This window comes from Coturnix japonica, chromosome 3 (assembly GCF_054131305.1).
Source record: "Coturnix japonica strain WE chromosome 3, WE-NBRP24, whole genome shotgun sequence".
Taxonomy (NCBI): domain Eukaryota; kingdom Metazoa; phylum Chordata; class Aves; order Galliformes; family Phasianidae; genus Coturnix; species Coturnix japonica.
The window spans coordinates 69,305,992-69,378,080 of NC_140665.1; the positions used below are offsets into that span (position 1 = coordinate 69,305,992).

The 72,089-nt window shown below is 39.2% G+C and overlaps 2 protein-coding genes across 2 annotated transcripts; both read right to left on the reverse strand.

Annotated features, from left to right (window-relative positions):
• Nucleotides 1–13,666: 13,666 nt before the first annotated feature.
• On the reverse strand, nucleotides 13,667–15,282 carry LOC107311915 (uncharacterized). Its single transcript, XM_085542607.1, has 2 exons — nucleotides 15,199–15,282; nucleotides 13,667–14,934 (listed from the first exon to the last, which is right to left on the reverse strand). The coding sequence occupies exons 1-2, from the start codon at nucleotides 15,280–15,282 to the stop codon at nucleotides 14,161–14,163; spliced, it is 858 nt and encodes a 285-aa protein (XP_085398733.1). The 3' UTR covers nucleotides 13,667–14,160.
• A 4,753-nt stretch (nucleotides 15,283–20,035) lies between these two features.
• On the reverse strand, nucleotides 20,036–21,515 carry LOC146761462 (uncharacterized). The gene is made up of 2 exons (XM_085542608.1): nucleotides 21,432–21,515; nucleotides 20,036–21,167 (listed from the first exon to the last, which is right to left on the reverse strand). The coding sequence occupies exons 1-2, from the start codon at nucleotides 21,513–21,515 to the stop codon at nucleotides 20,394–20,396; spliced, it is 858 nt and encodes a 285-aa protein (XP_085398734.1). The 3' UTR covers nucleotides 20,036–20,393.
• Nucleotides 21,516–72,089: the final 50,574 nt, after the last annotated feature.

Sequence of the window (72,089 nt, forward strand, 5' to 3'; positions counted from 1 at the left end):
GGACTCATATCTTCTTGTGCAACTCACTGTTTTGTAACTAAGAAAAGTACTATGTTTACTGTTTCTTTGCTTTCCAATGAGAAGCAATATGGAGAAATGGTTTTTGTTATGTTTTCTTGTTTGAGTGCTTTTTAGTTTTGATTTGTATTTGGAGAAAGGCTTATATAAACTTGAAATCTTTAGACAAAAACTGGATGTCTTCTTAACTGCTAGATTCTACCTGAGTAGAAAACTCAGTAGCAATAATTTGCACTGTAAGTAATAATAATTTCTTTTACTACAGAAATTATTAAATTGTTTGGCCTGTCCTAGGCAGCAAGTCAGACTAGATGAGCTGAATGGTTCTTAGTGGCCCTAAAATATGAATCTGTAACTTGTTCTGTCAGTTGCCATTGACAATGTCATCCTTAACACCATTACTTTTAGTAACTGAGAATTCTAACAGTTAGTTCTGTAAGTCTGAAATTACTGCATTAAATACTATTTTGAAGAGCTGTTTTTCCCCCTTCGCCAAAATCTCAGAAGTTGGGACTCACACTGGGAATTTTGGCTCTGTGAAGTAGTGCGCCAAACCACCTTTTCAGCTCTACTTACCAGCATCCCCAGCCATGAGTGAAAAGTAAGTATGTTTTCCACACAGTGATCAAATAAGAAGTTTAATGACTAGGAGAGTACCCCAGAACAGGATTCACAAGCACAGGATACAGAACTCCTAAGGCAATTAGAAGAAGTTGTAGAAAAAGAAATTGGCTTAAGGCCCTCTTCCTTGTAAAATAGAGATGCTTACATCCAGGATCCAAGCTGGGTGTACACACCTTTGTCTACTCATATTTTCTGGGTCTAAGTATTGAAGATATTGAAATCAGGTCACTTCAGTCCTTTTTTTTTTTTTTTTTTACAGGATTAAAAATACCCATAGGGCACACTGAATTTTGGTATTTCTTTCTCCATTTGCTGTCTCAACTTTGCTATCAAACTATAGAATATGATGTGACGTACTGTTATTAGTCTTTGGTGAATATGTCACTCTTACTCATATAAATCCTTTAAATATTTATTCCAGGCCAGCGCTCAAATATACTGTGTACTAATTCATGCGTACGGTCTCTAGCCCAAGGTCAGTGCAAAGTGAATGTGTTGATTCTCAGATGGTCAGGGATACCTCTTTCTGTGGGGTTTATACCATGTGATTAGAGCATATGCCCTAGATCAGAACCTTGCAGCTAAGGAAGAGTAAAGGTGTTTGTGTGTTCCACTGCATTTTAAAAAGTAAATACATGGAGAACTAAACTGTTCATTGCTATCAAGAATTAAGTAACAGAGTGCCATAGGGATTTTGCTGATGAGTAAAAGCAGAAACCCTACGATGATTCCTGTACAGGGGGTTTGTACAGGGGAGGCCCCTTGTACATGTACAGGGGGGCAAGGGGGCAGGGCATTGCTTGAGTTCCATAGAAATTAGAGGAGGGAGGAGCCCTCACTTCAGAAGTAGAGTTTAAGGAGTGGCTTACTAGGAATAGGCAAGACTTGGTAGGAGTTTGGCAGAATCAGGGCAAGGCTTTCACTAATCAATAGCACATTGCAAAGGAAGGTCCTGGAATTCCAGACCTGAAACCTTCAGATAAGAAACTGGACCAATCACCACAAAGGAAAACATATTCCAACAGACTTGACTATACACTGTGCATGTCCAAGAAGGAGTGAAAAACAAGAAAACATTCAAGGAATTAGCTAGCATAGGACAACCGACTATCTAGAGTGAGTTAGCAATACCTGCTTTGTGGAATCATGAGTGGGCATTTTGTGTGGTAAAAATATGACTGCTTGAGATACACTAGCTGTGCAATCGGGGCTGCACAAGCCTCCCAGTGCACCGATGTGTATACCTCAAATAAACTACCTTAGTCTGACTTGTGAGTCTGAGTGCTGTTCTGCAGGTCACTGACAGAAAAAGATGGTCTTCAAGTGACTCCCGTGAGACAGTTTTGCAATTAAGTGCCTGAAGAGGCAGCTGTTGAGCAAAAGGCCTGCTCCTGATCCTTGATTTTTAAATTTTTTCTTTTGGTCAAAAATCCTCTTTTAAATTCAGTATTTAAAACTTGAATAAAGGTTGTACCTCTACCACCTTTGTTCTGATGAGGGGCCAGATTGCTACATGTGCACAAAGGCACTGCATCAGAAACAATCCCCAAATTCTATTCCAGGGTACAGAGGCAAGAGAAAGGGCTCTGGAGATGTGTGCAGAGAAGTGATTCATGGTCCTCATTACTGGAGATGTAGTGTGCTCTCTCTCCAGTGGCTAGTTTGAAGCACCCTGGAAGAACAAAAGGTGTCCTGCTATTAATGAAACCAGTCATGGCTTTTTGGAGTGTTTAGCAGTACTAGTAGTTGTGTGCTACACCTCTCTCACTTGAGAACAATCGTTGTTTTAACAGCTTGTGTATACTTGTTTTCAAAACAAGATATCTGTGGCCTCTGATTCCTTGAGAGAACACACTTGGGAAACTGACCCATAAGGTAGCATTTAGTGGCTTATTCCCATGTTGCAGGCTCAAGCCTAGGAATTCAAATACAGAATTCAGTAAAACCAAATAAATACAAGTGCTGACTCAAAAAGTTTTTCTCTTCCCTGTCAGAAAATGTAAACCTTAATCCTGGACTGGCATAGAAAAAAATAAATGGAAAGTAAGTTAGAATTAAGAACTTAGGGTTTTTGACAGAAATACTAGAAACGCCATCTGTACTCTCAGTCAGCACACACTGGCACTACTGTGTTGATATGACTGACAGCAGTGAAAATACTCTGACTTTTAGTCAGACAGTCTGACCATCATGCTTCCTTCTAGTCAGGATCCTGACTGCTGCAAATAAAAATGACATGTTTAACCCTAAAGTGGGTTTATACGTCCAGATGTGTGTGTATCTAATAAACAGAAAACTGAAATCTTTTAAGGACCAATTATTTTTCAGGAAAATAGAACACACTTCTAGCTCATTTCTGGCAAAGACATCTATCAAATAGTAACAGGGCATCTGTTGAGTAGATACGCACACACAACACATGCAGGCTTAATTTTTATTTGTTGCTTGTAAAAGATGTTGCCACAGTTATATATATTCAGTTTGGTATAAACATTTAAGTGAATAAATGAATAAAGTACCCTTACAATGAATAAATGCCAATAAAGATTGTGATTAAACACAAAGCAACACAGCAGGAATTTGAATAGATTGAAACTATAGCCACATACACTCAAAAGGGTGCTAACAGTATGTTTCAGACTCCCTGCCATTGATTTGAAGAAACAAGAATGCCTGTTGCCCATATGCTTCCCAAATCAAATAACTTTATAGACTGAATTTCTTCCTGCGAGAGATTCAGGTATTGATTGTTATTGTCAGCATATAGTTCTGCTGCTAGAGTTATTTGAATGGTTTATTTATTACAGGTCTTTTAACATTATGTAGGGGAAATGTTTAGATGCATTAATAAAGAACATACGTACAAGAGTACAAATATGGCTTGACTAATAAGCAGAGCAGTACAAAGGTTTTGATTACAGACGTACTGAATGTAAGAATGGAGACTGATCCTAGTGCTAAATTTATGGAGGAAATTACCCCCTATATCAAACTTGAAACTTCATTTTCTTTAGGAAAATGTAGCACAATTTTTTAGGTAAAAGATATTTAACAATCGAAATATGTTCACCATATTGTTATACAAGTTGTCCAAAAGTATTTCCATCCCCCTAATAATTATTCTATATCTATTCTACAAAGAAATTCCTTGATACAGTAGTTATCAGTTGATTTCAGTTTAATAGATAATTGAAAGTGTAGGATGCTTCAATTTTACAATATTGAAATGAGATCTAATGCTTCTGTGGCTAAAAAGAAAGCATATTTTTTAACGTGCCTCAGATCTTCTGTTGTTACTGTTCTGAGGGTAGTACAGTAAATTTGATGACTTACAAGTGGTTAATGTTATATGCACTGACAGATCAGCTTGATTTGTCTAGTTAAAAGTTAGTGTAGGTATTGCTTAAGACATCGGTTCATTTTACATGATCAACTATTCTGCTCCAAGAAGTGTCTGATGATTCATCTAAATGTGAAAATGGAAGGAGTTGTGTATTATTTTTTGTAAATATCATCTGAATTGTCATCTGTTTAGTAATAACTTTCCCGAAGCTTAGGAAATTATTAAAGTTAAAATTAAAAAGAAATTAAGTGGCAGGAAAGGTGAAGTGCAGTTATCCAGATAAGACCATCAAAGTTGATTACATCTGCTCTTTTGATTGCTGACGGCGTAGGTGGTCAGCATTTAAGCCACAAGCTTTCTGGCCTCTGTAAGAAGATAGCAAAAACACAGCTGAATCCTTCCTGGCTGCTATCTCCAGCCAGCATCCTCGCTCTCTCAGCCCAGGGGAAGAAGCAGGCTTGACCACACTGGAGCAATGGGCCGGCTGTCTGAGCTCGTGTAGGCAAAGACGCATCGTGTTTCTTTGTTGTGTTAATACACTCCTAAATCTTGTGTCCTACTTGGCAGTTACATGCTACTTTGACTTTAAGATGCTGGTCTTTAGTCATTTTAATCAGCTGCTGCCAGATGCTCAGAAAGTCTAAGTGTTGGCAAATACTTGCTAAATGCTTGCATACACAAAAGCGTAGCTGAAAAATCCAGTCCACAACACTGTGAGTGGCACACGCCCACTTTGATTTACCGCAGGTTTAAATATTTCCTCGGCATTTTTTTTCCCCCTACCTTCTCGTTGCTTCTGCTTCTGCTTACACGTTTGGATGGTCAGTTCCAATGCTTTATTCCTTTTTTCTCTTAAATATCCTGTGAACCCCTTCCCATCAATTGCGTCCATTACAGGACAGATCATCTGTTCTTTGCAGGAATTATGGATTGTTTCTGGAGAGGTAATGGCAGCTAATTGATTTTTATTTTTTTTCCCCTGCCCTCAATTCATAGTAAATGTGCTTTTGCCAGAGCGTAACTCAAGGCCTTCCCATCTCGGCCCTTCAACTAGTCAGGAGTTTCGGTTAGTGTAGATTTAAATCACTTCTAAAAGCAGATTAAATATTACTATTCGTTTTGGGGAAAGATAGTAGTACTGATCAACGAAAGCTCTGATTAACTCTTTAGTGAAGGAAACACTAAGTGTGAGCAGAACAGTAAATGCTGCGGTGCCAATTGCTAAACAGCGCATGTATCTCACCTGAAAAACTCAAGGGAGGAAAAAAGGTGGTCATTAAAATAGTTCCACTTCCCAGCTGCGACCATAAAAGGAATTTCTAGTAAATTTATAACTTAAGTGTACAAAGTGAAGAATACCTGACATCTTTTCAAAAAACAAGTTTACAATTTGAACTGTTCTTACTACAAGGGAACCTGAAGCATTCATGTTATTTTATTTGCTTTCATCAGCAAATATTAGCAACCTTTGCAATCACAAAGAAATTTGCTATCCCAAAGCTAATATATCTAAACATTGATGACCTTATAGGTCAAAATGGAGCTCTTCCTAAATTGTAATTTTAATCCTGATTAATTTTTGATCATTTAAGAAGGATCTGACCCCATCTATTTGTTGTGCTACTGCAGAAAGTTCTTCAGAATCAAAATTTCTGATGCAAAATCTTCCCCCAGATAAACTAATGAGTGGAAACCAAAGGGAAGAAAGTGCAAATCCAGATCCTAACACTTCTGCCTAGCAGAGCTCTCAAGGGAGCTCTTCAGTGGTGTACACAGGACTATGTTTCTCCAGAGAAACTCTCTGTGCATAGTTATGAGAAGTGATAATGTAAGCAGAATCTGTATGTGGGATGAAAAAAAGACCTAGACAGATGCTGAACTAACGGAAGGTGCAACCTTGCATATAGCAATTCCTTCCCTGAGAGGCACATTTAAAGTTGTTGCACTTACTTCTAATGTTACTGAAAGTTTGCAACCTGTGCATGTCTGCTGAAATTCGTTTTGAAATAAACCTCTCAAGACACTGTTAAGTCAACAGCAAAGCAGAAGGGAAAAGTTTCCTCAGTCCTGGAGTAGAAACTCCTCTAAAATCTTATAAATGCAGTTCTGGTATAGCTCAACATTACTGAAAGCCAACTGTTTTTTTGTTTTATTTTGTTTTGTTTTAAAGGCACATATATATATATATTATGTAGATGATTGTCTCCCACAGTCCTTTCTATTAAAATCTAAGAAATATTGATCCTCACATTCAAGTTTTACACGCACAGTAATGCACAATGAAAGCAGCAGAGGACTGAGGTTTTTTATAGCCTCTTAAATGAAAGTGAAATATGTGACACTGTGAAAAAACACAAACTTCCTGAAGTCAATGAAAGATTGAACAGGGAAAAGCAGCTGACTAATAGTAACAGGACTAGACCTGCATATAAAACTGTTTGTTGCTGGGTAGAAAAAGAGTTGTTCTGCCACAATGTAAGGACGAGGAACATCAGGATAGTAGAAACTCTGAAAAGAAACTGTCTTTATCCTTCTAGAATGAGCTGTGAAGGGAGATGAGAGAGAAGCTGTCTATTACATATGGGTTGCTGGGTTGTCTATTACATGTGGGCTACTCGCAGAGGAGACAGCATCTTTCCTGTTTCCTCAACACGTTTATTCCAAATTTGAGTCTGAACTGTTTCTAATCAGAGTAAAAGCCCAGAGGAGCAATTTAACACAGCTCAATTAGTTTATTGATCAGAGCTATGAGACCATAGCTAATCAAAACCATAACACATGTGTTACCGACCTCTGCTTGGATATCTCAGCTGCTTGGAAGATCCAAAGCATTTTTTTCCTGTTTTTGAATAATACTCATATCTTCCTTGTTAATGAGGCAACTCTGTGGGAAAAACATAACATCTTTTTAATGCTTATCACAAAATGAGTGTTGTCTGCAAATATTACACACAATTTAAACAGGTGTCAGTATTTTATCATTTGCACTGTTTTTTCATTTTGAGCATGCAAAGCCCAACCACAACTTTTTATGCTAAACACTGGGAAATGTCAGACTTCAACTGACAAGTTAACATCAACAGGAGGAAGGATCTTCATCAGTCAATATTAAAAACCATCTTAGGTAATATCAGATGATATTTTCTGCTGGTGAGTGTGCAGTGTAGGCATTGTCTTGCACGATCTGCAGGACAGACATACTGTAGATCGAGCTTCTGTAATTTTTGGATTTGTCAGTTTTAGTAATGGAACATTTTCCCTTGCAGCATTATTGACAAGGTTATAAGCCTGCTCATGATTAAAGTTTCTCAGTAACTTTGGGGTTAGTACTCCTGGCTGCTTAAAATAAACTAAATACCTATTTTTGCCTTATAAGTAGGCTAGTCTCTCTATATTTTATTTCCATAGACTCACAGAACATCCTGAGTGAGAAGGGACCCATAAGGATCATTGAGTCCAACTTTTAGATCCACATAGGAATCCAGAAATCAGACCATATGTCTGAGAGAGTTGTCTAGACGCTCCTTGAACACTGGCAACTTAGGACCATGACCACTGCCCTCTGCAGAAGAAACTTTTAGGGTATTTTCAGCTAAAATAGTTCAGATACTTTCAGAGGATCAAACTAATACTATTTTTACCATTTAAAAATATTCTTGAATGTATTTCATTAGGTCTCTGTGCTATGGAGCAATAATCTGACATTTGGGTGATTTCTGAGGTAGTAAGAACAGTAAGAGTATTATTATTTTTTTGCCATTCTTAGGAAAACTTCTCCCAATTTGAACTAGCTGTAAGATTTTGTATATAAACTTAATTGTGCATGAATTGTTTGAATGCACCATTTCTGTTTGCTGAAGTTGCTCTGGATTCAGCCTGCTTCTAGTTGCCTCCTGAGTTATGGCCCTGTCCTGAGTTTATGGACATGTTGCAGCCTGGTTCGGAGCATATTCCTGTGTCCATCACTGCTTTTGCCTTTTGGGCAGTGCTGCAGTTCCTATTTCTGTAACCGTAGTTTCTGACTTCATGTGTAAGGTCTGGCTTTAAGTTGCCAGGAAGAAATGAAGAAAACAATTCTAACTGAATGGATGCAGAGGATGGGAAGGGATAGGTAAGAATATTATAAGGGAAAGGAGAAGAAGATGCAGAATGGGAAAGAAACAGAAGGGCCAAGGGAGAGGAATAAGGAGAAGCTGAAAGACAAGAATAGCTCAAAAGCACTCTCCTTTGGAGGCTGAGCAGCTCTTTGATCATGCAGCTGGATATTTCTGCCATACTACCAAATGCATTTTTCTATCCCTCTCAGCATGGTGACCCACACAGAAGATAACAACCTTTCGCAGATACTTGCTAATCTTTTCTTTTAAGTGTTTGAGTGCACTGTACTGCCTATCTTAATCCCTGCTTGATCTCATGAAGAGAAGGCTCATGAGGCAGGGTCCTACAGGGAAAACTTTTAAATAATATATACACAGCCTTCTACAAGAGACCTTATTTATGTCATTGTTTAACTGTTGAGATAATCTGCTTTGCAATTTTTATATTGTTAACAGAGAATTTTGGTCAGAATATACTTGTATCTATACAACTATCTGCAATCTCATTGAAGCTAGCCTTTGACTTTTTTCCAAACATCTGAATTTTAGACTCACCTGGGAGACCAGCAAACAGTGTCTTTTGTTTTGCTTTGCTTTGTTGTTTGTTTGTTTATGTATTTATTTATTATTTATTTTCTTTCCCAGCAAAGTACCTTGAAAAGAGATGATTTTTACTGGCTTATTTTGTGACTGAACTATTCTTTGCCTACATGCTTGGTTACTTTCTAAAGCATACAGTTCTAATAAACACAACCTCCCCAAAACATAATTTTTCTACTGTGCTGCTTTCAGCTTCTTGAGTGAATGCACAAGCAGCAGGTTTTCTGAACCGGTTAGGTGCACATTTTCAGGGCATGTGACACCGAAGAGAGAAAATTGTGTTTAATTTCACCTTATGAAAGTCTATTGTAAAAACTGGAATACAATCAAGTCGCAATTAGAAAAGCAACTGGCTAAATTTCTTTCATTAAAAAGCAATAAAGAAGTATCACATGGAAATCTATTAATAATGGACTAATACATACAGTGCAGAACAGTAATTTGATAATTGCTTTTAAAATTTAAACAATTTCATTTATTGGGCAGCCACACAGATCACTTTCTGAAACAAACACTGTAAAATGGAGAAAAAATACTCCAAAACCAAACAAAAACCACCCCCTCCTCTCCCACCCCACTCGACCTCCCCCCCCCCCCCAAAAAAAAAAAACCAACCCAGAAAAACTAATTATCAAACAAAAAAAGCCACTAAATTTATTTCTTTTCAACAGAACATGTCAACTTACATGTTTCAGTTTCTAGTGTAATTTGAAGGCTGTGGTATACAAATATTGAAAGTAGAGTTATTTAGAAAACATTGTAGTAGTCAAGTTCGCATCTCTTCTGTATTATTAAAGAGAGTTATTATCTTCAGTGATATAAGGACAGACAAGGAAGAAAGAACGGTAGGATCTTGAGAATGCTGAGGACAGAGGATGTCATTCAGTTATCTACCTAAGGCCTATGGGACTGTCTTTTCCTTGTTTTGTTGTTGATGTCTGGTCCTTCCAGCTTCTCCTTTACAACTTTGCCTCACTGTAGCAGTTTCAGATATTTTTCTGCATGCCTCTCCTAGGGATCAGTAGTCTCAGAACAATCATAAGCACTGGCATAATGCAAGAGTTTCAGAATGAAGACAGAATCATTGCGTACAAATCATGATGTTTGGGAAGGCTGTGTAGAATCCAGAACTACACCATACATCCCACACTCACCTTATTAAACAGGCTTTGTTAGTGTTAAAAATATTTCGCCCATGATTTTGAAAATAAATGAATATGAATGTAAATCTGAATCACAAAGCTTTCTAAGAAAACTATTTTAAAGAGACTAAGTAAGGGAAAAATCCCGAGTTCTCAGCACCACTAAGCAGCCAAACAAGAAGAATGTCTTCTGGAGCAATGAGAACTTTGTATGCATGTTTCTGGACCAAAAGCTTATTGGCGTCCAATTTATTTCTGACTAATTCTTTATGTTTGATAAAATAGACTATGTAATTTTCTGATCCAAATGCTATGTTACCTTTTTAGACACGTTTGTATGCATTATTCTTGCTTTGTTTGATACATGTCATTGTTATAAGATGCTTTTAATGAGGCATATTCTGCTTGCTTAAACTATGTGAAAACCTAACGCACAATTTCCTTTTCATGTTTCACTTGGTTTCTGTTTTGTCCAGTTTCTTCATTTCTTTTCTCTGTTCAGCTTTTTGTGCAAGTCATAGCTCATATAATTTCACTGTGTGAAGTAAGTAGGCTTTTGGCACCTTTTGAAGAGTAGAACACTGAATTGGACATAAGAGGGACATATGTCTTCTGTAATAGTCCCTGAATGCTGCAGTGTAACTAACTATTATAATATACCACACCGTAAGGAGAAATCATTTTTGCATAGATGGCATTCTGTGGAAATGCTAATTTACGGTGCAGTAGAAAAACATAGAATCTGCTGTCAAAGAACAAAGTGGAAGTTGACAAATGGCACAAGGATATTTTTCAAATTTCATTTCTTTTCCACATGACACAGGATGTTATACTCATGTTAAAATTATATTGCTTATGATACTGTTTTGTTATGGTAACAAAGATGTGATAATGAACCAGTATGAATTTCAAAAGGATAAAGATCATTGAATATGCAGTAATGTGTTCAGGTGGATAATTACTGCCATGTTAATAGTTTGCTCTAAACTCTTAAGTATTTTTATAATTTTGTTTTTCTAAGTGTTAATCCTACCTCAGCATATCGGTAGATCTCCCAGTATTAAAGGAGGATATAACAGAAATGGCAGGAACCTGGAAAAAGCTGCAGCTGCTCATACTGTCCAAAGAGTTAGAAGTATCATATGAATTTGGCAAAGAAGCATTTCCATAGAATTGTAGAGTCAAAGAATCATAGAAAAGGCCTTGAAGATCATCTAGTTCTACTATTAACCTGACCTTTTGAGTCCCAACACTAAACCACATCCATTAGTGCCACGTCCACACTTCTCAAATACTTCTAGGGATGGGAATTCTATCATTGCCCTGAGCAGCCTCTTCCAGTGTTTCACCACTATCTCTGTGAAAAAATCCCTCCCAGTATTCAATCTAAATCTCTTCTGGCAAAACTTGGTACTGTCTCTTCACATGTCACCTGAGAGGAGACCAAAAATGTCCTGAAGTGACAACCTGTGACCAGCTCCATAAACCACCCTTATAGAGAGGTCAAATTGCCTGTAGTTTCCCAGATCCTACTTCCTGCCTTTCTTGTAGACTGATGCCATATTAACTAACCCCCATCCCAAAATTATGACCAAATACCATATTCTATATCTCATTCCTAGTCATAGTATCCCAGCTGTGGTGGGAAGTTCTAAAGCAAAGTGTATTGGGTATCTGATTACAAAACAAGCTGCCCTAGAGACTGGACATACATTATCATGTTAGCAATATTGAAGATTCAGCTGCACACATTCTAGTGTTCTCTATTACTTTTAGTAGCTGCTTTACACTAAAATACAATTTAAGGGAGAGGATAATCAGAAAGACTGAAAGCAACAAAGGGAAGAATTTTCTAGTTGAGCATGTGCCCCAGTGAGTACCGCAGTGCTATGATAGCAGATATCTGCTAAGGATCTGCCACAAGATAGAGATTATTCTATGTTTAATTCCCAGTGATAGCGAGATTCCATATATATTAAAACTGGAGCAATTAAATCTCAGCTGTGATGGATACAAACACCTCACAAGCATACCATTGTCATACCATCCTGTTGTTCTATTGCTGACTTCAGTAAATCACTTGTCCTTAGAAAAGACTGTTAATTGCACTGTATATCGTAGATGAACTCAGGTACTAAGGGAGGAGTGGCTTTGCTCTTAGAAGATAGCATTTCTTTTCTTTACAATGATCTTTTGTAGCCCAGCAAGATTTATGACATACCTGAAAAAGAGAAGGATTTTTTTTCTGTGTTTTTGGTTAAGTTGCTACATTTGCTCCTATTATTCCAGGAAATTTGCATAATCACACCCAGTTTTCCTAGTAAGTTCTTTGATACTCTGTCCATTAACAACTGACCTTCAGACCTTCAAATAAACATTACCTGACCAAAGGAAATCATAGCATTTTTACACCTGGGATGCTAAATGTAATGTTTATGTTTACAAGCTCCTACATGAGAATACTTCAACGTTATATAAGGCATTTCAGAATCTGAACAATATTTTAGAGCAAGTCAGTACAAGCAGAGGTCTGATGTTTCCTGTTTGATCACAGTTTTGAGGTCAGCAAGGACAATCGTTCCTGCATTTTTCTTGATGACCGGCATTTAAACTGGCTGAACCTAGTGATGCAGCAATTTGTGCAGGTAGATTGACCTGAAGAAAGAAGACAGAAAATAGATACTTACTAAAATATATTATACATCTGAAATGTTCTCTTTTCCAAAGGTACTTCCATGGTTCTTGAATCTCTATAAATTTCTAAGATTCAGCTCTCTCAGTAGTGAATAAAATCAAGCTTTTAATAATCATGGCATTGCACACCTTTCCAGCACTGCATTAGTGTTAACAAGAATGGGAAAATTTCTTACTAAAGGGCAATATTGTCTCTCAGACATACAGGCCAATTACACTGAAAAATCACAGCTTATAGTGAATTAAACTGAAATCAAAGTCATGAAACATTTTGCAGGATCAGGCTCTTTGATGCTAATTGATTCAGTCTACAAATGCTGCTTGCTATTTTCTCCTCCACTGGATCTTCTGAGTCTAAATTCAGGAGACCTGAGTTGGCTCAAGATTCAATTGAAATCATTTCAAGAAATGCAAAGACGATCATTTGCTCTGTCTGTGCACAGAGAGAAAGCACCATGGGTTTCACTTGACTACCTTTAATATCAGCTTCTCCAAGGACTTCGTATTTGTCAAGAAATTTAACTTTTAATACTGCCAAGGGGAACAACCAAGGGCAATCCCTTGGATTCTAGAGTTGAGCATACAGAGGTCCAAAGAGTACTACACACCAAGTGAAAATGGGACTTTAGTTGCACATGAATGGGATCGGGCTGCATCTGTACTGAAACAAAGCTCCTTTTAGAACCTTGACTTCCAGTGCTGAACTGGATGTTAAAGGAAAGGTTACTTCTATCCCTCATTCCACTGATGCTACTTGGACTAAATGAACTGAAGCACTTTTTGCTGCAGATCCATTCTCCAGTGCAGGCTTGCCTACTTTGAAGCTGTTCTTCATAGAGGGAGCTGGCTCTTATTGCTAAAAGTCAAGGAAGAAGGACAGCAATTGACTGAACACTACACAGGCTGCACAGCAAGGCGCACAAACCAACACCGTTTGCTCACCCTGTATGCTCTGTGGGTGGCAGCAAGCTGCTGGCCTCACTGAGGCTATGGATGGCCTGGTAGCCTGGTCCAGAGTGGGCAGTGCTGCCTGCTTCCACACAAGCTCAGCAGCCTGCCCACAAGCTGCCAGCCCCCTGGCACAGGCAGAGCACTTTTGCTGGCTTCAAATAGCCCCCATCAGCCCTTTTTTCTTCAGATCCCTTCCCCGGTGCAGTCTAACCTGCTCTGAAGCTGTTCTTCCTAGAGAGAGCTTGCTCTTATTGCTAAAAGCCAAGAAAGAAGGACAGCAGTTGTCTGAAGACTAGCGTGACTTTTATTAAACTATCTTTTCAGAAATTTGAAAGACCTCAAACTGAAATAGTATGATAAAAATGATGATTTTAGGGCAGAGATTCAGTTCTCTCTTGGTACGTCAACAATGATCCATAAAAACGACAGCAGCATTGAGGTGCTGGCAGGTTTCTGCTCTGCTGTCTCCCATTGTGCAGGCTTGATGCTGGCCCTGGTGCTGGTCCTGCAGCTGCTCCTGCTTCCATCTAGAATCTGAAAAGTGCTGGGGAGGCAATACATTGCTCAGAAGGCCTCTTGGCCTTGCTCTTCCACCAGCATGTCCCCTCCTCTGTTTTATAGGATGTACTCATGCACCCTTGACTCCTCCACTGGTGGCAGTGTGCAGGAGGAGGTGCCAGGAGGTTGCTCTTCAGTTCTGCTGCCTGACTTGTTGTTGACCATCATTGTTAGTCTTGGGACGTTTCAGGGACACCAAGAGCTGCCGGTACGGCCTTTCCATAGCGAGCCTGTCCGATTTCTCTGAGCTTCTCTGGTCACTGAAGCCAGAGTTGAAGGGCTGGCAGGTTTCAGTTTTGGTGCCCGCTTTTTTCTCCAGGCTCAAGGCTGGTCCCCGGGATGGTCTTGCTGCTGCTCCTGCTTCCTTGTGCCCTTTGGGAAGCACGGGGGGGCGCATAGGCCAAACACGCCTCTTGGTCTTGTATTCCCACCAGCGTTTTCTCTCTTCTGTTTGAATGAGGCCCTCCTGAAAGATCATCCCCTTCACTGGTGGCTTTGCGTAGTTGGAGATCTCAGGTGGCAGGTCTTTAACTCCACTGCGTGGCCTTGAACGCTGACGGAGACTCCTGGGGGTTCCACGTGCCACCAGAACCTGCAGGTGCTGGTCCAGTCTGGGAAGCCTGCCGGGTTTCCCCATGGAGCTCATGGTACCAGTGTCAGAGCCCATGTGAAGAGAAGGGCACAGACTGGGCTGCAACCAAGGCTGGGTCGTTCCTGGCTGGATCAGATGGGGCACGATGGTACTGCCCTGCTTTCGTGACCCTTGCTGCCGGGAGCCACGTGGCCTGCACAGGGGGCTCCTGTGCCTGCCTGCCTGACTCTCAGCACCTGTAAAACAGGGAGCGGGTCTGAGCCACAGTAGGGCAGGGGGCCACCGGGGATCTTCCAGGCCCACCTGGTCTGGCTGCTACATGACAGAGTCCGGTACGAAGCTTGGCTTCTCCCAGCAGGCTGGTCCTGCCTGGGAATGTGCCAGGCTGACCCTCAGGGGACTCACCTGACATCAGTGCTAACACTTGCTGACACCATCCCCACCATTGCCGGCACCGGTCAGAAACCTACAAGCACATGAACGTGGCACAGTGAGAGGACATGCAGGGCAGCCCTAACCCTCACTCCAAAGTCCCGAGTCACCTAGCCTCAAGTGACTCCCACCCTCAAATTTCCCTACCTGCTGGCGCCAGGAAGTGGTGAGCAGAGTCACCCCAGCCACCAGAAGGAGGCTGGAGATAAGGAGAAAGCTATCGACAGCCATTGCTCAAAGCTGGCCACGACCACACTGGGAGGGACCAGGTGCTGGCTGCTGGTTTACATGGGCAGAGCCATGAGGTCACAGTCTGGCAGGTGGGGATAACTCTGTGAGGTCACAGCCCCACAGCCCATATGGAAGTAGGCTGGCAGTAGCCCCCAGCATGGGGATGGGAGGAGTTATGGACATAACTTGAGTATAATCAAAAAGTGCATAAAATTGGAGCTTTGGCAACAAATGAACACCTAAAAGATCATCCAATCCTATTGTTCACCTATAACCAACAGCTCCCACTAAAACATGTGTATGGGAAATCACAGCTTGAATCACTGATTAATCAGCTGAGGCAAGTGTTGGGTCAGCTGCGGGAGCACAGGTGAGAGTGATCTAGCTGTGCTCCGGGAAGGGGTGGACTTCGACTCCACCCCCTCTGAGACCTCATTTAAGGGCTGACCACCACTGAGTCAGCATCTCTTGGAGATTGCTCTCCAGTGGTGACTGCCTCAGCTATCTGGTTCAGGCATTGTCATTAGTGAGTTTTCTTTACTAATAGCCTTTGACTATTTATCACCATCTTGGTCAATATCTTTATATTAGCCACCTTCAAACTATCCTCTGTTATCACCTTTACACCATGTCCCTCTACACAACATCCAGTCATTCCTTGAACACCCCCAGGATCGTTGACTCCACCACCTCCATGGGCAGTCCACTCCTCTGCCTGACCACCCTTTCTGAGAAGTAGTATTTCCTAACATTCAGCTTGAATCTCCCCTGCTGCAGCTTGAAACCATTCCCTCTAGTCCTATCACTAATGACACAAGAGAAGAGGCCGACCCCCTGCTCACTACAGCCTCCCTTCAGGAAGTTATAGATAGCAGTGAGGTCTCCCCTGAGCCTCCTCCAGGCTGAACATTCCCAGCTCCTTCAGCCTCTCCCCATAAGTCCCGTGCTCCAGACCCCTCACCAGCTTTGTTGCCTTCCTTTGAACGTGTTCCAGGGCCTAGATTTCTTTCTTGCAGTGAGGGGCTCAAAATTGGACCCAGTACTTGTGATGCGGCGGCTGAGTACAGGGGGACAATCACCTCTCTGCTCCTGCTGGCAACACTGTTTCTGATGCAAGCCAGGATGCGTTGGCCTTCTTGGCCAGCTGGGCACACTGTTGGCTCATATTCAGCCCAGCATCAATCAATACTCCCAGGTCCATTTCCTCTACAAAGTATTCCAACCACTCCGCCCCAGGCCTGTAGTGTCACCCAGGGTTGTTGTAGCCAAAATGCAGGACATGGCATTTAGTCTTGTTGAACCTCATCCCATTGGCTTCAGCCCAGCTATCCAGCCTGTCCAGATCCCTCTGTAGGGCCTCGCTACCCTCAGGCAGATCCACACTCCCAGCCAACTTGGTGTTATCTGCAAACTTACTGAGGGTGCACTCGATGCCCTCATCCAGATTATCAATAAAGATACTGAAGATGACATGCCCCAGCACCGACTCCCAGGGAACACCACTCATGACCGGTCGCCAGCTGGATTTAACTCCATTCACCATCAGTCTCTGAGCCCGGTCCTCCAGCCAGCTCCTTACCCAGCCAAGAGTGTACCCGTTCAGTCCACAGGCTGCCAGCTTCTGCAGGAGAATACTGTGGGAGACAGTGTCAAAGGCTTTGCTGAAGTCTAGGTAGACCACATCAACATTCTTTCCCTCATCCACCAGATGGGTCACTAGATCACAGGAGGAGATCAGGTTGGTCAAACAGGAGCTACCCTTCATGAACCTGTGCTGGCTTGGCCTGATACCTCAGTCGTCCAGCACATGCCGTGTCATCTCCCTCAAGACAGTCTGCTCCATAACCTTCCCTTCATCTTTTGCCCAAACATGGATTTCTAACTTCTCCTGCTTATCCACCACACTTCATGCACTGGTGTACAGGCACTTCAGGGTGTGAGCTGAGCATGCCAATTTCACCCTAGGGGGGTGGGAGGTCACCTGGCCTTGATCAATACTAGAGTGCTGCCCTACCAGTGCAAGTCCAGCTACAACCCCACCCCCTTCAAATTTCATTTAAAACTCTGAGTTAGCCTCACTAATTCCTGTCCCAGAACCCTTTTGCCAGAACCCTTTTTTTGATCCAGTAGCCCTCCTCTCCAAGTTGGCTCATCTGCCATTTGCCTCGGAAAGTTGTCATCAGTGCACTGGAGAAACCTCTTGGATGGCTTGTGAATGGCTGAGTAGGCCTTAAGGCAAGTACTGAAAGTCTAGGATTGTGATTCTGCTTGGTATTCTTTTCCTGACACATGATGTCCTGAACTCCACCATCTCAGAAACAAAGCCACCAATGCAATTTCTCCTGTTACTGTGGGTTCTGATCATGACTCGCAAGAGAATAATAATGCAGGCAAGAAATAGAGGTGCCCTGCCTTCAGCCAGTGGGGTGAAAGGGAAAATACAGTGTATTGGAATGTGTGAATTCAATGGCCTGGCATCTCAGACCCACAGGTAGACACCGGTGCTTGGTGCACTCTAATGCCCTCTAGTCACGAAGGGACAAAATCAGTTTGTATTTCTGGAGTGACTGGGGGCTTTCAAGAATTGACTGTTTTGAAGGCAGAAATAAGTCTCACTGGTAAAGACTGGGAAAAGCATCCTATTGTGACTGGCTCACGGGCTCCATGTATACTTGTTATTGATTACCTCAGAAGGGGGTGTATTAAGGATCCCAAGGCATATGGATGAGCCTTTGTAATAGCTGCTTTAGAGACAGACTGTGTTAAGCAGCCGTTTGTCCTAGTCTGTCAGATGATCTGTCTGCTGTGGGGTTGCTATGAGTGGAAGAGCAACAGGTACTGACTGCTACAAAAACAGCGCACAGACAGCAGTAGCACTCTCTCTCATTTTAATTGATTTAATAGCATCAATTCCAATTATGTTGCATTATATTTCGTTATCTTGCATTCCAATATGATATTCAATAAATTAACTTTCCTCCTTAGCTTGTTGCTGCTGTTTTGTTTTAAGGTCCATCTCCCTACATTTTCCCTTTTCTTCCCTTCCCCCTCTCCTGGTGCAACTCATTAGTCACAGAATTGGGCCAAACCAACACATAAACTGTTGACACTGAAATTCTTCCTGAATGCAAGAGAATTCAAGAGTGAACTAATTTTCATCCATCATCTTCTACCAGGATTTGGACTATACAATACTTGCTCGCTATTAGAAATTCTGCTAATCGGGTAATGTATGATATAATTTGAAAAAAAAATGCAACCACAACATACAATGCCACCATCATTCATTCTGTGTCCCATTCAGCTTGCTGTGTAAATTTTCTCTGTATATCCAAGAACATCCTTTGATCATAGGCTGCAGAAGTGCTTGCATATATACGCCCTAATCACTGACTGAATGCTCAAGTGCTACAACAACACAAACATATCCAGAATATAAACAGTTAAATTTCTGGTGTTTAAATAATCACCGATGATTCTGTGTTCTGAATGTCAGTAACAACTTTTGGAGAATGCCAGTCACATTTCCTTGTTTGCCATTTACCATAAAAGCTGGTCTGCTTTAGCAGTACAAACATAAGTGGGCTATCAAAGATCAGGTTCAGTCTTGAACTGTGACATGCAGCAGGTTTTGCATTAATCCCTTGGATATGCTTGGTATTTATCTCAGGCTGCAGTCTCTATGCTTTTAATATGACCTTGGAAACATAAGTTTTGTTTGCAACAGTGGGAAGCTCTCACTTCAGGTTGGTTTCTTTTCTTACACTGCAAGTCCATTTTCTCTTTGAACAAAAGAAGTCACAAAAACAAGTGCACGTTTTCACAGACTGGGGCTTACACATAATTTTTCCATTTCTTTGGAAGAGCAGGACATTATCAGGAGTTGTCACAAGGGGAAATCTTACTTAACTGACCTGGTAACCTACAATCATGTCATCACTGTGTGGGTAGATGTGGAGAGAGCAGTGAATGTTGTGTATGCCTTGACTTCAGCAAGGTGTTTGATACTGTCCCCCACAAAATCCTTGTTATGAAACTCAGAAAGTAGGGGATAGATTAGTGGACAGTGAGACAGATTGAGAACTGTCTGACTGGCAGGGCTCAGGGGATTCCCATCAGCAGGGGCATGTCTGATTGGAAGCCTGTAACTAGCAGTGTTTCCCAGGCATTGGTGCTGGGTCTAGTCTTGTTCAGCTTCTTCATTGACCTTGATGAAGGGACAAAATCAACCCTTAGCAAGTGTGCTGATGATACATAGCTGAGAAGAGTGGCTGACTTACCAGAAGGCTGTGTTACTATTCAACAAGATCTGGACAAAATGGAGAGTTATGCAGAAAAGAACCTGATGAGATTTAACAAGAGCAAGTGTTGCACCTGGGGAGGAATAGCCACATGCATGGCTACAGGTTAGGGGATGACCTGCTGGAGAGGAACTCTGCAGGGAAGGACCTAGGTGTTCTGGTGGACAACAGGTTGACCATGAGGCAGCAGTGTGCCCTTGTGGCCAAGAAGGCTAGCAGTATCCTGGGGCGCATTAAAATAAGTGCTGTCAGCAGATTGTGTGAGGTGATCTCCCCCCTCTGTTCTGCCCTAGTGAAGCCACATTTAGTATACCTTGTCCAGTTCTGTGCACCCCTTTTCAAATAAGATGGGGATTGCCTAGAAGGAGGCCAGCAGAGGGCCACAAAAGAAGGACAGCAGTTGTCTGAAGACTAGCGTGACTTTTATTAAACTATCTTTTCAGAATTTTGAAAGACCTCAAACTGAAATAGTATGATAAAAATGATGATTTTAGGGCAGAGATTCAGTTCTCTCTTGGTACGTCAACAATGATCCATAAAAACGACAGCAGCATTGAGGTGCTGGCAGGTTTCTGCTCTGCTGTCTCCCATTGTGCAGGCTTGATGCTGGCCCTGGTGCTGGTCCTGCAGCTGCTCCTGCTTCCATCTAGAATCTGAAAAGTGCTGGGGAGGCAATACATTGCTCAGAAGGCCTCTTGGCCTTGCTCTTCCACCAGCATGTCCCCTCCTCTGTTTTATAGGATGTACTCATGCACCCTTGACTCCTCCACTGGTGGCAGTGTGCAGGAGGAGGTGCCAGGAGGTTGCTCTTCAGTTCTGCTGCCTGACTTGTTGTTGACCATCATTGTTAGTCTTGGGACGTTTCAGGGACACCAAGAGCTGCCGGTACGGCCTTTCCATAGCGAGCCTGTCCGATTTCTCTGAGCTTCTCTGGTCACTGAAGCCAGAGTTGAAGGGCTGGCAGGTTTCAGTTTTGGTGCCCGCTTTTTTCTCCAGGCTCAAGGCTGGTCCCCGGGATGGTCTTGCTGCTGCTCCTGCTTCCTTGTGCCCTTTGGGAAGCACGGGGGGGCGCATAGGCCAAACACGCCTCTTGGTCTTGTATTCCCACCAGCGTTTTCTCTCTTCTGTTTGAATGAGGCCCTCCTGAAAGATCATCCCCTTCACTGGTGGCTTTGCGTAGTTGGAGATCTCAGGTGGCAGGTCTTTAACTCCACTGCGTGGCCTTGAACGCTGACGGAGACTCCTGGGGGTTCCACGTGCCACCAGAACCTGCAGGTGCTGGTCCAGTCTGGGAAGCCTGCCGGGTTTCCCCATGGAGCTCATGGTACCAGTGTCAGAGCCCATGTGAAGAGAAGGGCACAGACTGGGCTGCAACCAAGGCTGGGTCGTTCCTGGCTGGATCAGATGGGGCACGATGGTACTGCCCTGCTTTCGTGACCCTTGCTGCCGGGAGCCACGTGGCCTGCACAGGGGGCTCCTGTGCCTGCCTGCCTGACTCTCAGCACCTGTAAAACAGGGAGCGGGTCTGAGCCACAGTAGGGCAGGGGGCCACCGGGGATCTTCCAGGCCCACCTGGTCTGGCTGCTACATGACAGAGTCCGGTACGAAGCTTGGCTTCTCCCAGCAGGCTGGTCCTGCCTGGGAATGTGCCAGGCTGACCCTCAGGGGACTCACCTGACATCAGTGCTAACACTTGCTGACACCATCCCCACCATTGCCGGCACCGGTCAGAAACCTACAAGCACATGAACGTGGCACAGTGAGAGGACATGCAGGGCAGCCCTAACCCTCACTCCAAAGTCCCGAGTCACCTAGCCTCAAGTGACTCCCACCCTCAAATTTCCCTACCTGCTGGCGCCAGGAAGTGGTGAGCAGAGTCACCCCAGCCACCAGAAGGAGGCTGGAGATAAGGAGAAAGCTATCGACAGCCATTGCTCAAAGCTGGCCACGACCACACTGGGAGGGACCAGGTGCTGGCTGCTGGTTTACATGGGCAGAGCCATGAGGTCACAGTCTGGCAGGTGGGGATAACTCTGTGAGGTCACAGCCCCACAGCCCATATGGAAGTAGGCTGGCAGTAGCCCCCAGCATGGGGATGGGAGGAGTTATGGACATAACTTGAGTATAATCAAAAAGTGCATAAAATTGGAGCTTTGGCAACAAATGAACACCTAAAAGATCATCCAATCCTATTGTTCACCTATAACCAACAGCTCCCACTAAAACATGTGTATGGGAAATCACAGCTTGAATCACTGATTAATCAGCTGAGGCAAGTGTTGGGTCAGCTGCGGGAGCACAGGTGAGAGTGATCTAGCTGTGCTCCGGGAAGGGGTGGACTTCGACTCCACCCCCTCTGAGACCTCATTTAAGGGCTGACCACCACTGAGTCAGCATCTCTTGGAGATTGCTCTCCAGTGGTGACTGCCTCAGCTATCTGGTTCAGGCATTGTCATTAGTGAGTTTTCTTTACTAATAGCCTTTGACTATTTATCACCATCTTGGTCAATATCTTTATATTAGCCACCTTCAAACTATCCTCTGTTATCACCTTTACACCATGTCCCTCTACACAACATCCAGTCATTCCTTGAACACCCCCAGGATCGTTGACTCCACCACCTCCATGGGCAGTCCACTCCTCTGCCTGACCACCCTTTCTGAGAAGTAGTATTTCCTAACATTCAGCTTGAATCTCCCCTGCTGCAGCTTGAAACCATTCCCTCTAGTCCTATCACTAATGACACAAGAGAAGAGGCCGACCCCCTGCTCACTACAGCCTCCCTTCAGGAAGTTATAGATAGCAGTGAGGTCTCCCCTGAGCCTCCTCCAGGCTGAACATTCCCAGCTCCTTCAGCCTCTCCCCATAAGTCCCGTGCTCCAGACCCCTCACCAGCTTTGTTGCCTTCCTTTGAACGTGTTCCAGGGCCTAGATTTCTTTCTTGCAGTGAGGGGCTCAAAATTGGACCCAGTACTTGTGATGCGGCGGCTGAGTACAGGGGGACAATCACCTCTCTGCTCCTGCTGGCAACACTGTTTCTGATGCAAGCCAGGATGCGTTGGCCTTCTTGGCCAGCTGGGCACACTGTTGGCTCATATTCAGCCCAGCATCAATCAATACTCCCAGGTCCATTTCCTCTACAAAGTATTCCAACCACTCCGCCCCAGGCCTGTAGTGTCACCCAGGGTTGTTGTAGCCAAAATGCAGGACATGGCATTTAGTCTTGTTGAACCTCATCCCATTGGCTTCAGCCCAGCTATCCAGCCTGTCCAGATCCCTCTGTAGGGCCTCGCTACCCTCAGGCAGATCCACACTCCCAGCCAACTTGGTGTTATCTGCAAACTTACTGAGGGTGCACTCGATGCCCTCATCCAGGTTATCAATAAAGATACTGAAGATGACATGCCCCAGCACCGACTCCCAGGGAACACCACTCATGACCGGTCGCCAGCTGGATTTAACTCCATTCACCATCAGTCTCTGAGCCCGGTCCTCCAGCCAGCTCCTTACCCAGCCAAGAGTGTACCCGTTCAGTCCACAGGCTGCCAGCTTCTGCAGGAGAATACTGTGGGAGACAGTGTCAAAGGCTTTGCTGAAGTCTAGGTAGACCACATCAACATTCTTTCCCTCATCCACCAGATGGGTCACTAGATCACAGGAGGAGATCAGGTTGGTCAAACAGGAGCTACCCTTCATGAACCTGTGCTGGCTTGGCCTGATACCTCAGTCGTCCAGCACATGCCGTGTCATCTCCCTCAAGACAGTCTGCTCCATAACCTTCCCTTCATCTTTTGCCCAAACATGGATTTCTAACTTCTCCTGCTTATCCACCACGCTTCATGCACTGGTGTACAGGCACTTCAGGGTGTGAGCTGAGCATGCCAATTTCACCCTAGGTGGGTGGGAGGTCACCTGGCCTTGATCAATACTAGAGTGCTGCCCTACCAGTGCAAGTCCAGCTACAACCCCACCCCCTTCAAATTTCATTTAAAACTCTGAGTTAGCCTCACTAATTCCTGTCCCAGAACCCTTTTGCCAGAACCCTTTTTTTGATCCAGTAGCCCTCCTCTCCAAGTTGGCTCATCTGCCATTTGCCTCGGAAAGTTGTCATCAGTGCACTGGAGAAACCTCTTGGATGGCTTGTGAATGGCTGAGTAGGCCTTAAGGCAAGTACTGAAAGTCTAGGATTGTGATTCTGCTTGGTATTCTTTTCCTGACACATGATGTCCTGAACTCCACCATCTCAGAAACAAAGCCACCAATGCAATTTCTCCTGTTACTGTGGGTTCTGATCATGACTCGCAAGAGAATAATAATGCAGGCAAGAAATAGAGGTGCCCTGCCTTCAGCCAGTGGGGTGAAAGGGAAAATACAGTGTATTGGAATGTGTGAATTCAATGGCCTGGCATCTCAGACCCACAGGTAGACACCGGTGCTTGGTGCACTCTAATGCCCTCTAGTCACGAAGGGACAAAATCAGTTTGTATTTCTGGAGTGACTGGGGGCTTTCAAGAATTAACTGTTTTGAAGGCAGAAATAAGTCTCACTGGTAAAGACTGGGAAAAGCATCCTATTGTGACTGGCTCACGGGCTCCATGTATACTTGTTATTGATTACCTCAGAAGGGGGTGTATTAAGGATCCCAAGGCGTATGGATGAGCCTTTGTAATAGCTGCTTTAGAGACAGACTGTGTTAAGCAGCTGTTTGTCCTAGTCTGTCAGATGATCTGTCTGCTGTGGGGTTGCTATGAGTGGAAGAGCAACAGGTACTGACTGCTACAAAAACAGCGCACAGACAGCAGTAACACTCTCTCTCATTTTAATTGATTTAATAGCATCAATTCCAATTATGTTGCATTATATTTCGTTATCTTGCATTCCAGTATGATATTCAATAAATTAACTTTCCTCCTTAGCTTGTTGCTGCTGTTTTGTTTTAAGGTCCATCTCCCTACATTTTCCCTTTTCTTCCCTTCCCCCTCTCCTGGTGCAACTCATTAGTCACAGAATTGGGCCAAACCAACACATAAACTGTTGACACTGAAATTCTTCCTGAATGCAAGAGAATTCAAGAGTGAACTAATTTTCATCCATCATCTTCTACCAGGATTTGGACTATACAATACTTGCTCGCTATTAGAAATTCTGCTAATCGAGTAATGTATGATATAATTTGAAAAAAAATGCAACCACAACATACAATGCCACCATCATTCATTCTGTGTCCCATTCAGCTTGCTGTGTAAATTTTCTCTGTATATCCAAGAACATCTTTTGATCATAGGTTGCAGAAGTGCTTGCATATGTACGCCCTAATCACTGACTGAATGCTCAAGTGCTACCACAGCACAAACATATCCAGAATATAAACAGTTAAATTTCTGGTGTTTAAATAATCACCGATGATTCTGTGTTCTGAATGTCAGTAACAACTTTTGGAGAATGCCAGTCACATTTCCTTGTTTGCCATTTACCATAAAAGCTGGCCTGCTTTAGCAGTACAAACATAAGTGGGCTATCAAAGATCAGGTTCAGTCTTGAACTGTGACATGCAGCAGGTTTTGCATTAATCCCTTGGATATGCTTGGTATTTATCTCAGGCTGCAGTCTCTGTGCTTTTAATATGACCTTGGAAACATAAGTTTTGTTTGCAACAGTGGGAAGCTCTCACTTCAGGTTGGTTTCATTTCTTACACTGCAAGTCCATTTTCTCTTTGAAGAAAAGAAGCCACAAATACAAGTGCACATTTTCACAGACTGGGGCTTACACATAATTTTTCCATTTCTTTGGAAGAGCAGGACATTATCAGGAGTTGTCACAAGGGGAAATCTTACTTAACTAACCTGGTAACCTACAATCATGTCATCACTGTGTGGGTAGATGTCGAGAGAGCAGTGAATGTTGTGTATGCCTTGACTTCAGCAAGGTGTTTGATACTGTCCCCCACAAAATCCTTGTTATGAAACTCAGAAAGTGGGGGATAGATTAGTGGACAGTGAGACAGACTGAGAACTGTCTGACTGGCAGAGCTCAGGGGATTCCCATCAGCAGGGCCATGTCTGATTGGAAGCCTGTAACTAGCAGTGTTTCCCAGGCATTGGTGCTAGGTCTAGTCTTGTTCAGCTTCTTCACTGACCTTGATGAAGGGACAAAATCAACCCTTAGAAGTGTGCTGATGATACATAGCTGAGAAGAGTGGCTGACTTACCAGAAGGCTGTGTTACTATTCAACAAGATCTGGACAAAATGGAGAGTTATGCAGAAAAGAACCTGATGAGATTTAACAAGAGCAAGTGTTGCACCTGGGGAGGAATAGCCACATGCATGGCTACAGGTTAGGGGATGACCTGCTGGAGAGGAACTCTGCAGGGAAGGACCTAGGTGTTCTGGTGGACAACAGGTTGGCCATGAGGCAGCAGTGTGCCCTTGTGGCCAAGAAGGCTAGCAGTATCCTGGGGCGCTTAAAATAAGTGCTGTCAGCAGATTGTGTGAGGTGATCTTCCCCCTCTATTCTGCCCTAGTGAAGCCACATTTAGTATACCTTGTCCAGTTCTGTGCACCCCTTTTCAAATAAGATGGGAATTGCCTAGAAAGAGGCCAGCAGAGGGCCACAAAAATGATAAGAACCTGGAGCAACTCCCATATGAGGAGAGGCTGAATAAGCTGAGTTTGTTCACCCTGTGTAAAAGAAGACTGAAGAGGGATCTTATTAACATTTATAAATATTTAAAGGGAAGTGGAAGACAAATGGATGAGGCCAGGCTCTTTTCTGAGGTGCCTAGTGATAGGAAGGGGAGTAAATGACCTAAAAATGGAACACAAGTAGTTCCATACAAACATGCAGAAGAAATTCTTTACAGTAGGGGTAACAGAGCACAGGAACAGGTTGCCCAGAGAGGTTGTGGAGTCTCCTTCTATGGAGATATTCAAGATCCATGTGGATGTCTGCCTGTGCAACTTATTGTAGGCTACCTGCTTTAGCAGCAGGGTTGGACTCTATGATCTCTTGAGGTCCCTTCCTACCCACAGAAACCTGCAATTCTGCAGATTTTTTTTGCTTTATGTGTGCTTATTTTGCCAACTGGGAGTATCTTAAAATCTGAAAATAATAAATATACAAAAAGATTTTTCAGAAAACACAAATCTTCCAGTGATGTACTCTTATTTATTTGGCCACTAGAGGAAAAATCCTACAGTTCTTTCAAGTCACACAAAATGTTTGGCATCACTAGCATGAAATACAGAGTATGCTATGACTTGTCTAATGGTGGACACTGGAAATAAAGCTGGAATGCAGTGTTTGAAGCTACTTGACCATATTCCTCCAGCAGCTTTCTATCTGCAACCAAGACATCAAAGGTGTCACACTATCTCACTTAATATCTTGTAGTTTACATCTCTGATGTATGTACATGAAGGGGTTTGGGTAGGAAAGATGACAGGACTGCCACCCCCAAGAACAGCTCTCCTTAAAATGCCGTAGAATCACAGAATCACAGAATGACCTGGGTTGGAAGGGACGTCAAGGATCATGTAGTTCCAACCCCCCTGCCTGGCAGGGCCACCAAACACACACCTTTACTAGATCAGGTTTCCCAGAGCCCCGTCCAACCTGGTCTTTAACACCTCCAAGGACGGGGCATCCACAACCTCCCTGGGCAGCCTGTTCCAGGGGGTAACCACTCTCCTAGTGAAGAACTTCTCCCTAACATCCAACCTAAATCTTCCCTCTTTTAACTTAAAACCATTTCCCCGTGTCCTGCTATTGTCAGCCCTTTTGAAGACTTTACTCACCTCCTGGGAGTAAGTTCCCTTCAGGTATTGAAAGGCTGCAATGAGGTCACTCGGCAACCTTCTCCAGGCTGAACATACCCAACTCCCTTAGCCTGTCCTCATAGGGGAGGTGCTCCAGCCCCCTGATCATCTTCATGGCCCTCCTCTGGACCCTTTCCAAAATCTCCATGTCTTTTTTGTACTGAGGGCTCCACACCTGGACACAGTACTCCAGATGGGGCCTCACAAGAGCAGAGTAGAGAGGGACAATCACCTCCCTATCCCTGCTGACCACCCCTCTCCTGATGGAGCCCAGGATCCCATTTGCTTTCCAGGCTGCCAGAGCGCACTGCTGACTCATGTTGAGTCTTTTGTCCATCAGGACCCCCAGGTCCTTCTCTGCCGAGCTGCTCTCAAGGTTCAACGCCTCCCTTCCAAAGGGAAATGAAGTAGGAAGAATTTGTCTTCCCCTTATCTCTTGCAATTTGCAGTCTATGATTTTAGCTTTAACAGCAACAAGAAAGCAATATGGAATAACGAGATAGTTTGCAGCAAGGCACCCTGTTCAGCCCTGCCTGCTTCCTTCCAGCAGCAGGGCAGTGCAGAGCCCTGATGTGACTCACAGCACTAATTAAAACATTGCTACCAGCAGCAGTTTGAAGTGTAATCTCAATGACTTATAGATACCTAACATCAACAGGATTTGACTGCAGTTTTACTAAAGAGAGAAGGTGAGGCTGGATCATCTTCTGGTCATTCTTACAAGTAACTGTGAGAGGGAGAAACTACACTGACATGGAGATGAAGGCAAGAAGAGGCTCCTTTGTCCTCCCCATGGCTTGATTGTATTACTGAGTAAAGGAAGAGCTCAAGCTTAAAATGAATTAGGAGGTTGTTCTGTGTATTTATTTATTTTTTGACAAAACAGCTTCCATTTTACATTCCACAGTTACTTTCTAATTCTACTCACCAGCAAACCTTTATAGGTAAATTGCCATTTAATAACAGGGTTTAAAAATATTTTCAAACTCAGAAAGAACATGGAAGGCCCTGTTTTGGGTACCAGTTACAAAACAAGTGATTGTGTTTTATAATAATAATTACTCCAGTTCAGTTCTAAAAGCCAGTCAGCCTGTTCGGGTAAGCTTTGACCATTTCTGTCTATTATTTGGTCAAGACATTATTTGACTGAGGCCATGACCTCTTTCGTGATGATCTTCTGCATGGCCTGATGGAAGAAACCAAAGTCACCAGAAGTCCTTGTCTGAACACCTAGCCTTGACTTCTCAGAGGATTTAAATTATTTTTAAATATTCTCCTCTGGTAAGTTTTCAGGAAAGTTCAGACTGCCAAACCTTACTGCAAACATTTAACATTTCAACGAATATTCATGAAACACTAAATATATTTTAGGTCCTGATGCTTCATTAACAAAACAAGAAAACAGGCTGCATAATTCACCCAATATTTAAAAAGAAAACCATCAGGGTATTTTACATACTATTTTTTTCACTAGTTTTAAAATAATCTCATGGTTGCATATGATTGTATTTTTTCCTGTTTTGCATATCTTCAATTTGCTTTGAATTTCTGAGTGAGATTCTTCTGAGAAGAAATAACATAAAATCCTCATTTAAAAATACAGTGAGAACTCCATCTTTATCTACCCTCTTTAACAGAACCGAAGTTCTTTGTTTTTTCCAGAGAATCCATATTCATCTCAAAATCTGACTTTTGGGTTCTTTGAAAAAGAATTCAGGGCATTTGACTCTTCTAATGCTAGAACAGGAACTGCTATCATTCTGTTGATAAAGGGGTTCTCTTTCCATAACCCTCACTCCTGTAGAAATCAGTTTGCTCCCTTTTTAAGTATCACCATGCTAGGTCTCACCAAAGAGCATGAAGTTTTTTGTTTCAGAACTGTCAATTTTTAGGCATTTTTCTCCTCTTGACTGTATCATGTCTGTACTGGTACATGGAGGTACAAGGCTAGAAATATTAAGTGCTAAACAGTGGAGGTATAAAATATTGCAGATTACTTTCCCTATTAATGTAGGCTTCTGAGAGCAGCATATAGTTGTTTTGTGGGCTATACAGTACATATTTGATGCTAGATCTCTGCCTGTATCTTCAAGAATTTTGTGTCAAATTCCTCCTTTTATGACAAAATACCTAGAGATCCATTACAAGATGGATATTAGGATAAAACCACTGTCATCCTTGGCAGTTCCTGAATACTTCACGCCAGGAAAAAAACACTTCCATGTAGACTAATAATTAGCTTTCCAGGAGCTATCAGCAATCACAGATGGCATTGTCATTCCATCCAAATAGAAAAACTGAAACAGAAATCGCAAAAGTAAGCAGCAACATGTGACACAGAACAAAGACTGAAACAAAACAGGGAAAATGCCAGTAAAGCTTGTCACATCTCAGGACATCCTTCTCCTCCTGGGAAAAGACATAGAGAATGAACAAACAACACATGACAGATGTATAATGCACTGAGTGCATTAGTAATCACAAGATGACTGTGAGTCACTGATGTGATGTGGTCATAAAAGAAAATAAGGTAACTGAAACTGGAAGATGTAGGAGGTCAGGTACTTCTGTGAAAGACAGGTCAAACACCAATAGAAACTGTAAAACTTCCTCTGAGAAAGCACACACAGTTCTTGCCTCCATGTTCAAGATAATTTAGAAAAGCACAGCTGTCAGATAATCAGGTACAATACGGATAATTATAAAAATCTGTATAATCAGTTGAGCAAAATTCTACTAGATATGATTTCTTTCTACAAGTATGTAAGGTCAGCCACCACTTAGTGAAGGTAACAACATTTTAAGCTATTCTAGCAGAAGACAAATGAGTCAAAAATGGTTGATCAATCAATTTGCAATAGGATTTAGAAGGAAATTTCTAAGCTTAAGGGCACTGTGTTTCTGAAACATCCTTTTATCATGAGAAAAGGGGAAGCAAGAATCATGATCAGTTTTAAGAAGGATACATTGAAAAAAGGGATTACCTGACAAAATGATAGCTGGACTTAGTGAGCCAGACTGATTTAGTTCTATGCCTCTGTTTCGTAGTCATGTTTCTTGACAAACTGAAAACAGGCTCTCATATATCACAATGATGAGTACAATGTAAAAGGACAGAATAGGCAAGGGCAGACTACCAATAGAAAATCTTATGTTCATTTTCTTTTTCCTGTATTTTTTCTTAAATAGTTATTTTTTCATTGACTTCCTTTTCCTTTTGTTACCAGTTAATCAACACTATTTTCATAAATGCCTATTCTAGGGCATTTTGAGCATTGAATGCATTCCTTTCTTCAATAAGTGAATGAATTAATTTGATAGAAAATATTTCCTCTCCTGATAAACCTTGTCTCTCTCATACCCTTAAACTACTGCTGCTATAACAACGATACTACTCAATAACTTAAGAGCATAATTCAATTTCCAGGAGACCCAGCTGCTCAGGTTCTAGCATTGAAAACATGGCAAAGGTTGATTTGATGGGTAGCTCAAAGACTATCTGGCTCAGGGTGGCCAGCACACACAGTGCAGAAACAAAGAAAATGGACCACAGAGTCTCCTTTCCCCACATTATGTCTGTTTGATACTAGGTGATCTGAGCAAAAACTTTGCTAGGGACTATTTTAATAACTGATTTATAGAGGGAATTTATTTATAGTACCCTGGCACAATCTCTTGTATGGCTGGATGTGCAATAAGATGTATCTTTCTGAGTAGTTATTGCAATGACATTGATGTCAGGTGCATTTTGCACAACTTGTCTTCTAAAAATGTATATGTTCCTTTGCATCTTACATAAAGTGTAATAAACCTTTATTGCAATAGAAAGAAAATACTATTGAATGAACATGACCATCTTCACAATACATTTGTCAGTACGCTAGAATAGAACCAGAGGTTGCCATTTTCACACAGAAAGTTTACAGCACTCAAACAGATAAATTTGATGTCAGCAAACATACTTACCCTACTAGCCTGCAACAAAAGATGAGTCATGAAGTTCTGGAAAGCCAGTGACTTTGTATTGAAAAGAGGAGCCGAACTGCCCATTATAATTTGACAGAAATGCGGTGCTTGATATGAAATATTCTACAACAGACTTATGGGTAAAGCAGGATGTCTCACACTCACCAATGGGATAAAAATTTAATTTGATTATTTCAACTACTATGTAAAAGGAGCCAAGCATAATCCAAATTCCAAACCTTAGTAATATCTGCTCCAGATACTAATGAAAGAAGCTAACTTATGTACTGACTCCACCTAGGAGAAACTCTTCCAGTGGAAGAAATTCTTTCAGCTAAGTGCAAAGGCATCCCTGTTAATCCTTTCTCTTCATGCTTCCTGCTTTTGCATGTCCTGATGCAGACATTTATTTCTGAACATAAATTCAGAGAATTCTTTCAAGTGAGAATGAAAATAATTTCACCTGATTCAGTTCTGGGTTTTAATATCCACATCACTGAGCATCACCATATCAACATCTTAAACGGTTAAGAATCCACAACTTTGTAGTCATATGATTAAGTGTGGCCCAAACCCATCTGCATTTTCTGTAGTGTATTTAACATAAAAACTTCAGATCTTCTACAACTAAACAAAAGGTTTAAGTTCACCCCTCTCGAAACAAGCCCATGTTCTTGCGTCTTTCACATGAGGTGATCTCAACTGCATTTATGAAGGTCAAACTTTTCATCAAAGCCTTCCATTTACCAGCTACTAATTCTCCAGAGGTGCTAATACATCTACAAATTTGCTACAAATTCTTGAATTATTAACTTACACGACAGAAGCCATACAGCATAACTGAGAAATGCAATAATAATATGCCATGAGATTTCATAGTGTTACATCATTATTTGAAATTGTTACTTTAGATCTTGATTTTCAGATGCCTTAGGTGAGTAATTGCATGTGAAACATGCAAGTGTAGTCACATGTCTAATTTACATGTGAAATTATCACTGTACACCGTGAAGCCTCTGCCTCTGGATGGTATATGCAGAATGGATAATTGCACATGAAAATGGGTGATGATCATTTTCATATTCAGAAATTTGCTGTGCACATCAATAACTGTAACTGCCTTTTTTTTTTTTTTAAATCAAGGATGTGGTATTTCATACAGAAATGAACTTACCGCACAGAAATTAAAAGCTACAAATGTATGAAGACTGGACTTTTTAAAATTAATTGGACTCCTGGGTGGCAAATGAAGGGTGATGTTGGCAAATGTCAGACAGTAAAACAGAAGTAAATGCATTAGAAAAGTTACTGCAGTGAGGTAATCAGAAGTGAAGTTGAAGAATTCATTTTTACTGCAGTAAACAACGAAAGGTCTAAAGGAAAATAAAAATAAAAAACGAACAGTTATGAGTACAAATTCACACCAAAAAAACAAACAACAACAACAAAAAACCAAGCCCAGATATGAAATATGTCTTGGATTTGAAGGTTCATATCCAGCTAGTTGATCAATACTGTGCACTGAACATACTCAGCATGCATGGGGAGGCTCTACATATTTTGCAGTTGGTTCTTAGATGTCTGGGAAAGAATTCTTTTTATCTGCTAGCAGATATACTCAGCAACAGAATTCATGCCAGCAATAAACGCAGAAATAATTATAAACTGTGCTTTAGGTGGCTTAATAGATCAGTGGATATTTTGTTTTTCTTTAAGAATGGCAGCAAATCTCAAGACAACTGCTGAACTACAGACATGAGTTTCGCTAATTATTATTTTTTAAAGTAATTTGCAATTAAGTATGCTTTTATGTGCGATACTGATTGGGAAGTTTTTAATATTGCCTTTGGTACTATGGGGGAAATATATATATATATATATTTAAAACTTACCAATATACATAAATATATATATATAAACCCCTTCCAAACTCCCAGGCCTTACTTACAGCAGAAGAACAGAGCTCTTTGTTGATAGGCAAGGTAATATTAAGCCCATAGAGATCTTCATTATGTAAGGTAGTGAATAGCTGAAAAAAAAAAAAAGTAGTGAAAGTGGCAAAAAACAAGTATATGGAATACTTATTATATACAAATTAACAGTGATAGCCAAAAAATAGATGTATGAAAGTTTGTTTTGTTTTGTTTTTAATAAGGATTCCATATTAAAAAGTTATGTTGAATTTATTAAACTCTGTGAGGTTAGAAATTTTGGAGCATTCACTGCTGAGCTATCTTTTTAGCTCTGCATCAAAGAGAAGGCAACAGAGGCTTACCTTTTGGCAGTATCTGTAAGCATTTTAGACAGTGGTATTAGCTACTAAGTCCAGTTCTGCAGGTACAATCTGTATTTCTCAGAATTTATGATTTATTTTTTTTAGAATTTATGTCTTTGCACAGCTCCCTCTGGTGTTAGGAATGAAGTTTGGCAAGATCCGGTACTGCAACTTCACAAACTTCGTGTTTTCAGTTACTTTACTGATTTTTTTTTAATCTACTTTCATCATTACTGGTTGTTCATGTTATAACTTCTACCCTCTGGCCAGAAAAATAAGGATGGTTTTTCATATCAAAAGCATCCTAAATCTTTATACAGAGTTAACAGACTACTGAAAAGATATGAAACTCTGTTGGCAACATCAGTACACTATGAAGACTGTAATGCATTGACAGCGTGTTTGAGGTGACCTAGAGAAGCAGAAATATCAGATGACCAAACTTAAGCAATTCATAACTCAAAGTATCTGAATGGAAAAATACAATTCTCAAATGCCCACATAAGCTGCTAACCCTGAAGAATGGAACTGACACTTGCCCAGGTGTTTTAAGTGCCCTGATGTCAGAGCTGAGCTTTTCACAATGTTAAAAAAATACTTCATTTTGACAGCACTGGATTAGTTATCTATTTCCCATAGAGAAGATCCCCATTACCTACAGAAGTGCTCATTTTCCATGGTTTTCAGGAGGGGAGACTCTTTTGGCAATATTCACACAGCATGATTATCCAATTTAAATGATATAACAAACATGAACAGTAGAAGGAATGGATGTGCCAGCCCCTTTTTCTTTAATCAAGAGTCAGACATTTGAGCATGTGAAATGCACAGATCTTAGTTCTTTTTATTTTCTTACAGCACTCTCAATAAGAAATTGTAATTAGTAGACAGTATTCTGTCCAGAGCTGGTGGTAGTCAGCATGCTTATTATTCTTATGCCCTAGGTTTAATACCACAGTCGATTGTGATGAACCTCTCCCACTGGCTCTATTGCATGCAAACACCAAAGTAGGGAGAAATTCAGTCTGGAAGCCAACACTTCTCAGCAATTGTTCAAATCCTTGGAATGCTATATATTCAATTCAGACAACATTCAAACTTCTCCAAAAAACTCACTCTCCCAGTCCCAGACCCAGGAGAGTTCTGTGGCTTGAGAAATATTCTTTGCTCCTCCTCATCTGCAGGAGAGAAGAGAAAGGAAGGACTCATCCAGCTTTGTCACCTGGGAGATTCAAGGAGGTCCTAGAACAGTGCTCCAACAAGCAGGAGGGTCTGATGGTGGCTGGCATCATCCCTGTGGTTACACCAGCTGGTGGCTGTAGATGCAGTTGTGGGCACCTCCCAGATTTTGTGCTTGGAGCTCAGGAGCCCAGCTAAGGTGTTGGAAGATACCCCTAGTTTAGGGGCAGCCATCCCCATATCCTCTGTCCTGAGACAGCATTTAATACCACATGCCCTGTTCAAGGATTTTGAGTGTATGTGGAACTTACCCTTTGAAACTGATTTTATGAAGGTAGTACTATCTAATAGAAGATTTTCTCTTAAAAAGATCATAATGATAAATTAATAGGATTGTGAAATATAGATTCTTAACTTCACTCTTCCTTTCACTCCTTTTGCTGTGTCTGTAAGTCTATGAACCATATCTCCTGAGGTGCTTTTGAAGTGTGAAAAATACCTGTCCTCAAAGGTGAGAAGGTAATGAAAAAGACATTATAATAGTAAAATTCTTCTACTCCCAGACAAAATTCTGAGATACAGTTTTACGTGTTGAGTAAGAAATATAAGTTTAAGAATGAGGAGAGAAATAGTTTCTTAAACATAACATGCTCTTATTTTCTTCTCTGTAGAGGTTAGATTTTGTTTGTTTTTTTCCTTCTTTTCATTCTGAAACAGTTTTCTCAAGGGCAAAATTCTAGATTAATGGAGTCAGATGGTGTATGAATTGGCTGGGAGAATCATAAGATACTTATGGGCTCATAAAATGCAGGATGTTGGAGGCAGATGGAAGAATGAAAAAAAACACAAAATGAGAGGCTGTCGCTTACTTCTATGACCACCACTATGGTCTTAGAAGCAAATTGTTTTGTTTATCAGTTCTGAAGTGGATGAAGGGACATTTTGTCCTCATACTTCTTCAAAAACTTCCTTCAAGACGTCTCCAGTAACAACACTTCACATTTCTTCCTTTCAGTTTGAAAATAATACAAATAATGGATTTGAGGCTCTTGGGGAATAATTTAAAGAATTTCTATTACCTGCTCCATAAGACACTGCAGGATCTCAGATAGTGGGGAAGGGGCACGGTGCTAGTCATTAATAGTATTCTTGGTGAGGTACAAGGATGACAAGTAAATAGGGTCATCTTTGACAGTTCACAACCAAAATTGACTACTACATGACAAGATGATATTCATAGTGATTAAAAGAATCAGAATGAGTGCCTACAAAAGGTGGCTGGAGTCGCAGAATAATTCGTGTTCAGGTAACTCATGACTGACACAGAACGTAGCTCCTTAAAATAGCAAATCTCAGGAAAAAAATACAAAACAAACTGGCAAATATATTGTATGGGAAGATACAACTTTTTTGAAAACATTAATAAAATATTTATTTTCAGAATTACATAGTGATAACTTCTTGGGGGCAAAACAGCTACCAAAATAACGTGTTTGGAATATGCAAGTTTTACAGTGAGTTACAACAAATAAAGGCACTTGTAAAAGTTTCACAGTAGCAGGTTGCAGCCGACCTCTATGTGATGATTTAGTGCCTTTATCTACATCTTCTGTTTAGAGAAAACAAGCAAGAAAACCATCTTGCTAAGAGTAATAGTTTCAGAGCTGCTGCCAGTATCAAATCTGTCTCTAATCTGAGATAAAACATTGTGCTCTCTGCAGTTTTTTCTTCTACTTCCTGTTAGATTTAAGAAGTTTTATCTATGACAATGAAAATCAATAAATAATCATAGAAGAGGTGTAACACAATGCTTATATATTACACATTTTAAATAGAGGGCCTGTGTGGCAGGAGTCATGGACTCCATCGCTAGTGCAAGACAAAGACATTTATTGTACGTGCTTACTACCTTTTATACACACGTAACAACCCCTTGGTCACATGTACCAACCAGGTGCCTCATGCATGTATACATATGGTGCAAGTAGCTACCAAACTTATTTACTCATTTGCAAGGTAATGACTTTTTTTGTCCCACAGGCCTGGAAGAGTACTTTCTAATTTGTTGGTATATCAGATGTAAAATTTTCTCTCGTCATTGCTAATACCTAGGAGAATGCAATATGGAAATTTGGACTATGTCTTCAGTTTCTTTTAAAACAGTGTTCTAAGACACCACTATCTAATAAAATAACTTCCGCAATATTTTGGCCATGATGGAGTATTTAGTGTGAGTATATTTCAAATTCAAAAATACTGCTTTTATTTATGTCAACAAATACACAAGAAATGAATAATACTAGCTCAGGAGTTTTAAGATTACAGCTGGCACTGTTGCCTTTCCCAAGTTAGTCAGGGTTACACTGACCTCTACTGCAAGGTTAAGCTCCCATGAGTTTAATACAGAGCTATGGCTTTAATACTAAAGGGAGTCCTTTAGTATTTTTTATTTTATTTTTTAATTCAGTCGTGCCCTGCTACATCTCTTTGGAGGCAATATGAAAAATAAACAGTATTTCTTAATATAAATCAAACACTACAAACAGTAATACAGATATGCAGAGAGAGGTATTACATGCTTGAGCAAAAGCAAAAATAAAGTTGCCTTTCCTGATGGATGAGACAAGTTAGAGAATTAGAGCAACAGCATACCAACGTTCTGCTTTCTCACCACCCTTACCTCCAAGATTTCCCATCTTCTGTTGAATTATGGAGAAAAAAAAAAATAAAAAATTGTACTTTAAAGATGCATACAGATAGCCAGATTGCAGTGCAGACAAAATCTAGTTTCCTGCATAGTTCACAGTGGGTATTTAGAGAGCAGAAGGATACAAAAAGACTTCAAACTGTGCAAAATAAATATTAATATTGGTCACGTATTATCTTGCAATTGCTAAATAATCATAACGTTTTAAAACTCCATGTCCAATGAAACTTCTAGAAATCTCAAGGTCTTTGACAAACAGAACTGACAGAGAAATATATGAAGAACTGTACTCTCTTTACAAAGAGTATATGATGAAAATGACTGCAGTAATGAGGATGTATTGTTAATAAAGTTTAAAATTACAAATGATAATTCCAATTCTGCAGGAAGTTCTCTCTTAGTAAATCCTTTAACTCCTACTGTGTCCTGCACTTTTGAGCAATGAGTCATGAGAATCAATGTCTTCAAGTCTGTTGCAAGGTCTGTATAAAAGAATAAATCTTCTCAGCACGTATGGAATTGATTCTGTTTCGCTGAGTGTGTACGTATATGTATTAGATGAAATAAACAGACATATCTTTCTGAATATTATATCGAGATTGTAAAATTAATTTTTTGGGGGGAACAATTTAATGTTTTCTACCGAATTTTTACTTTGTAATACCTTTAATTTCTACGTAATATGGTAATTCGAAGGCAAAAATGAAACTTTCAATTGCAGATGTTAACATTTAAAACCAAAGATTGCTTTAAGCATTGTATAAATACACCCACTTCCTTATATTTTGCATATTGATAGTGTAGTAATTGGATATATCAACACAATTGGAAAGGCAGTACAACAAAGGTGTGACGACAGAAGGACTGGCACAATAGAGAGGTGCAATAAAGGAAGGAAAGAAGATTGCTCACTCACATCAGAAAATTCTAGGTTTGTAGGGGAAAGCTTTGACAAGAAGGGATCTATAGAAAGAGACCCTTGCTCAGCTCAGTCAGCCCTTAGATGAGATCTAAGAGAGGTACAGCCAAACTCCACCCCTTCTGGTTGCCTTTACCTGTACTCCCAGGGCTGACTGGTTTATTTTCCCGGGTGTTTAGTCAGTCTTTCAGGCAGTGACTCAATAGTTCCCACATAGATGGCTTAGGTAAAAGTGGTACCCCTAGTTAATGCTGGTATAGACCAAATATTATGTAGTTGTTTTAGTGAGAACAACTGAATTCTATCTCAGATTATATGGTATTTTCTGATGAGTTTTTTATTACACTAAACTGAACAGGAAGCATGCTTTAATCATCAGTATTGTGCAAAGGTGTTGTTAAAATAAATGTGTTTGGTCAGCTCATATCCTCTATTGTGAAATTCATCCTCTGAGGTGCAGAAGGATAATGGAAGAACCAAAAGGACAAAAGGAGGTTAGGAAATGTAAATACAATTGCAGTTGCCTTAGGAAAAGGGCAGGTTATATGGGTATATAAGAGCATATTGATAGTTAGGAGAAAGGTTATCTTGTGATAATAAGAGGTCACTCCTATTCTACAGAATGTATTGTGGGATAAAGATAAAAATTGTGCAGTTCAGAAACTGTAGGTAGATGTTAAATATAAGCTAAAAAAACCACAAACATGTAAAATTAAGCAAAACCAGTTAATTTGAATACAAAAGTATTAGCAACACTGTCTGCTGGACTCATTGACCCATTATGGATGATTTTCAGCACTGACTGAAACACTTGAAATACTTTGGGAAATTTAGAAGATCCAATTCTGTGCTAATATAAAAACAACAATGACAAAAAATGCCAATATAGATTTGTCAGACTGTTAGTTGTCTCAGTCAGAAAAATGAAACAGATGATACGGCAATCCTCTTTTTCTTTTTTCCTTTTTTTCTTTTTTTTCTTTTTTTTTTTTTTTATAATGGTAATGAAATTGATGGAATGCACTTAAGCATCTATAGGATATTTCATTTCATTTGGTGGTGTATAACATGATTGAGAAATAAAATCAACAGGGCACATAATGTACTGATTAACACCTGGCCAACTAAAAAGTCCTAAAATATTACTATAAAGGGGGAATCATCATTTCTTAAGATTTTCATCTATGAGAATCATGGGAATCAGTATTTGACTATCTTATTTCTAATGTTTTTCTCAGTGCTTGGAAGAAAATATACAATGATGATGATGAAGATTGCATGATAATACTTAAGATACTGGGAAGTAAACCCTTTAAGTGAGTAACTCTAGCAGCTTGATTTAGTTTAATCTAGTTAAATTTATCAAGTAATTAATTGTTTATCAAGATTAATAGGTAATGTTTCCAACCTAAAGACAGATATAGAGCAAAAATGAAACTAAGGTAAAATCAGAGTGCAAAATGTCCAAACTTGAAAAACTCAGATCAAAAGAGCACTATGGATGTTTTAAAAGTGGGAAAAATTGCAAAGCTTAATACTGAGTTCTCCACATCTGGGTTTATTGAACAAACACTCCAGGTCAGATCACATTCAGAGCATCCAACAGCCTGAGTTGAAATGGAGGTCAGATTCCATGTTTGCAGAGGTTGCTCCTGACCTTGGAATTGATTAATTTATATACCAATGCAGACATTTAATAATACCTTTTTTTTTTTTTTTTTTTTTGTTAAGTCATCACTGTGATGATGTACTACTGTAAAATGTGGTACAAGTGTCATAAAGAGTTTCCTCTTTCCTCTGACTCCTGTCCTTTTTAGCTGAAAAAATCTTGTGCTTATCAATTTGTGCAGTGTATCTGGGAAACTATCCAAAACTTTATAATAATGGTTATCTTTTGCCATATGATTACTTCCTATGAGCGAGATCTTGCTAATATTTTTTGTCATTTCCAGCTGCTAACTCTAAAGACTCCTGCTATGTTTTGTCTTGTATTCTGCATGCAGTCTGGTGCTACATAGAAAAGGTTGAAAAGATAGAGTCAGTGTAGCTGTGTCATGTTATTCTACTGCAGTGCTGCATTACAGTGTGAAACATCTGTTAATTCTTGTACTGCACTGACAAACTGAAGTAGCCAATAAATGAATTTCGAACCATTTTCAATATATTACTGCTTTATGTTCACAGCAGCTGGAATTATTGGTCATAGGGGCATAGTTCTGCAAACTAACAACGAAAATGTGGCATTAATGGTTTTAGAGGAATTTAATTGTTCCTTCTGCTATATATCATTCAGAGCCTGGATTCAAGCCACCACTGTGTGTGTGTGCGTGTGTGCTGGAAGCAAAAAGGGCTCTTAGGAGGTGAGGAGTGTACCAGTCTTCTATGTGACAGTAACCAGCAGGTTGTGGAATGGTTCTTTCTGAAGCTGAAACAAATCAGTTCAAATGTGGAAATCTTGAATTATATACGAGATACTTGCTGACCAGCAAAGCTCTTCAGAATGAGTACAGTACAGCGCCTCATCGATCACATTCATGAAACTCTAGTTCGGAACAATGCATGAAAGGTCACGAGTCGTATATGTAGTTTTTAATCCTGTCTCAAGTTAGCTCATTTATTATGACAGTGTTGTGGTTTAATCCAGTAGGCAGCTAAACACCACACTGCCCTCCACAGTGGGGCAGGGGAAAGAACTGAAAAGTGCAAGAACTCATGGCCTGAGCTACACAGTTTAATAAAGGGGAAAAAAACAAAACAAACAAACAAAAAAAAAAAGTGTAAAAAAAAGATAAAGAAAGGAAAAAAAAAAAAAGAAAGAAAAAGAAGAAGAGCAGGAAAGAAAGAAAACACACAGTAACAACAACAAAAGAATAAACAAAGAAAATGATGCAGAACATAATTATTCACCACGAGCTGACTGACTGATGCCCAGTGAGACCCCATTAATATCAGGCATTAATTGCATTTATACTCAATTTGAAGGTTTTATAAGGTGTATGTGGAGGGTATTCTATGCTTTTGTTTCTGAAAAGGGACTGTAATTGTAGTCTTACAGCAGCTTGGAGCTGAATTCTGTCCTAAACGATCTCCTTTGAATTAATTTCATGCAGTGTAAGTCAAAGAGATTTTGACCTTTATTCAATTTTGAAAGGGAATTATGTAAAAATGCACCTTCCTATTCAGCTCTGTATTCAGTCACATTTGAATTCAGTGACAAAATATAAGTGTGTTCTACATGCTGCAGTTAGAAGTGAGGAGCTGACACAGCTATGGTTCTGTGGCATGGGATCCCTTCTGACACACCGTCATCAACACAGGTACTTAATTTGCTAAAACCTCTGAACATTCACACCTCCAGCTGACTTCAGTAGTAGTAAAATGGACAGATATCTTCAGAACATAATGTTCCCAGTTTATATTAAAAAGCAAAATTCCACTGGGACTCTAGATGTAAATGAAGAATTTGGTATTAAATATCTGAGTTTCAATTTTAATGTAGAAGATGAAAAAATCGTTAGCCAGTGGGGAAAAGACAGCATTTAGTTGTAAACAGAGCCAGTTTGATCCAAAGTAATAGAGCAAATAAAAACTGCTTCTATTGCAAATAAATAGCATTGCAGAAAGTCTATTTCTGTTGACTATGCTAAGGTGAAACACTGTCCCCTGGAGCTGAGAATTTTTGCCTTCATATTTTTGGACCAGGACTTTTTGGAGTACAGCAGCTATATTGTTTAGCTGTATGCACTGTAGAGAAGTATCTTTTGCCCTGAAGCCCAGCACGTAGCCCTAAGGCAAAAGAGTTTTCTACCTCTTTCTATTTGTTTATTCTCATTCAAAATGTCCAACTTAATAAGAATGCGGTGTGTGTCTTTTTTTTTTCTTTGTCTTTTTTTTTTCTTTCTTTTTTTTCTGAAGGTGTGCTTCTCTACAGAAAAAGAGGATGTGGGCACCTTTCATCTCATAACATCTGACCAATTGTGTTAGAGGTGAGCAGAAACTTGAGACTCTCCAGACACTGTACTTCTTAATTATAACAAAGCTTGGAGGGAACTACCCTGTCGATTGTGCTACATCTCTTCTTGGAGGGAACTATCTGCCACAATCCAGTAGTAAGTCTGGGTATAAACTGTTATGCAGATTGTGTTACAGAGTAGGGGCACAGTCCTACAGAGAAGCACAGAGTGAGCTAAACTGATAGAGGCACACTAGGATTAAAACCAGGAATGGAAACACTGTTTTCCCCAGAAGTGATGAAACTCATCCATAATACCCAGTGGCTAAATAGTTAGCAGAATCGATTCGAGTTGTAGATCTTGGGGAAATTCATTTTACTGTTGAATGCTTACACCAAAGAACTCCTTACTCTGAGAAAAATGACCTTTTCTCTGATTGCACAGTTCCTTTTTTGCTAAAAGAATATAACTAATCATTACTGCTTTAACCCTTGTGTTTTAGGAAGTAGTTTAGATATTATGCCAACACAGTGTGATAGAAATGCACTTCTTGGGCCCTTGAGTCCAATCTCTTGATATAATAAGTAATCAAAAGTGAAAATCACTTTTAAAAACTCTTCATTTATTTCATGTATGATTATGTTTCTGTTTCCACATCTTGTGCACAAAAAAAAAAAAACAAAACCAAAAAACTTCCTGTCTGAAGGAGTATTTATCTGAGTGGCCTGATATATAAATGTTCTTAATGAATTCGTATGTGTATACCTTTCTGTGTCAACAGTATTTTTGAAAAGACTTATTTATCTCTCTGCTCTCTGGATTTTAACACTTGGATTTATTTACTGATGTTAGATAAATTCCCTTACAGACTTTGTTTTGCTACTTAAAAAAATATAATAACTTTCTCCAGTTGAATGATAACACCTTCAGATAGCCCACTTTGCATCAGTTTCTGTTTGAGTTAAAATACTTAAATATGGGAGACAAGAAAAAAATGGTAGGAGGGAGGGGGGGAAGAGGTCACATTTGCTTCATATCTACTGTGTAGACTTCCCTCATGTGTTCAAAGATTGTATTTACAGTTTTTAGTGTTATACAGCTCTTAATTTATAGCACATTTATTCTCTGTCCTATTTCTCCATTCTGCAGTATCATCCAGTTCTTTACACATGATGTCCTGAGATTTTCTTTTATTACTGAGAGCTCTCAGTCTTATATCATCAGCAAACTTCACAGCCCCCTCCTACTTAACACCATTAAAACCTAATCACTTCATTAATAACCTTTTAAACAAGGTCAGCTTCAAGAAGGTGTTCCACTAAAACTTGAACTTGTGTAACTTCTGACACTATCAATTCCATGGCTGCTTTAGCTCATTCCTTAAATATCTTACAATCTCCTTATTTTATTAAGCAGTGGAGTAGCTCTTCTAAATCATGAAATGCTTTATTGAAAACTCATTGTTTCTTAGGTCTCTTTTGCAGCTCCCTAGGCAGTCATAGAATCATAGAATGGTCTGGGTGGAAAAGGATCACAATGATCATCTAGTTTCAACCCTGCTGCTAAGGACAGGGTTTCCAATCAGTAGACCAGGCTGCCCAGAGCCACATCCAGCCTGGCCTTGAATGCCTCCAGGGATGGGGCATCCACAATCTCTTTGGGCAACCTGTTCCAATGCGTCATCACTGTGTGAAAAACTTCCTCCTAATATCTAACCTAAATGTCCCCTGTCTTAGTTTAAAATCATTCACCCCTGTCCTATCACTATCACTGGAAGGCCACAATGAGAACTCCCCAGAGTCTTCTGTTTTCCAGGCTAAACAAGCCCAGTTCCCTCAACCTTTCTTCATAGGAGAGGTAGTCCAGCCTTTTGATCATCTTAATGGCCCTCCTTTGGACTCACTTCAAGTCAGTATGGTGAGATCTATTCTGTTCTTATAAAAAGATACAGTTAATCACTTTAACAGTGTCTCTTTCACACAATTATTATTTTTTTTTTTAATTACCAGTGCAGAAAATAGAAACAGACTTAAGTATTTTAATGTCTATGGTCAAATTAGCCAGTTCCTGTATCAGTGAGATGTACTCATATGTAAAAACAAATATATTCTGCCAACGTTATGAAATAATTAAATATGGATTTTTTGAAACATTTTTTCTCATGTTCTGTTATTAAATATTTACAGAAGGCTAAGCTTCTGTCACCAGAATTCTTGTCAAAATAATACAGTTTTTCTCTATAAGAAATCAGGGGCTTTATTTCCTGATGTTATAAAACTTAGCTCATCTTACTTTTAAAAAGCATGATCCTTCCTCTTTAAAAAAAAGAATGGAGAGCAGTCAGAAGATTAATTCCTTAAAATGAAGCTGAAAGCTTCACCAGATTTTAATTAGAACTGCATGATAGATTTTACATATAAAGTAAATTCATTCAAATTTGGCTTTTGGCCAATCCTGCAACAGCAAAATAACATTAAGGACTACTCTTCCATTACATATTTTAATGTTTTTTGTTTTCTTTTTTTCTGAGAAAAAAGTAGACATTTAATGTGTAGTTTGGAATATCAAGTCACATAATAAACTCCAGATTTTGGTTTGCTGGCTTTGTTTTTTAATTAGGCTGAAATTATGCAGAAGGCTGAATATGTTTATTATATTTTTCTATTATTTGGTAACTTATTTCCTGCTTCTATCCCAATCAAAACTTGGTTTTAATTTTTAAGAAATCCTCTAAATTCTTTCTTTCACTGAAAATGAACACCCATTTCATCAGGTGTTCAAAAGAACTTCCAGCACAGGCAGCCTGTCTCACTCAAGTCATATTTCAATGAATTCCTGAGAACCTTTGCAAATGAAATGATATTGCACTTTACAGAATGGCAGATATCACACAAAATGTCAAGCTTTCAATAGAAGTTGATAATTCAGATAGAGAAAGCCAGTTTTCAAATACCATTCCTTAGATTGCAGAGCTATGGGTCTCCTCGTGTAATTCCTAGATTAATACATTCATGTATTTTAAAGGGGCATTGTCGCAGAAGTGCTGATTTTTGGATTTCCATTATGAAAATGAGTTCCTTATCTTAGGGCACTAGTTGGAAACTTAGTAGTCCTGAAATAGATTCTGTCCTGCTTCTCAAAATGACTGGTACCCAGCACAGAAAGTTCTTCCATTATCTCATAAAAACTGTAATCTTCAGATGGACTGAAAAGCTATACTGAGTCAACTCTGGTCCATCTGAAAAGGCTACATTCACTAAGTATACGGTACACATGGTTCACATTCAGACAATTTTGGCTTTCTTTTGCAGGTTATGAAAGATGGGCTTATTTGAGGCAGTTTTAACATGTATCATGGAAAGCCTTTCTTAAGTCTTCATTACTGATACTTTGAGTGGTGTCATAGTACAGAATGCAAGAAATTGTTACCAGCCTCTGAAGTGAAAGCTAGTAATCAGCAGGATAGTAAAAAAGTAAATAAACTGTCAATTGTTCAGTGAGATGCAAATATCTGTTATATTCCTGGCAACATAAAACATAATACAAACTCCTGTTTATCTCTGTAAGTCAGTTGCAGTTCCATAATGCTTGACATTATGATTTGCACAGTAAATTCTAGAGCAGTCCTTCCAGTTATCATGAGAATGATCTGATAGATCTCATTGCTGATTTATAATAAAAGTTTATTTTAAACACAATTACCATAAGTACCTACTTAATGTATTTGACCTAACCCTGAGGTCCCCTAAGCTTTAATGTGAGGACATTCCTTTCATCATTATTCTAATTCTTAAAAGCTTTCTACTCATAAAGACACATATCACTCCATACTACAGATGTGATTTCTTTCTATCTAATTAAATAGATTGATGGATATTGTAGATGTAGAGTCTTGGCCAAATTTGGGAGCCTTCAGAAAATGTGAAAGCACTGCATATAGGTGCTTTTGACATAAAAGTAATAAAATCAAACCAGTGTCTAGAGTTGTAAAGATGCATAGATACTGATGCAGTTCAGTGCAGCATACAAATTAGGATGTTATTCTTATCTTTTCCTATAACGTCCAGTCAATTACGAGTAGCACCATCCAAATCTATGATATTTTTGACACTATCTCAGAGAATCAAGGACTGATTAATCAAAATATATCACAGTTACTATAAAATTAGTCTTTGCCTACTACATTCATCTTCAGTATTTTACTATAGGGCTAGATATACAAATAAAATTTCCATCAAATTTCAAGTAATATTTAAATTATATCTACATGCTTTCTTAATGTAAGTTATATTTATGTCCTCCCCTGTAAATCTTTTTTTTTTTTTTTTTGTAAATCTGTATCTCTTGCCTGAAAATATTATCTTAAAATCATTTGAGTTGGAAGGAAGCCTTAAAGTTCATCTAGTCCAATTCTCCTGCAGTGATCTGGGATACCCACAGGTAGATCAACTTGCTCAGAACCCCACTCAGCTTGACCTCAAGTTACCAAGGACAGGGCATCCACCACATCTTCTGTCAACCTGTTCCAGTGTCTAACCATCTTTATTGTAAAAATAAATCTTCCTTATATCCCATCTAAATCTCCTCTCTTTTAGCTTGAAACCATTTTCCTTTGTCCTGTCACAGCAGACCCTGCTAAAGAGCCTGTCCCCTTCTTTCTTACAGCTTCCCTTTACACAATGAAATGTCACTATCAGGTCTTCCCAGAGCCTTCACTTCTCCAGGCTCAAAAGCCTCAGGTTTCTCAGCTTATCCACACAGGAGAGGTTTTCCATCCCTGGTACCACTCTTCTGTCCTTCCTCTGAACACATTTCAACTGGTCCATGTCTCTCCTGTACTGAGGACTCCACATCTGAATGCAGTACTCCATGTGAGGTCTCAACAGTACAGAGCAGAGGGGCTCCTTCAACACATTGGCCATACTTCTTTAGATGCAGTCCAGGATACGGCTGGATTTCTGGGCTGCAAGGGAACATTTCTGGCTCATGTCCGGCTTCCCATCTGTCAGTACCCCAAGGTCCTTTCTCACATGGTAGTACTCAGTCCCTTTCTCCTCCAGCTTGTGTTGGTAGTGGGGGCTGCTGCAACCCTGATACAAGACCTTGTATTAAGATTTATCGAACCTCATGAGGTTCACCTATGCCCACTGCTTGAGCCTGTCTAGGCCTCTCTGGATCCCATCCCATCCATCAGGTGTGTCAACTTGATGTCATCTGTGAAACTTGCTAAGGGTGCACTCAATTCCACTCTCTCTCTCACCCCCCTCCCCCCCCCCCCCGCCCCTTCCCTTCCTTCCCCACCTCACCTCTCCTTTCTCATTACCCTCTGTCCTCAGTCAGGAAGATATTGAAATCATAGGACTGAAACTCCTAAATATTCTTATTCCTCTTCTATCAACAATGTGAAGTGAAAATTTCTTATTTGCACTGTTAGTAGTTCCAGTTCTATCAAAGGAAACAACAAATAATAACTAGGAAAACAAAGTCCAATTTCCTTAACAGTAAAATATTAGTACAGAGTAGGCGACTTGACCTCATTCCTGAGTATCTGCATATTTTAATATGAACATCAAGAAAAAGGTCCAGATAACTTCAGCAAGTCAATCAGAATTCCATCCCATGGGTTCCAGTGAAATATGTTTTTGCTACAGATTTGCTTCCATAGTTAAACTATCACAACTTTAAGACATAAATATGGCATTAAATGGAGATAAGGACAGTGATGAAAATGCTTAAGGAAAAGATTCCTTATTACAGTGTGCTTTAGGAGAACTGGAATAGTAGTTACAATTTGCAAGAAATGACTTCATAGTGAAGCATTAAGTATTGCCTTTGAATGTGAGGAGGCTACTAATTATTTACTAACTTGGTGCTAATTGTATATGTTGTTGAGGATTATAACCAGATATCAGCAACTCATTGCCTTTGTAACTTGAAAATGACTGCACTGGATAGGCATTTTAATAACGCCCCAGTACCAGGATATTCACACGAAATGGGAGACTGTTGTTGGCCAGTGCTTTGTCATTTCTAATCCACAGAAGTATTTGGAAAAGCCCATAATGGTGCTTGGTTTCAGTATCATTCTTCTTCCTTAACTGACTAGACTCAGAATTTTCTTTTAGTTACGGAATAGTAATTTAAAAGGCTCAGTGAATATACATATGCTAGAGGAGATTTAGTCACAGAGGAATCTTGGGTTACAGGCCCTATTCAAAACTCACAGATTGAAAGTGAATATTCAGTGAGCTTTAGTCTATGCTGTTATATGTTATTCAGCATGGCATTCCAGCTTTAATTTTTTCCATTTTATATCTATGTATTCGAAAGATAGCTTCTGCCATCTTCTATTTAAAGTAATATTTGGACATATTGGGGTGGTTTGGGTAGGAATGTCAGAGTATTTTCTTTTTAAGCTTTGTGTTTTCTTCTTTCCATCAGCATGAAGACAGAACTTTAGCTTTTCTTTGTACAGTAATTTATGCAGAAAGAAGAGTAATTTAAAGTGAAGAATAAAGTAAATGTGTAATGCTCTATTTAGACAAGACATTTGTTCCACACAAGAGGCTCCAGGCCCTCAATATCTGTAGATCAGGTGATATTTAATGTGTTAAGACTCAGAATGAAAGGCATCTTTGCAAGTCCTGCAATGCAGAGAAAAGCAGATAAGCAACTAAATATTACAGCTCTTCTGGTATCTAGCAAATTCTCAGAAAATGTTTTTTGTTTTTTTTTAAAGGATAAGAATGTACTGAATTCTTGCTATTGACCGTTCCTATGAATGATCACCTTAGATTTTTCCCACATGTAAAAAGCAGAAGAGATTTCTCTGAGCGAATTATTAAGGATCTTATTGTAACAAGAAATTCAATATGCAAATAGCTTGAATATGTTAAAATAATGTGACTGTATGGACAATTCATACAGATAGCTGAAGTGCTGATATGTTATCTGCAGAAAGAGCTTTCATTTAAAAATATAAAAAGCCTTATGCCCTCAACAGATATCACTATAAAAGATGAACAGGAAAAGCAGCAAAAGCTTTGTTCATGTCAATAAGACTGTATTTTATCAAACTTTATTATGAGTGCATACAAATCCATTTCAGAACTGATAATAAAGCTGTTTTATGGGAAAAGAGGCAGCTTGGTGATTCTCGTTTCTGTTTTGGCTGAGTAAATCACTAATCCGCAGAATACCTGTTAGTGATTTATTTCTAGGGAAGGTTGTTTGAAATGATGAGAAACAAAGACACCTCTATGTCATCACACAGCTCAGAAGAAGATTGATTTGATGTAGCATAAAAGACTAAAGGCAATTACATGGGTCAAAAATGAAAGCTGGTATGAAAATACTATTCAGCCTTCTGATAAAGGCTACATGGAATGCTTAGCAGAAAATAAAGAGAAACTGAATCACAGCAGTCACACTAGGCCATGACTTTTAGAGATCCACCTGCTTTAAAATTGGAATTTCTGTTCAAAGTTTCTAGAGATGTGAAGCTTCTAAGAAATCTAACCAGATCCTCTTGTTTAATGGAGATGCTCATACTGTGATCCACAGTCTGGCAAAAAGAAAATTCCTCACTTTGAAACTTCTGAATTCACAAACACTTTGTCAGCTCATTAGATAGATTTGCCCAATACACTCTTCACTTACATTTTTCATCTTGAAGACATTCTCTTAGGTAGGATACAAAAAGTGTTGTGATTCTCTTCTCATTCTTTTTCAGTTCCTATTGTTTACCAGCTCTTACCCTGGAAAAGAATGTACAGGAATCTTCACTAAAAGCAGCAGCTGCAGTTCTGCAGTGGTAGCTGCATCCAGCACACATTACAGTATCACCAGAGAGTGCAGTGTAAGGGTATGTTCTCTGCACCTGTGGCTGTCTGGAAGAGGCAACATCTCTTTCTTATAGCTTGGAGATTTGTCCTAACACTCTTCTCAGACCTCCTCTACATCACCTATCTCAAAATTCTTCCTGAGCTTGTTAAGTTTGTCTCTTCAATTACCTAGCATTTTCCTCTGTCTCTTTGTCTTTCTTCTCTTCATACCTAAGTATATCCTTTTTTCTTTTTCTTTTTTCCATTACATCACTTTGCTTATATTTCTGTTGTTAACTATTCATTAATTTTCTTATCAAAAACCTCTATTTTTCTTGGGCACCAATAAAAAGGAAAGGATATCGATTGTAGTCAGTGAAGCTTCATCCCGTTTTAAGAGAAATGGAAATCCTTTTGAAGACTTCAGAATATTATAGGAGGAGGCCATGGGACTTTTTTAATGGATGTGTCAGCAAGACTTGTGATGATATTAATACTAATAATAAAACTTGCTGCCTCCTAAGGAAAAAGATATATGACAAAATGGGATGAGCAGGATAATCCCTGATTCTGTCACTCTTTTTTGCAACAAAAGGCACAACATCACAGCAGAAATCCTCTAGAACATACAATTCCTTTCCATAGATGCTCATGCAAACTAATAATCTCATCTGTGAACCAACATGATAAAACTCTATTGAAAGTGTCTGCCACACTTTCTGGATCTCCTCCCTTCTCAAATACCAACAAATACATTCTAATATTTTTCTGCAAAAAAGCTGTTCAGAAAGAATATCAGATTCTTCACTAGACTTCTCACTGAAAAGCAAGTAGCAAATACATAGTCTCCAGGCTTAACATATTCCAGAACAATACAGTGATCAGTAGAGGATGATAGCACCTGAACATATATGATGCAAGACAAATGTATGAGTGAATAATGCAATTGCTTTTCATTTTCAAACAGATGTTTGCCATTCCTACCACAAGCTAGACTTTGAGTTCAGTCAGTAGGCAGTGTAGACCAGAAATTATTGGCTCCTCCTTATTTTTAGCTGTTACGTTGTAGTAATAATGAACAAACAAACTGAAAATGTGGCACAACATTCTTTTTTTTTTTTTTTTTTTTTCTTATCTGTCTCTACACTGTGGAGTTGCTCCAGAGAGTTTATGAATTTTCAGATGAGAAAAGAAATGATGCATGTGTTTTTGGAGTGAAAGATTTACAATTCAAATACAGAAAGAAATCTGAAGAAAACATCTGGTATGGAATTTCTGGAAAATACACAGGCATGGAAATCTAAAATAATGTCATTATCTTTGACTCTTTTTCTTGCAAAACAGTTTCCAAGGACTAAAATTGAGAAAAAGAAAATAAATAAATAAATAAATAGAGACTGTACAAGTGTCAAATGCTTTGTAGTGAAATAAAATTGAAAACTGGAAATTCAAAAGAATAAAAAATGAGTATGGTGCACAGAAATTATAACTCTTGGACTAATTGGAAGACTAATAGTTTTGATGAAAAGAGAGGGCTGTGAGAATTTTGCCTTCTTCACAAAGAGTCTTTTCTACCTCTCATCTGTAATTTACCTATTTGCATCTGAAAACTGTATCGACATGAAAAAGAATTCTATTGTGTATCTGGCACTCTGTAACAGAAAAATGACAGATCCTAGTTTGACTAAGGGCAAAACAATTTTTTTCTTATTAAAACTAATACAAAATACAGGAGAGTAGAGGGCAAAAAGAAGAATTCATTATGGTGACAGTCCTGCCAACAAAATTTCTGGGAGAAGACTATTATTTTGTTTAAAATGAATAAACAAAATTACACGTAAATATTTTCCTAATTACTGTAATCCAGAGGTGGCTGAATGTCAGAAGAGAAAAACATGAGTCGTCGTTTTGTACTGTTATTAAAACCTTCTAACGCTCTCTACCAAAGCCTCAAAACAAGATTTTTCTTGTTCATTTTCCTTTCCAACAACTTAATTTCTTAAAACATATTATTTCTTAATACACACAAATCACTTTCCTAATGTCATATGTGCAGTCATAGCTATTATAACAGTGTTGCTAAGATGATTATTAAATGAAAAAAAGATGCAAAAAGATGTAAAATGCAAAAACAGTAAAGAGAATTACTGTATGAATATTTATTATCAAAGGTCCTGATAGGTGGTTGAAGAAGGCAATGAATTAGCTGTGGACTATTTCAGAGATGTATCTCCCTAATACATCATCATATTTATTATAGCTTTGCCTGAGATTTCATAATTGAAATTTCATTTGTTCATCTACTTAAAATAAAATACGAACCTGAATATTTATTTAAAGTTTCTTCCTTGGCCAAGGTTGATACTGCTATAATTAACAGTTATGATTATATTTAAACATCTGTATTCATTAGAGAGAACAAAGATTCTGAACCTCCCTCCCTTCTCCTGTTTTTTTCAAGCCACATAATATTTCTGACATCTGAGTATCTGATGAAAAGTAACAGATGATTATCTAAGACCACAATAGTGTAAATGCTCTTTCATTCCAATAGAAAAAGCATGTAGGAATCAGTGTTTCTGTTTATTTTTCAGGTACATTTAGGGTGCTCCAAATTTGATAAGCTTGGGTGTCCTGGTCAATGAAAAGCTAGACTTCAGCCAGTAGTGTGCGCTTGTGGTCCAGAAATCCAATAGTAACCTGGGCTGCATCAAAAGAGGAGTGGCCAGCAGGCAAAGGGAGGAGACTATCCTTCCCTGTTGATTTGAGTCCCCACTTACAGTACTGCATCCAGGCCTGGAGCCCCCAGCAAACCAAAGATGTAGAACTGTTGAAGTAGTTTGAGAGAAGGGCCATGAGCATGATTAGAGGTCTGCAATACCTCTATTAAGAAGAAAGGCTGAAGGATCTGGGCTTGTTCAGCCTAGAAATTAGAAGCCTCCCCAGTCCTGGAGACATTCAAGACTAGATCCAGCTGCCCTGGGCTGGATCTAATTTTTTTGCAGTCCTGCCCAAGGAAGGAAGATTGGAACTAAATGATCCTTGAAGTTTCTTCCAACCCAAGCCATTCTATGGGCCTATAAATATTTGAAATCAAGTTCTAAATTGGACATACTTGTAATTAATTTTATAATCTAAAATCAAGTTCAGTGTATCCTTTCTACAAGGCTGAAGTTAACAGAGTTATCCCAGATAAGAATTTGACCTGCATTAATAATAAAGACATATTAATGACTAGATGTTAGCACTGACTCATTAGCTTTTGCAATTTGCCTCTGACTAAAATGAGTTATGGATAAAATGAAGGAACCAAAATGTAGAGCATAAAGTTCATATCTAGAGAAAACATGATGCAGTTCTACATGGTTTTTGATTCTTCCTAGTTCACAGGAGTCTTCTGTATGGGATCAGCAAATACTCTGTGTTCTTAGGAGGGGTAAACAAAAGCCAGATCACATGTCCTAGTGCTCTCAGTACAGTATCAGACAGTTACACCAAGCTGACTAAATTTAGTACTTTATCCATATAGCTGAGGCAGTAATTTGGCTGATAGAACGTTGGTGTCTATTGAGTTGCTCTTTGATTTCATTGAGCATGTCTATCAGCTGCAGGGGGCTTAACATTTAGCTTATAGAGATGCCCACAAATATCTTAAAGAAAATGTTCTTGTTTGGAACTGAATCCTTTCCTGGCACTTCAGTTAAAGTTAGAGAGATGGATTTAGGCTTTTTATACCGAGGTTTTCAGTACAGATGGTTATATGGTTTGATTTTCTTGTTATTGCTATTATTGAACAAAATAATATCTATAAAATAGCAGGTTTTCTGCAAGATGCCACTATAGTTATGATTGTGAAATAGAATTTCTTGCTAGCGCGTGCCATTAATTTCTTATGTGCACAAATGTATTATTTTCATCACTTTAACTGAAAATTCTCACATATGAGACAATGACAAGACAAACATTTTGGAGCAATTACCTAATCTCTTTTTTTATGTACACAACTCTTACACAATGAGGAACTATAGTGCAGTTTCTTATAACCTTCTCCACAGCTTTCTTGAGCTTGAAAAGACATAATTACAAACACATTGAGGTGCAAGAATTGGCATAACTGCAAAATGTTGTTCAGCTGTTGGCTATTCATTCTTTACAACTTACATACTCTGATTTATACAAATGAGGACAAAATTCTGCAGGTTTTGTTGAAAGAGTTAAGGTCTCTGCAAACCAGGCAATTAGGCTGTGCAATACTGACAAGAAGAACAATCCCAAAGCAATAGATTCAACAACATTAGTGATGAACAAAAGGAAACAATAGCATGAACGTCTGCCTGAACTCCTAATAGAAGCTGAACATCTTGCTCTAGAAGAAGAATGTCTGAGGTTCAGACCACAACATGGTTTGAAGGAATTCAGACTCAGACTGCTCCAAACAGGAAGCTTATCATAATGCCCTGGACCCAGACTGTAGAGAAAATTTATGGGTAGGTACAGACATTTTCTCCTGTGTAGAGGGGGAAACATTCTGTATTAATGTTTCAAAAGGTGAAAAGCAATAGCACCACAAAAGAATTTTCTTACACTGAAACAGGAACCCATTTAATGCCCAAATCTGCAAGGTAAAAAAATTTGCACCCTCTTCAAGTAGTACTTTTCCTGAAGTTGTTTGGCCTGCAGTGGTCTTCAATTTCTAATTAGAAGTTTTCTGTTTATTTAGAATTTGGCCAGTCTACCTGGATGCTCACTTGCTGAAATGAAATGAGCTCCTGGTGTACGTCGACTCTGATAGCAGTTGGTTCTGTAGTGTTGTCATGGTTTTGTAATTTTGCTATCAGTATTCCACATCATAACATCATGTAAAGCATGGATAATTTTACCAAATGTGCAGCTCACAGAAGAAGACTACATATCCCAGAGAACATCACGGTCAGGGATAAGTCATGGGACAAGGATACTATATAATCTCACTTCGGGGCTGGACTCGCCCTCTTGAATCTTTGGAGCATGTGGGAGCATTCCAGCCATTTTGCCTAGAGTTTACAGCAGGCTTCTCGGTTTTGGGACTCACTCTCCTATTTTCCTTGATTCATTAGCCTTAATTTCAATTAATTTGTATTATATTGTGTTATCTTTTATTTCGATATAGTATTTAGTAAATAAGTGTGCCTCCTTAGATTGTTGCTGCTGTTTTCTTTTCCTTTTCACTTTTTCCCTTTCCTTTTTGGGCCAGTGGCCCTGTAGGCCAGCTGCCCCCCTATCACAGGCGCAGGTAGATTTTCACTTAACCCATGACAAGTGTGGATATGGTTGTACCTGTGAAAGGCAAGTCTTTAATATTAGCAGGATATGCAGACTGTTTCTGCAATAAGTTGATTGCCTGGGAAATAACATGAGGTCATGTGGACCGGTAGATACAGTGAAGGGTTGTATTATTTCCTTTTCAAAAGATATATCTACCAGAACAAAACCATAGTTCTGCACTGTGAACCAACAAGACACAAACATTTAGGCAGGAAATTTGAGATTACAGGATATTCCCTGTTCACCATGTTATGCTGTTTTTGTTGAGAGGTTCAAGCTAATAGCCATTCCCAAAGAAGTCTTGAGGACAAATCCAAAAACCTTGTTAGTCCTGGTAACAATGGTTTGCCCTATGGCAGTGCTTGATACAGAGTTAACCTGTAAAAAGTCATAGCTAATGATGCTTGGGACACCTAAGAGCAGTGTAACATAAGGGGTATAGGTACATTCAGGGTAAGGCAGTCGTGAATAAATACAGTTTTCTGTGTTCAACTTGCTTTAGATCCTGAGTCATCACCCCAGATGCTATAAAAGAACCTAGATCCTTCTTACTCAATTGGGTTTCACAAGCATTTCAATTGCATTAGCATCATGCTTCTGTGAGTCTAACCAGCTTTCTTAGCAAACAGTACTGACATAACTGCATTTTTTTTTTCTTCTTCCAGAGATCAGTGCCACTTCAGGGTTCTCTATTGTATTATTGTATCATGCCCTGTAGATGCATCCCTTTGTTTCAATTGCAGACAGTGTGTTCTTAAACTTTAGGGAGGCTGTTAAAAGGACGTAGCAATTAAAACACATTACTACCACTGGATCTTATTTGGTGGTCTACATGGAATTTGCTGATTTCAGGTGGTTTCCTTAAAGTTAATCATAGAAATAGAAATACAGAATGGCTTAGTTTTGGTGCAGCCTTAAACATCTTCCTGTTCCAAACCTCCTGCCATGGGCAGGACTGTCAATCACTAGATCCCCTCATCCAACCTGGCCTGGAATGTCTCCATGGATAAGGCATCTACAGCTTCTCTGGACAGCCTTCACCAATGTCTCAGCATCTTCTGAGTAAAGAATTTCCACCTCACATATAAAGCAGGGCAATGAGTTCTAATCCCAGTCAGTCAGTATGCATATCTGAGATTGCTAACTGCAACACCTTGTACTTGGCTATGCTGAACCTCATTATGCTCTTATGGACCCACCATTCAAACCCCATCCAGTCCATTTGGATGAAGTTCCTTCCTTCTATTGTATCGACTGCACCAGTCAGTTTGGTGTCACCTGCAGAATTCCTGAGGGTGCACTTAATCCCACTGTCTATGTCTTCCATAAAGATGTTGAAGAGCACCAGTATCAAGACTGACTCCTTGGGGACTCCACTCACCACCAGCTTCCACCTGGATGAGGAGCAGCTGACTGCAGCCCTTTGGTGGTCACTGTCCAAACAACTCTTAGTCCTGTGTAATACAGCATGAGAGGTGTTAATATTTTAACATGCTCTGAAAGAAGACAGGCTCCTTTGCAGGAAAATCAGATTTACAGACATAATTTAGAGTAGTCTCTAGGATGAGGTTAGGGAAAAATTAGAAACACCATGGGAGAGATGCCATACACACCCTCCCAGATGAATAAACTAACCTGCAAAACCTTTAGCTGTGGACTTCACTCTGTACAATATGGAGTGAATTAGACCACATGTAGGCTCTGATTCAGCAAAACACTTAAGAGGAACACTTTTAAAGGCAAATGACAATTAAGCAATAATTTGAAACTGAGGATGAAAGTGCTAAGTATCTAGCTGTCATCTGTGACCTTTAGATCTGTGCCTACAACCTGTGTAGCTGTCAGTACCTCCCTAAGTGCACAGTTCAGGAAAGTGCATGACTTGTGTTTGAGGAAGAATCATTACCAAGTGTTACACGCTGTCACCAGCATGCAGCAAAACACATAAGCTCATCCACTGTAGGACTTAAAGAACAAAGGTGATTTGATAGTTGAATTCTGCATATAGTAGCTCCCTTGGAAATAAAATACTTCTCCCTTGCTAACAGCATGTCTTAAAAGAATGCAAGATGAAAAAAAAAAAAAAAAAAAAAAAAAAAAGAATTTGTATTTCACATGAAAAGGATTGGTCTAATTTGATTATTTTCTTCTTGTTTACTATCTGGAGGTAAACTGGTTGGAGTTCCAGTAAACTATCTGTAACTGTTGAAATGCTGTCAGTCAGCACAGTTGTAAAAGGGTCTGGGAGTGCTCTGGAGTCTGAAGTGACAGTATGAAAGGATCATCCTGACACTGTATAGGTTTTGATGTTTAGTATTTCCTTCAGTGCCTCAGACTTGTCAGGTAACACTTTCTATCTTTGAATAGTACTCTAGAATTCTTTCCACATGATGAAAAAGGATATAGACTGCATGAAGCAAAAAGATTAGGAGACAATAAAATTGATTACTTTTTTTTTTCTACCTCTTAGTCACAAAAGCAGACACTGGGAACAAACCTTCTAAAATCAGTCAGGCAAACTTATTTTGGTCCAGTGGAAATGAAGATTAATTTCATTATTGATAACCTATAAGTGACTGCAAGCCTCAACTCTCAAGAAGCTGTTTGGAAAGTTTAAATGTAAAGATGCTTCTTTCAGTTTCTTAGCAGTTGTCACGGGTTACAATCCACTCAAGGTGGATTTAGCCATATTGTTTTCCATTACAGAAGGCCAATGCTTCCTAGAAAATATGTAATAAAAATTTTATTTTGTGCTTGAGTTCCTTATTCCATTTTGAGAATCTGATATTTTACAATGGGGAGTAAACATAATTTGCATTTGAAAATATATTAACCACAGATTTCTGTCTGTGGTTAATAAATGAGCATTAAGATACTGATACAGAGAGACCTGAGTATCTATGTGGGGCACCAGGTTTTGATATAAACTCTAGCAACTTATTTACATTTCTATGAATGTTGTCCTATAGTCATCATATATATCACGTATCTAGTCATAGTTTCAAATGTAACCTGAACACTACTGAATACGTCAATTAAGAAGCATAATTGCATAACATATCCCTCATAAAATCTCCGTTATGACATTCTTTGTTAATATGTTTTGTTATGCTCAAGACAAAGGGACTGGAAACATGTTCTAAGTGCAAAGACAGGTAAGCCAGTCTAACGGCAAAGTGCTGGTGAGAAGGACATGCACGTCCATTAGTCCCTTCCCAGACAGACCCTGGTTGCAAAGTCCCATGTCTTAGAAAGGAATTAAACTTAATTCAAATAGTTCTCAGGGCTGGTAGGAAAATAAAATGCTAGGGCGAGAGGAAATCCAGAGAAATGCCAGAAAGGGGAATGTGTGCAGCTTGGGTCAGCTTTGCAGATATTAATAACACTTTACTCTGCTAATAAGTGAGTGAAAAATGAATTGTTCACCTGTCTACAGGGGAGAGAGACTGGTTTGTTTGTTTGCTTTATAAATTATGTTTTGTAAATCCTTGTCAACTGCCTATTATGTCTTCCTAAGGGAAAGGGAAATAATCTTCAAACAATATGAAAGACTACGTTCATTCAAGCACATACAAATGTTCACACACATTTCTGAGGAATCAAATTCTTTGTTCTTTCCAGGTATGTGGATAGATTGTTTGTCATCCCCGCAACCCTAGTATCATTGTCAGTGAACAGAGGACAAATAATTTATCTGAGGTCTCCCAGAGTATTACCTTTATATCTAACTTTTCTCTGTTAAGCAGAAGGTACCACTGGTATTTCTGCCCTAACTAGTCATTGAGAGAAGATTATCAGTTTACAATGGAGAATCTATCAGTTGAATTGCTATGAACTATTCATAATATAATGCTTGTTGAAAGTTGAAAGTCTTCAGGGATGGGGTATTAACCATGTAAATGGGCATCCTGTGCCAGTGCCTCACCACCATCACTGTAAAAGATTTTTTCTTTATGCCTATCCTGAATCTACTCCTTCGAGCTTGAAGCCATTTCCCTTTTTTCTATTACCACAGACCCTACTTAAGTGTCTGCCCCCTTCCTTTCTACAGTTCCCCTTTACATAGTGAAAAGCCACCATCAGGTCGCTTAACAGCCTTTGCAAATTCAGACTCAATAGGAGTATCCATTTAGGCCTCTGGAAAAATTCTGAACCGTAGTTATTTTATAACCAGAAGAAGCACATAGAATAGAGGAGCAGCAAGGTGGAGTATATTCTGAGACAGGTATCTATAGGTTCCCAGGAAGGAAAATCCTTGTGGGTGGAAAGCAAACAGAAAACCTATATATACCTGGAGTTGGGGGTGGTTTGAAACAACTGCAGTCTGTTAAAAGTGAAGCTTTTTCCACTTAGAAAGTAGTTGTTTCTGCCTACATTGGTCAAAAGCTTTAAGCAGCGAGTCAACACTGTTCTGACAGATTTTTGTATAGACACATCCTGAATTAAAATAACTTCTTCTATGAATCCTGAACACACCAAAATGAATTTCCCACAGCAAAAGCTATATTTTCACATCTTATTTTGTGTTAGCAAATCTAGCTCTTCTTTTCTATAAATTGCATGAGATGGGTGTTTTTAAAGATCACTTCTTTAATGCAAGTTTTTGTTACTGTTTCTGCAGAGAACATTTCCTTTTTACCAACACTCTCGGCAGAGAAAAAAAAAAGTGCAAAAATAGATGACAGTTGAAGAACTGTTACCTTTTCCTAGGACTGACTAGACTGAGGTACAACATGGACTGAAATATTTACTCTTCTAAGACTGCTTAATGTTCCATTCAGCAGTACTATCAGAAAACCTTTCTTTCAGATCTTGCTGCTTTTGTGTTCTCTCCACTTCCTCAGTCCAAATTAACTACAGTACATCAGCAAGTTACACAACTGAAAACAGAGAATTGCCCTTGCCAGTTCTTTAGACAACATGACCTCATTTGATAGAACCTGTACTAGCCAAGGAATCAGAATTATCTGGGTACCAGCCACACTATTTCTTTCTTTCTTTCTTTCTTTCTTTCTTTCTTTCTTTCTTTCTTTCTTTCTTTCTTTCTTTCTTTCTTTCTTTCTTTCTTTCTTTCTTTCTTTCTATGAGCTCTCCATTCTTGTATTATTTACTCATTCTAATTGTTTTCCCTGCTTTCCTCATTCATTCAAGTATTTTAGAATAGATAAGTATATGGGAAGTGTTCCGGGTTATATAGAATTGAGGTGCTTGGCACTTGTGAAATAGGATCCTTGTACTCTAAAACAAAGAAGGAATTCAACAATTTCCACTGGAAAACTCAGTTTTCACAATGGAGTTAACACTATGAAGTTATACTTCCACTTGCCAGAGATTGTGGTTTCTCAGGAACTGAAATGAATGTGTTTAGAAACCATGACCTGTTCACAAATGCCTGCAATTTCCCCTTGAAGTGAAAGGTATTTTGCTTTTGCCAGATAAAAGAATTTTGATTGGTTATAATTCTATTACAGTGGGAAAAAAAAAAAAAATGTAGGAAAAAAGGAGTTGTGTCAGGTCTTAGTCACCTAGAAGGTGATCAGAAACAACAGCTGAGGAAAGTGGTATGAAAGAACGCAAAAAAAAGAAAGTGTGGCTTCTTTCATCTCAGAGCATTTGTTTAAGTGCAGAGTACCTTGATTCTCACTTTGAACAGTGCCTTTCACAAAAAGAGAAAAGACAAAGGCATTGGACTTCTACCTTCCCATCCAAGTTCTGTAACCATGAGTTCTTTTCCAGTTGTGCCAAAGGTACAGAACCTCCAGTTACATCCAGTGGAGATCTGCTCTCAACAGCTGAAAACCTGGAGAAGTAAAACTCAGCCTAAAGTAGGAAATCACTGTCTGACAGCCTCAGTGTCTCTCCATCTCCAGGATAACCAGTAGAAACTTAAGCATCTGGCGTATAAGAACATCTATATGTGGACAACAAAGTCTAAGAACCTTAACTCAAACTGAAAGTCTCTCCTTGCATTGCCTGGTGAACACAGGTGCTGCTACTTTAACAGTAGATCCAACAACAGCATGGGCTTAACCTCTCTTAACCAGCTCTGTGTTTAGATAAGTATATGCACTGTTTATGTTCCTGAATACCTTGAAGCTGAGGATGGCACAGAACATCATCAGTTGTGGCAACAACTTGCCTTATACCTATTACTTCTTACTTCTAAGGAATAAGAATTCTTCCTAAAATTTGAGAGCATATTGTTGCTTTGTCTGACTGACTTGCCTAATCCAATATCATTCCTATCCAGAAGGAGGGGGGAGCAGAAAAGGCAGTTACAGAAATGCGAGACTCAAAAAGAGAACTTTCAGGTAATCTTGGGAATGGAACAAGAGGAACTGAATGAAGGTCAGTAGTTTTGGATTCAACTGCCTGCTATACGCAGAAGTCTTCTGACATTTTACGCATCGAGGCCACAGCCTGCCTCCAGGGTAAAGGAACATAAAGTTCCTGTTATGGGTACTATTATAAAATTGCATTCCAAGCAGCCAGACCAGCACTTTTCTTAGTTTGTTACCCATAGAAACCTTCTGCCAAACATAATAGACAGAGAAGCTTTCTGTGTCAGAGGACAGTTAAATATTCTTCATTTTTTATTGGTGGTTCTAATGATTTAATAGGTCATTTAAGCTATTCTTTGTTTATCCCAGTATTTTAAAATATATTACAAAGAACGCAGAGTTTTTTTCCTCCCTATTTGATTATGATATATGAATCTCATCAATAGCCTCCATAAGGAGAGTTTGGCTATCAACCAGAGCAATGAAGAAAACATTGGGATCACATTGGGCTTGTTTTGTTTTATCAGCAAAGGGGAAAATATCCTTCCCACTGTGAAATGTTACGGGTCTTGAAATTTTTATCCACAAAAATGAGTTGAGATGTTTGAATACAATAGAAAGATCATAAAAATGTGATGCTAAGTGCATTAAAAAAATTACTGATTCAACCCTTTTGTTTCTGCCAGTAATATTCCTAGTGAAAACACAGGATTATAAGGGTACTGGGCATACAGGACTGAAAGATAAGCAAAGATTTTTCAGTATCTGGTGGGATTTTTATCCTACTTTTCACTTTTCTTCAACTCACAGAGTTTTTCTTCCTCTTCATTATGTTTCACCATGCTTGGTCAGTAAGGGCTAAGAAGAGCATGACAATGCTAAAGCTATCCTTGTGCTTGCCGTATTACTTGATTTTAACCTTCTATCTGGCTTACTGAAGTGTTACTGAGCTTCTGTGCTTTCACCTGAATACAATATTACCTACTAATGCAGTGCTTTGCTACTTGTGTGCATGGATTCCCAAATACTTTTGTTTCCATGAACTGACAAATACAACACAATCAGAGTTGCTCATTTACCCTATGAGTGGCAAAGCTTATTCTTTATCATCTAATTCACATACACCCTCTGCAGATCATGCCACAAAATTCTGAGAATACATTAGCTGAAGGCAGAAAGTCATTGCTGGCTATATTTTTGTCAAATACAACTACATGCACCTCCAAAAGCTGCATGAAATTCTGAGCCCAGGAGTTCACTGTGATTCCTCTTTCTTCACTACATTTGGCAGTTGCACTGTGCATTTCAAGTACAGTTCTCTGGACTCATCATGGCAGAGAGCATCACATCAGGCAGCCCATGTGGGAGGATTGACAGCATTACTTAACCTGCAGACACCCTTCAGGCAGGTGGATGGGGTCATGTGGTGCTGGTGAACAGCTTGCTGCCTGCACAAGATGTGGGGATGGCTCTGAGACAAAGGGTAGCTTGACATTCTGAACCTGCTTTTACTGCTCCCCTGCCAGCGCTTCTTTCTTCGTTTGCACACTAGTCCTGGATGATACAATGCTCCAGGCTTCACTCCACTGTGTTGGATGGGTTTGTCATCTAGATCATGCTGGCTGTAAATGCTGAAACACTGGTCAAAAGCTGACAAACCCTACCCAGCCTGACCTGTGCCTCTGTGAAGGCATTCTACATAGCAGTGTTGCTAATGACCGCAGGGCTCACTGCTTGAGGGGGAAGAAGTTACCACCAAGATATTCCGTTCCATTAAAACTGACGCTAGTTCTGCTTACAAGTCCTGTCTTTGAGCAGTAATGAATAAATTGAAGGTAATATCTAACTCTTACAATACTTTTAGAGCCAGTTTTAAGCTAATGATGATGAGCACTGTGAAAAATTACATTTTACAATACAGAAGAGTTTTTTTCTCAGCTAGAGTCACATTTATATGTCTGAACATTCTTACTTTTTAAAGTATGTATTTTCTGTCATATTTGCATTTTTTTTCCTCTGATAAACTGTTGAAAACAGGTATGAATCTGAATAGTTCATTTCCTTCTCCAGCATATAAAACTTTTGCATTTGTAAGAAATTCTGGCAGGAATGATACACTGAGAAACAGAAAGATTTACCAACATCATGGCTAAAATATTATTACAATAGAGAGAGTCAACTGAAATGGTATTTTCTATAACTTATATTAAAAATGCTCATCGCTCTTGCTGGGAATTAGGTTAGTAATACTTTTTAGTTTACAGAGCAGGTTATGTAAACCAGGCTGTTGGGCTTTAATCTTTTTGAAGTTTTACAATGTGGTAATTCTTTCCTGGAAGGTAATGAGACTGATTTATATTTTTCAGTGGATTTTTTTTCCAGTGTGTTTTTAAGAAGAGAAATGGAAGAATTAAGAAGAAATACAGACCAAACAAGAACGCCAGCAAAGAAAACAAATAAAACATTTCTAATTAGAAAGTATTGGCTAAAACTAGAAAATTTTAATCCAAACACTTGAAATAGGCAACTTTAATCAGCTGTCCTGCTGTTTTAGAACAGGGAAAGGTTCTATACTTTCACACTTTCCCCAGTGATTAGTAGATACTATTATCATCTTTCAGTGATTAATCATCACGGTTAATCATATTTCACTGATATTCTCTTTTCATACTTAGAAACTGGTTACATACTCTACCATTTACATCGCAGTCAATGAAGAAGTGACTGACATTCCTTGTAGGAAAAATAGGAACAAATGTGCTCCTGACACGATTTTGTGTCAGTATTTACTTGCAAAACTTTACTGTTCCATGGTCACTCAAATATTCATGAATAGCAAGCTGTAGTAGCAAAAGAAACTGAAATAGTGTGCTTCAAAAAACAAGCCTTTGTAATCATGAACAAGTCTTTTGAAGTTCAGTGATAGTAGTCCATTTTACTTGAAACTGCAAATACATTTTTAGGGCTGTTTGAATTCAGGCCTATCTAAGTTAAATTTCTTTGCATGGAAGTAAAGCAATACAACATTTAAAGCTACAGCAGACACTGCCACAGCCCTTCATGTCAATATGCAACATACTAATATTCTGGGGGGCTGACTGACTGAAGATAACAGCAGAAACTGGCACACTCATGGACAGACAATTCTGAGCTGTCTGAAATATGGTAAGCAGTCTTCAGAGAACGAGATAGCATGCACTGGAGAATGCAGAAGGAGATCCCACCACTGTTTAAAAGGGAACTGTTCAATTTAAGAATTCACAGTATCACGCAGTATCACAGTATCGTGTGGGTTGGAAGGGACCTTAGAGATCACCGAGTCCAACCCCCGGGATTCAAGCCCCTGTGTAGCAGAACGGCACTTCGACTACTTGCGCCACAGAGGGGATTTGAACCCGGGCCTATCGGTGTTGCAACGCGGCATTCCTACCACTGCGCCACCGGATTTAATTCTTTTAAATTTCCATTAAAGAGTTGAAGAGGCTGTTGTACACTTGTTTTTTAACTATATACACATACTGCAGAATATGGCACTAGGAATCTGGTTTATAACTTTTAGATGTAGTGTACAGGTATCGTGGATTGTTATTCCTTGGAATTAAAGTATAAGGAAGTCAGTATCTTAATCCTTTCAACTCTAGAGACTCAAAGTTTGATTAAGAGCTAGTCTTAGAAAAGAATACTTAGGATTTAGAGGATTGCTAACTTGTCTCACACTATGACTTCTATTCAGGATAGATAAAAGGCCATATATTTATTTTCCAGCAATAAAGATGATCATATAGATCTTGGTAGACCTGTGGTTGCATTAAGAATGTACATCTAATGTCCTCACAAGCTGAGAAACCTTTGTTATACTCTGAAATCTTCATAGGCCAGAGAACTCTGAAAGGACTCAGGCTTGATACAAAAAGGTTTCTGCACAGAAGCTGCTCTCAGGCTACAAATTTCACTGTTTTCCTGTGACCTACATGTTAATATCTCTTAAAAATCATATTTTGTAAGTTAGTAAATCTGCACTGGGCTACTGAAATGCTCCCCGATCCAAAATGGCCAAAAGGACTTGTGGATGGCAATTAGGAACTTCATTATATTCAGACTTAGAGTGACGCAAATCAGCTCCTCAAGGGCAAATGGAAAATATGTGTACTTTCTAGCTCCTCATGTGGTACAATGCTAGTGTAAGAGAAGGAAGAAGTGAATGTGGGGTGGGCTGGAAAGGGTGGTTCAGCCTTTTTTTGAGAAGCCACATATCTGCAAGGGGCCAGGCCACTTCTGTCCCAAGGAGAGTGCACATGTTGGCTTCTGCAGCACACCGTAGCAGAGACAGTGAATCCTGTCTGTAACACCCAGCTCTCTTCCCCAGCTGCTGCTTCAGCAAAGCACTTCTTCAGTGGCTACTGCTGCAGAGAGAAAACATTTCAGTTCATTTCATTTAATTCAAGCTGTGAATGAAGATGTCTATTGACTTATCAGTGACACAGAATTAAGCGACAGTTTGTACACTAAACATTCAGAGTCAGTAATGGCAATACAGCAGATGAATTATGATACACAGCATTAGTAAACAACTATGTTTCCCAGCTCTGTACCTAATAACTAGAATCACAGACCATGCTATAAACATATATACTTAGATACCCAAACCATCATGAGTGCACACTTACATTGAGTTATTCTCCTTCTGGATTTCAGAAGCAGAGGGGATTCTGATCAATTATAATGGGAGCGATGAGGAAGTAAACACAGTTAATAACCCTTTAAACATTTCAGCCTTTTTTAATCTAAAGTGCATTTTCTTTTTTAAATGAAAATTTCCTGTTTCTGCCAAACCTATAAAGATAGGGCCGTTTCTTATCTCTCTGCTAACTTACAGGCTCTGCTAACTGGGAACCAATCAGTTTTATAACTGCTTTCTGCTACAGAAATGAAAGAAAAATGAAGCTATTAAAGGGATAAAATCAATTTTACTGGATGGTATTCTGAAGGGAAAAAAAAAATAAAAATAGAGGTATATTGAGAAGAGGAAAAAATGATAATGGTATGTCATCAGTGAAGTCATCACCAATTCACCCTGGGAAAAGCCAACACCAGGAACACAGAACTCATTAAAGTTTCTCTGAAAGGATCAGGGAATATGAAGTATCCTGATTCAGACGGGACAGCCTTAGCTGTAGTCCGTTTCCCTACTTGTTCATTTTGAATTTAAGACCTAAGAGCTTTCAGACGTACAGCATAAAAGCTGAATTCAGCACACCGATGTGGTTCAAGACTATCTTTTTTTTTTTTTCCTGGATCAATTTAAGAAACCTGTAACTATACCAGTCTGTACTGTAATAGTTGGTAACATTTCAGTAGAACTCTAATAGGGATGGCTCTAACTTTGCATGTGGTTGTCTTAATTTCATGCCCTGACATGTATGTCCAATTGATTTTCTGTATTTTTACCTGCAAAATATTGTTGTTTTACTTTCATCTATTCACACACAGTCTTTTTCACTTTGTTGACATTTCCTATCAAATACCACTCAAGAACACCAAGCAAGATTGCCACAACAAAGTTCACAAGTAGCTTCCTGCACATTTGAAAAGTGCAATGTGTTTTTGGAGGGAATGGATGCCATTTCCCTTCCCTGTGTTTCAAGCTCTGAGTGACTCAGGTGCTGCTTTTCCCTTAGGTAATGTTCCAGGCAAGTGCTTTTCATCATTCTATCAAATTATTTTCCTACAGCCTTTCAAAACCCTTGACTTTTATTTTTCTGAAAACAGGATACTTTCCCTGAATTAGATGCCCCAGCAGGTTTTGTGAAATCTCTTATTCATCTCAGAATCATTTTTAAGAGGAATTAATACATCTGTAGAGATAAACAATTTTATTATAACTACTGATACATGAAATGGAGTTTATCATCCTTCTTCCTCAAAACTCTTTATGAAGTTAGGATATATGATAGAAAGTGTTAGGAATGCCTCAATATCTTGCGCTAAAAACCAGTTAACAGCAGTAGAAATATAGTCTTAAAATCATAGAAACTTTCATTTTTGCCCAGCTTCTCCCTTGAAATGGGTCTTCACAGTCAGTGTCCCACCCAGACTTGAAATGTACACACTGTGAAGTAAGATCTCTTCTTTTGGATATTTTTGTTGTTACTGTTCTTCATGTATCTGTGCATGTTTTTCCCATTAACATTTCCATCAAAGCATCTACACCAGCTTTGTTAATTGAACATTTTGGACTTTGACCCCATGATTTGGCTTTGTAACACAAAACTAATAGACTGCTGAAATCCAAATTACATTGTCAAATTCTTATGTATGAAAGTAACCAGTGAGGACCCATGTGGATTTCACAGGAGTCTTCAACAGCTGGCTGTACAAAGACTGCTAAGATTTAGGCTCCAGGGGCCACAAGATAAAGGTATTGTAGGACCAACTTGATGTAGTGCCCTGCAGGTAGGTATCTTTGTCTGCCAGTACACCACACTAGCTCTTCACTCCTGGGATGGACAATTGGAAGCTCAGTGCTACTATTTTATTTTACTTTCTGTGCATGCACAAACCATCTTTCTTACTATTGTTTCTGACCCCCTTCTGGAACTACATTACATTTGAAAGATGGAGGACTGATGAAATGAACCTTACCTTCTTTCTATCTTTTGCACAGTAAAAATCCATTCATGAATCTTTTTTTTCCTCCCTCTACTCCTTTCACCATTTCTTACATCAAGGCAAAACATTTCAACTTGAAATGAAAGGTTCAGATAGCTAAGGAACAGTAAAGGTCAGTCGGGCTGAAACATTATTTTCATTCAGAGGACAATGAGACACTGGCATAGCTGCACAGAGAAGCTGTATGTGCCCCATCCGAGGAGATACTCAAGGCCAGGCTGGATGGGCAGAGGGGTTGTAGATAGATTATATTTAAGGTCCTGTCCCATCCAACCCAAGATATTCTATTATTCTATGATTTATTTGTTTTTTCCAAAGCAGTATGTGTGAATAAGCCAAGAATAGCCCCAGAATAAACCCTGGAAAAATTACAGAATATTCACTTTTGTGCACTGATAAGTGAGAGAAACGAACTCTATTTCTAGATAGGACTGTTTGCCATGTCTGTATTTATGGAACAATTGCTTGACCAAGAATATATGAGTTCAATTTGTTAGATAAAATTAGGATTAAAAAAAATCTGAAAAAAATCAGGAACTTTCTATTGCCTATTCCAATCAATAACAAAAACAGAGCATTTTTTCCTTTTTTTTCAGTTACTTTGCAGTTCGTTTCTCTAATTCATTGGGATGCCTTTTATATCTAGTTTTCAGCTCCCATTCTTTCTTTAATCTGCTGTAATATTCTCACTCTTCTCTATTCAGAATACCTTGTCTTTTTTCCCCATCTCAATCTCAGTTTTCTCTGATACAATTTGCTCCATTTGTTATTTTCAAAAGCTCTCAGATGCATATTTCTAAGTGGACTTAGAGTCCAAATCACATTGTAAGTCACTGAGCCTAAGGGTTCTTCAGTGCACGAGCAGTTTTTGAATATGGAACTTAAACTCTTAAGTAGATGCTTTTGCATAGTTATCTATATTGTAACACATGGAAGACAAGAAGGAAATCAAGTTGTATGTGCTACTCTTGGTGTGGGGGGTTACTGGCAATAAAACACTCCTTCTCAGAAAACAGCCTACATTCAGGAAATATTCTTCCTTTGGTTGCAATCCCTTAAGGAACCCAGGAAGGGGTGATCTCTGGGTCTACACCTTCTGGTCAGGTGGAAAGCACAGGTGAGTTGTTTGCACCTGTGCTTCCTGGGCCAGTCACCTCCTTCATAAAGTGGTCAGTCATCAATTCAGGCTGTGACATAACAGTTCCCCTACACACGTGTTTCATAAAGAAGGAGTGTCTTTTTCCCTGAAGCCCTCAATATTAAGTAACTCCTTCAGCAAGATGCATTATTTAACTGCAGATGAAATGGAATTTCATCATGCTCAGCTTGCATGATAGAATTGTGACAGTTAATGAAAATCAAAATAGATTTAAGTATTTCAGTCTTTATGAACTAAGTTTGCATTATACCTAAGGGAAACACATACAGTCCAAGAGAACTGGACTTCTAAACATTTAACGAAGTTAATACCTTAAACACAAGCAGTTTTGTCAAAATCAATAAGGCTACATTTGTATTACTGCACAAGGCTAATGAGCAAGATTTGATCCTTCAGTAAGTAACTTATTTAAGAATATTCTGAAAATTAGGTAACTCTGACTTACAGGCTTGGGGGTAGCAGCATTGTCTTGGCTAATATTGCTGGTGATGTGCAGAAGGAGTTCTGGTACATCAATAATAAGGTCTGTGTGGTGGTTAGCAATAGCAATGACATTTCTCAGAGTAGTAAATGGAATCTTAAATGGTTCTTCAATAACATGCTAATTGAGTCTGGTGTCTTGACGATGGAATTAATTTTCTAACTGCCAATTTCAGTTGGCCACATAAGTGCTTCTCTAAATGTAAAAGTGACCTTTGTAAGGCTGTAGAAGACATTTTACTTCAGTGGGTAACAGTGTTGGCTTCTTTAAAGACCACTATTTTGACCATGCAGTAAATTGTTCTCAGTGAATTTATTAAGTATATTAATAGGATAGCCCTGCCAATAATCTCCTTTCACAAAAAATAGGTAATATTTTTCAAGTGCTAGAGAGAATCGCTGGTGTTGTTACATTGAGATAAATAGTTCCCACATATATTAAATCTTTAATACATGGATCACAGCCTACTGGAGGAAGAGCGGGAAGTCAATGGAGAATTCTTGGTGTAAAGTGTTGCATGGGAAAACAACAGGTACTTCAAGAAAAAGATGGGTGCTGGCTACATTGTTGTGACCATGCACAGAAGCAAGATGTTTTATTTTCTTTTCTAGTGATGGCAAGCTGTAGGATTTCCTAATTTCCTAATACAATTAATACTATCTTGGCAGAGGAGGACTTTTTCAGGAACAATTAGAGAGCTTATAAGAGCTTTCTGAAACCTAAAACCTGAATGAACAGCCACTCTGAGTTGTTCAAGCAGAACTCAAATTAAATTAGTCCTTTGCTCAAGCTCTTTAAAACTGATGCAAGTTTACCTCGCAATGTTCTATAAAGACTCTGTGATAATTCTGCAGCTAAAGACTTGACAACTTCTCACAGCGCATATACCAGAGCCAAAAAGAGTGGAAGCCTTTATTCTTGGGCAAGTGCAATTGATTGCCATCCTGGAAGAAACCTGTTAATTAAGGGTCAGAGGCAAACCTCCATCTACGCCCCCTCATTTGCCAGTGAATTGGCTGAGCAGTAAAATGTGATATTACTGAAGCTGCATATCAATTATTTTCCTCTTAGTGCAACCAGGCTGCTTTGAAAGATAACACACTAAGGAAAGAAGCACTATTTTCAGTCCCATGAGGCAATGTGTCTTCATGTGGCTTTTCTCAACAGACTCTGCCCAAGGGCACAATTTCATGTGCTGCTAGGGGGATTAAATGAACAGAGTGTAAAAGTGAAAATTGTACTAAAATGAAAAATACTCAGTAATTTGATAGGGAAGATTATAGAATCAGTTAATAAATTTGAAAGACAAATTACTTAAAATATTCACCAAAGTAATACAACTTTTTTCTCTGCTTTGAAGGCCTCATCTGAAACCTCTTTCTAAGGTTCCACATGTCAGCCTGTGTCTCATCTGAGTGAGTGTTCAGAGTTTAGATTGAAAAAAAAAAAAAGAAGATGCACTAATGTGTGGTATCCTTATTAGAAGCGACTTTCCGTAAACTAATTCAAACATAGTGATGCAAAACACATTTTTTTAAGTATATAGTCACTGCTTCTGAAAAAAAGAAAAAAAAAGTAATCTGAACTGTTTTTAATTTATGTAACAGTAAGACAGTACTGAAGAAATGAATGCTTTATCTTTTTTTCTTTTTTTTTCTTTTTTTTTTTTTTGAAGCATACTTCACCTAAGATCTTGCATTCCTGTATCTACATAGGATACACTTTGTTCTGAAGAGGATAATAACTAAATATCTATTATAATATTTCTCTTAACCTTGGGGATCAGTCCTTTCAGGCAGAGAAAATGTAATAATAAACAGTTTTGGCTGAATTCCTTTAGAGACAAAAAAATTACACCAAATCTATCTTCAGTTAGGTGGCAGAATCTATCACAAAGGACTCCTGGACCTCCTTTAAGCTTCTTGTAGCATGTCATTTAGTCTGCCTGACAGCATAGCGACTCTTCAACTATA

Excerpts from the sequence above, each read along its gene's own strand:
- LOC107311915 (XM_085542607.1), bottom strand. The coding sequence starts at position 15,282 with ATGGCTGTCGATAGCTTTCTCCTTATCTCCAGCCTCCTTCTGGTGGCT. Across the intron at positions 14,935-15,198 it reads CCACTTCCTGGCGCCAGCAG|CAGCCAGACCAGGTGGGCCT; the intron begins GTAGGGAAATTT and ends TCTGTCATGTAG.
- LOC146761462 (XM_085542608.1), bottom strand. The coding sequence starts at position 21,515 with ATGGCTGTCGATAGCTTTCTCCTTATCTCCAGCCTCCTTCTGGTGGCT. Across the intron at positions 21,168-21,431 it reads CCACTTCCTGGCGCCAGCAG|CAGCCAGACCAGGTGGGCCT; the intron begins GTAGGGAAATTT and ends TCTGTCATGTAG.